Source organism: Anomaloglossus baeobatrachus, chromosome 10, assembly GCF_048569485.1.
Source record: "Anomaloglossus baeobatrachus isolate aAnoBae1 chromosome 10, aAnoBae1.hap1, whole genome shotgun sequence".
Classification (NCBI taxonomy): domain Eukaryota; kingdom Metazoa; phylum Chordata; class Amphibia; order Anura; family Aromobatidae; genus Anomaloglossus; species Anomaloglossus baeobatrachus.
In genome coordinates this window covers 77,688,076-77,760,164 of record NC_134362.1, presented here as the reverse complement: position 1 = coordinate 77,760,164, position 72,089 = coordinate 77,688,076, and the positions used below count along the sequence as shown (strand labels likewise).

Here is a 72,089-nt window from a genome sequence, read left to right as displayed (position 1 = left end):
GACAATGCAACTACGGCCCTTAAACTGGCAGCATAGTTTGCTAGTATAATGGCTTAGTAACAATGAGTTGGAGTGTGCAATGCAGGCAGACGTGCTGCAAATATCTTTGCACTAGTGGGACAATACAGAAGTCCAACAGCCACGTTTAGGATGCCACTAAGTTTCCTCAGTGTTTGCTAGTATAATGGCTTAGTAACAAATGAGCTTAAGTGTGCAATGCAGGCAGACGTGCTGCAAATATCTTTGCACTAGTGGGACAATACAGAAGTCCAACAGCCACTTTTAGGATGCCACTAAGTTTCCTCAGTGTTTGCTAGTATAATGGCTTAGTAACAATGAGTTTGAGTGTGCAATGCAGGCAGACGTGCTGCAAATATCTTTGCACTAGTGGGACAATACCGAAGTCCAACAGCCACGTTTAGGATGCCACTAAGTTTCCTCAGTGTTTGCTAGTGTAATGGCTTAGTAACAAATGAGTTTGAGTGTGCAATGCTGGCAGACGTGCTGCAAATATCTTTGCACTAGTGGGACAATATCGAAGTCCAACAGCCACGTTTAGGATGCCACTAAGTTTCCTCAGTGTTTGCTAGTATAATGGCTTAGTAACAATGAGTTTGAGTGTGCAATGCAGGCAGACGTGCTGCAAATATCTTTGCACTAGTGGGACAATACAGAAGTCCAACAGCCACTTTTAGGATGCCACTAAGTTTCCTCAGTGTTTGCTAGTATAATGGCTTAGTAACAATGAGTTTGATTATGCAAAGGGCAGGAGGGTACAGTGGCAGGTGTTACGAGGGGGACCCGGGGAAGCGTGCCAAGATGGGAAATGGACAGCTTCCGCCAGTCAAGGTCCACTGTGCGGTGTAAGGGACCCCTTGCTATGGTCAGGAAAGAGTGAGCGGGTTGCTACTAGTGATCGTCTGGAATGTCACAGACGATCTATGTACACCGGTCCGCCCTAACCCGTGAGGGTTGTATGGCTCAGGGCTTCTCGATCGGTGTACCTGTTGCACGGGGACGCACAGAGGTGCCTACGCACGTGTGCCAGCGGGAGTCACAAGATATGGCATGAGGGTAGCACAGAGGTGCCCACGCACGTGTGCTTTCAATAACCAGGTGAGTCCGGTGGAGACTTGAGGAGCTCACCTGGGACAGGAACACGGCCTGTTGAAGGAGATACTGCCGGAGCAGCAAGGCAGGAACACGGCCTGCAAACCAGGTGCTGCCTAAGCAGCAAGGGCCAAGCCCACAAAAGACAATAATGCCTGAGCAGTGGCGTGGCAGCACGCTGCAAGACATCCAAACATAGAAGAACGGTCGCACGCCGCCATGATGGCCGGGGGAGCTTTTAAGGAGGTGTAGCTCCACCCAAGGGCGGGCACGAGATGGACGTGACCCAATCAGGATTCGTGACGTCTTGGCCCAGCCAGTCAGGATTCAGCACACCACCAGCCTCGATATCGGGCCGTGTGATATCAGTGAGTGAATCAGAAGACGTCACGTGGGGCACATACTCATCTTCCTGCCTCTGGGTCATAAAGGCGGGATCCTCGGTTTCACAATGTGCAGAGATAAGGGAAGTCTTGCTGCTTCCCTGAGCATCCATCCTTTGCACACTGTGCAACCTCCCAGACCCTCTGTGATGCTGAGCAGGAGGGCTTGTGGCAGACAATGGATGGGAGACCACTCCATTCCTTGCAAGGGGAGAACCACTAGGTGTCACCCTTCTGCTGCATCTCCAAGGAGGCAACTCCTGCAGACTGCGCAGTCTCCCAGACCTTTGGTGCTGCTGAGCAGGAGGGCTCGCGGCAGACAAGGAATAGGGGACCACCTCATTCCTTGTGCAACAGGAGAGCCACGAGGTATAACAGGCAGGGTTGTGGGTCTGGGTAGAGGAAAGGAAGCCTCCCTTTCTATCCCTCCTAATGGGGAAATGCAGCGAGGAAATCCCTGACCTTAGCTACACAGACGCTGTCATCTTGTGTAGCTGTTAAGATCTTTTTTCACGGCCCTGACTGTCACCTATGGCTCTGACCCTGCCGGTATTAGCCCTTACAAGGGCTGAAAGAAACTTCTATCCGTATTCTGTATAGCGCTGTGTATAGAGCGTACACAGCAGTATCAAAGACAGGAGCTACGCCAGCGGTGACTGACACCAAGACGCAGAAGGCAGATAATGGCGTGCTGGAGGAAAATGTCCATTTTTATAATGCAGGGACATGTGACATGGACATCCTATCACACATGCCGTTGCTTCTCTGGCTAAAAGTCCACTTAGCTGTGTGTGTGTCTGGGATTGGCTGACATGCTGGCCCGGCCCACTACACGCGCGCGCTTAGGGAAGGAAGACAAGGAAAAAAAAAATGGCGATCGCCATTATCCCAGCAGCAGTGATCTGAATGCGCTGTTCCCGCACACTATACACTGAAATGTCATAATAGTGTGAGTCACAGAGTGACTTACACTATTACAGCGGAAAGCCAGCTAGTAATTAGCTTGTCTTTTTGCTGCTAGAACCGTTCTCGAACGTATCTAGAACTATCGAGCTTTAGCAAAAAGCTCGAGTTCTAGTTCGATCTAGAACAGCCCCCAAAATCACTCGAGCCGCGAACTGGAGAACCTCGAACCGCGAACCGCGCTCAACTCTAGTAATAAGGAGTTAATTGCAGCAGCCCACACCTGCCACTAAGTCCTAGCTTAGTGATGGCAGGCGTCTATGAGACATCCCCCATCACTAAGCTGTAAGTGAAAGTAAATAAACACAATCACCCAAAAAATCCTTTATTTGAAATAAAACACAATAAATAAAAGCCCACTCTTTTACCACTTTATTAACCCCTAAAACACCCCTCTAGCTCCGACGTAATCCACACGAGGTCCCACGATGCATTTGTGGCGCCCTGGGCAAGCCAGGACGTCACAAGCACTACACCAACACACCCCACACTCCCGGTCAGGCACACCTAAGTCAAACAAAATCCTTGTTGCCTCCCTCCAGGGGCTGATGTTCACACCAGGGGGTGGGCCAGGCGGTTGGTCCCGCCCACCGAGGAGTTCACAGTCCTGGAGGCGGGAAAAGGAGCAAGAGGAGTAAGAGTCGGAGTTTGGAAGTGAAGGAGGAAGGAGAGTGAAGTGGTAAAGGAGCAGACAGAAAGTGGTCCGGGTGTGTGGCCCGGACGGAACAGCAAGGTTGGCAGACGGTGGTGACTGTCTGCAGGAGAGGCCTATTGGAGCTAGCCGTAAGGACCGTGGACGGGCGGTGGCCCGGCGGTACCGGACCGGTACGCAAAGAGAAGCCAGCACCATCCGGCAGGGGCTTACGGACCCCGGCAAGGCTAGGAGTCGCCGTGCAATTTGCCAAATCCGTTAGCGAAGGGAACCTCCTGGGTTTCCCAGCAGCCAAGTCCCGACAGAAGGCAATAGTCCAACCGAGAGAGGGAAACACAGTCACCGCCAAGGCTAAAGTTCCCAGGGCCAGAGCCTGCGGGCAAAAGGGGCTCCTTCAGCAACCTTTAAGCTGGGGAGCGGGTTACCTGTGGGAACCCATTGGAACCGTCTACACTGGATCCGGCCCACCGCTCGAGCCACCACCGAGCAGCAGCAGCAGCCGGAACCGAGCAGTGGGAGAGCGCGGCGTCCCCGCCTCCGCCCGCAACACATTCAGCTCTGCTACATCTGACAATCAAAGCGAGCGGCCATAAAACGTCACTGCTCGGTGTGAGGATCAAACCGCAAGTGAAGTGAGCTGCACAGGATCAGCGGTGACTTCAGCTGTTACCGCACATCACCTGAGTGACGTCAGTGCTAATCCCGCGGCTCATTTCAGTAGAGGCCTGACAGGTGGAGGACTCTTGTGTTTTTTAAAACCAAAAACGCTGCTCAAAGTAGTCACCACAAAGATAAAAAAGCTGCATCTTTGTGGTAAAAAAAAATGCTGCGTGCGCACATAGCCTAAGTATTTTTCAGGATAGATCATCATGGTACTTGTGCCAGTGACTGCACAGCGCTCTTACAGAAGAACATCACCATCAAACACACTAAGGTATATTATAGTAAGGAGGAAGTCAGTACAAATAAATGTGGAATAAATCACCTTTGGAAACATAATAACTGAACATAGTCATTATAGTAATGAGAAGCCTATCCTTAAGGCCATATTCAGACATCCATGTTGCATATGTTTTTTTTTTAACAGATACCACTTGTACCCATTATACCCTATAGAGATCTCCACATGGCCGTGTTTTTACTTGGACCGTGTGAACCACACGGAGATGTTACCGCTTTTTTTCCGGCAGCATGTGTGACGCCCTGGACAAGCCAGGGGTCACAGGTAATTACACCACCACACCCTACACCCCGGATAGGTACATCTGAGACAGACACAAAACCCTTGTTGCCTTCCTCCAGGGGCTGATGTCCACACCAGGGGGTGGGCCAGGCGGTTGGTCCCGCCCACCGAGGAGTTCACAGTCCTGGAGGTGGGAAAAGCAAGCAGTTAAGCTAGGGAAGTGAAAGTGGAAGGAGTAAAGTGAAGTGGCAGTAGAGCAACTGACTGATAGCGTCCCGGTGTGTGGCCCGGGCGAGACAGCAAGGTTGGCAGACTGCGGTGACCGCCTGCAGGAGTGGCCTATCGGAGTTGCCGTAAGGACCGTGGACGGGCGGTGGCCCGGCGGTACCGGACCGGTACACAAGGAAAAGCCAGCACCATTGGCAGGGGCTTTTCGGACCCCGGCAAGGCTTGGAGTCGCCGTGAATTTGCCGAATCCGTCAGTGAAGGGGACCTCCTGGGTTTCCAAACAACTAAGTCCCGATTGAAGGCAACAGTCCAACCGAGTGAGAGAGACACCGCCACCGCCAAGGCATCAGTTCCTCAGGGCCAGCGCCTGCGGGCAAAAAGGGGCTCCTCCGGCCCATATCCAAGCCGGGGAGCGGGTTACCGGTGGGAACCCATTGGAACCAACAGCAGGACTAGGTGCAGGGAAAAGACAGTCACCGTTAACCTTCCGGGGAAAGCAACAGCAGCCGTCCGTGGGACCCGTCTTTCCAGCCGTGTGTTTTACCGTGAACTGTGTCATCGTCTCAGGCTGAGTGAGTAACACCCTGCCGTGCGGCACAGCGCTGCCCCCGCGACCCTGCACCTCACCAGGCCCCGCAACCCGCCTGCCATCACCCATCCTTACCCCATCACTGGGCCCCGGGACAACCAACCCCTACCCACGGAGGGGAGAACTAACAACTCAGCTGCTCCCTGTCACCGCTCCCAGGACCCCCATACAGAGCAGCGGTGGTGTCACCAAAATCACCACAACCGTGGGTGGTGTCACGGACAATAAATCCCCACGATCAAACCCACCCTTTTCACTCACGGGCGAGGAGCGCCGCTCGAGTCCCCGGGATCCGGCCCACCGCTCGAGCCACCACCGAGCAGCGGCAGCCGCAGCAGCAGCAGCGGCCGGACTCGAGCAGTGGGAGAGCGCAGCGTCCCCTCCTCCGCCCGCGACAACTTGGCGTCACAAACAGGATCCTACCGCTCTGCCATTTGGTAGAGGTGCGCCTTGTTACCGCCGGAGGTGTCCGGCCGAAAAATTTCAGAAGCCGCCATCTTTGGCGCGAAAAGTTCCCGCTCGAGCGTCTCCTCGAGTAGTGGAGGCGCGAAGGCCAAAACCCCGCCCCGATAGAGGAGGAGCCGGAAAAAGGCTAAGGGGGACGAAATGGCGGCTGGTCGCATGTGAGCGCGGCTATAAAGGCATGGACGCCAGGACCCTGCAACCATCTTGTTCCTGGGAGAGGCCGCCAGCAAGATGTTTATGCCATCCCGAAGCACCGTAGCCCCCGCACCTAGAACAGCGGCGTGGGTGGAGATCCGGACCGCGCAGCTCTATCAGAGGCTGCAGGTCAAGATGCAGCTCCTCTTGGAGGAGTGGGAGACCGACATGATGGAGGTCATAGCGACCATGCGGAGACGCGAGGAGGAAGTTGCGGAAGGGAGGGTGAGTGACCCACGCCCCGATGCCCCTAGTGGGCCGGTCATCACCGCTGTGGGACCCGGTCTAAACCCTCTCGCCCTGCTGCCTCCCTCGCCACCCGTCCCGGCTGCCGTGACCCCGTCACTACGCCCGCTACCACTGCAACCGGTAGCGATACCCCGCATGCCCGCCCAGGCGGGCCGACCTGTAGCCGGAGCCCGTAGCCGACCGGAGGTGCTCCCATGGAAAGCCCCGAGGCCTGAACTGGAGGCACCCCCCGAGAGATCCCCCGAGCCGGAGCCGATGGACCGCTCCGTGAAGAAGGCCCAGCAGCGGAAAGCCCCTGTGCCCATCCCCCACGCCTCGGACGAGGTAGCGCCGGGTTGCCGCTGCAAGGCAGCGTCCAAGGCCACGTCACCGCGGGACCTTCTGCCCAGATCACCAGCAGTGGGCAGTGTCCAAAAGGTCTCGCGGGGCCCGACCCATGCGCCGGAGCTCGCAGCAGCACCGTACTGGGATAGGGAGCCGGTACCGTTGGGCCCAGAAATCGAGGAGAGGGAGAGGAAGAATGCAGAGTTGGTGGCCCGTGCAATCCGAGAGAAGGAGAGCTTGAGACAACCGACCTTCCGTGTCCGGGGCCCGCTGTATGAGGGGCAGGTGAGGCGGTTTGATGTCCGCCGAGGCTATGGATTCATTTATGAACTGGGCCTGGGGGCCGAAGTTTTTATAGCCCGGCGGGATGGTAATGCTCACCTGCCAGAAGAGCACCCAGACCGCAACCTGATGCCAGGGGACCTGGTGCAATACACCCGGCACTGTGGGGAGAGGGGGTGGTTCGCGCTGGATGCGAAGCTGAGGGGCAGCCAGGAGGCCCGTGTGAGCGCCGCACCCCCTCCCTCAGGTGATGCCGAGGACTTGGAGTAAGGGCAGCGGAGCACCGTTGTCACCGTCCCCGTTGGGACCACCTGTGTCTGTGCTTTAAAATTTGAAAGTTTGGAAGTTTTAAAGAATGAATGATAAGAGAAATGAAACCGTGAAAAGTCACCTGATTGTAACCTGATTTGGAACCGGTCGTAGCCGGCAACTGGTCCCCGTTGTGACCCCCTTTTCACCACTTTGCATAGGAACTTCTATGAACAGGCCCAAGAACTTGCAGGGCAACCACAAACTTAGTGGAATGTAAATAATGTGTTGTTACAGCTTCCACCGTTACCGCCTCCGGAGAGGCAGATTGGAGGAAGGGCCCGCAGTGGAGCAGGCTGGGGCCCAGCCACCACCGGAACCGGTGGCAATCCTCTGGGGGTTTCAGGGGTTCCCCATGGACGTGGGTCCCCTGAAAAGGACAGAACCCGCTCGGGCAACTTGTGCATGACTGGGGTCAAGGGGTGCTGCCTGTTTGCTAGGGGCAGCATCAGGGCCAGGTTGCTTGGGTGGGAGAGAGCGGAAGCCGTAACCATTTTGAAACCGTTGAAACCGTTTAAGTAAGAGTACCTCCCGATGTGGGAAGAAGTTATTATAAATGTATTGTGTGTTACCGTTATCTTTTTATATTTTTCTACAGTTAAAAGAAAAATAAAACCGGTGTTGGACGGACAGCCCGCGGACAGTCTGCATTTTGCTAAGGGGGAATGTGACGCCCTGGACAAGCTAGGGGTCACAGGTAATTACACCACCACACCCTACACCCCGGATAGGTACATCTGAGCCAGACACAAAACCCTTGTTGCCTTCTTCCAGGGGCTGATGTCCACACCAGGGGGTGGGCCAGGCGGTTGGTCCCGCCCACCGAGGAGTTCACAGTCCTGGAGGCGGGAAAAGCAAGCAGTTAAGCTAGGGAAGTGAAAGTGGAAGGAGTAAAGTGAAGTGGCAGTAGAGCAACTGACTGATAGCGTCCGGGTGTGTGGCCCGGGCGAGACAGCAAGGTTGGCAGACGGCGGTGACCGTCTGTAGGAGTGGCCTATCGGAGTTGCCGTAAGGACCGCGGACGGGCGGTAGCCCGGCGGTACCGGACCGGTACACAAGGAGAAGCCAGCACCATTGGCAGGGGCTTTTCGGACCCCGGCAAGCCTTGGAGTCGCCGTGAATTTGCTGAATCCGTCAGTGAAGGGGACCTCCTGGGTTTCCAAACAACTAAGTCCCGATTGAAGGCAACAGTCCAACCGAGTGAGAGAGACACCGCCACCGCCAAGGCATCAGTTTCTCAGGGCCAGCGCCTGCGGGCAAAAAGAGGCTCCTCCGGCCCATATCCAAGCCGGGGAGCGGGTTACCGGTGGGAACCCATTGGAACCAACAGCAGGACTAGGTGCAGGGAAAAGACAGTCACCGTTAACCTTCCAGGGAAAAGCAACAGCAGCCGTCCGTGGGACCCGTCTTTCCAGCCGTGTATTTTACCGTGAACTGTGTCATCGTCTCAGGCTGAGTGAGTACCACCGTGCCGTGCGGCACAGCGCTGCCCCCGCGACCCTGCACCTCACCAGGCCCCGCAACCCGCCTGCCATCACCCATCCTTACCCCATCACTGGGCCTCGGGACAACCAACCCCTACCCACGGAGGGGAGAACTAACAACTCAGCTGCTCCCTGTCACCGCTCCCGGGACCCCCATACAGAGCAGCGGTGGTGTCACCAAAATCACCACAACCGTGGGTGGCGTCACGGACAATAAATCCCCACAACCAAACCCACCCTTTTCACTCACGGGCGAGGAGCGCCGCTCGAGTCCCCGGGATCCGGCCCACCGCTCGAGCCACCACCGAGCAGCGGCAGCCGCAGCAGCAGTGGCCGGACCCGAGCAGTGGGAGAGCGCAGCGTCCCCTCCTCCGCCCGCGACACATGGATGACAAGGGCCAATATAAGTCTATGGGTCTGTGAAAAACACGTGCAGGACATGGGTGGCATGGCTCAGATCAGCAGTAACGGGTTGGCAGGAGAAGCTGGAAGTGATGATATCGGCCCAGAGAGCCTATATCTCAACACCATCGAGCATGAAGAAACCAGGATCCACAGTGGCAGACAATGCGATACAGATCAGTGCTCAGAGATATGGCAGCGGTAAGGAAGGGTGAAACCCGGCCAGCACTGACCAAGACACAGAAGGTCAAACGTAAAGACTGGGACAAGAAATAGCTAGCCAAGCAGTTTGGAGCATTATCCCGCATAACAATCATGGTTGTCTTGAAATATGCAAACTTCCCTGTATCACGACTGGAAGAAAGTGTCTTCTAAACTGGCAGTAGGTTTAGAGTTTTCAGATATTTCTTGGCCACTTCTGTGTATTGTTCAGTGGTGGTCGGGTTTCAGCCTGCCTTACCTCGGCCATGTTTTTAAGCACTGAATACCTTGTACTCCAGGCCTCCAGGGAGGTTGTAGTTCTGGAATATGACAGCACTACAAGATAATGGGATTTAGTAAGGGCTCACTCACACATCCTTTTTTTTGCCGGTTTCGCGGATCCGGCGCGCTTCTGTACAGTGAATACAGTACAATGACAGCACTGTAACTTCCGGGTCACATGCGCCAGTCACATGACAACATGTGACTGGCGCTTGTTGCGCTGTCATTGTACTGTATTCACTGTACGGGAGCGCGCCGGATCCGCGAAACCGGCAAAAAGAAGGATGTGTGAGTGAGCCCTAATTTCAAGAGTGCTGCATCCCTCTGTGAAACTTGTAACAAATTTTGACTTTTCAGAGTCGGTTAAAAGGAATCTGTCACCAGGTTTTTGCTACCTCATCTGAGAGCAGCATAATGTAGAGACAGAGACCCTGATTCCAGAGATGTCCTTTACTGATCTGTTTGCTGCTATTTTCATAAAAACAAATACTTTCTCTGCTGTAGATCTAGCAGTTACACAAAGCTCAGGAATATGCTGGACTATCTGCAGCACGCCAAGTAGTCCTTTAATGATAATCTACTGCTGATTAAACAGTGACACATCTCTGGTATCGGGTCTCTTTTCCTTCATCATGCTGCTCTCAGATTAGCTAGCAAAAACCTGGTGACCAATCCCCTTAAAGGTATGTGCCCACAATCAGGACCTGCTGCGTCCAGGACGAGGCAGGTGATGACCTGCGTGGCAGCGAGTCTCCTCCGCAGGAGACAGCAGCTGCTTGTGCCCATGATCCAGGTTTAGGCAGTTGCGGTCTCTCTCTTCTTTTCTCCCTGCGGAGAATGCTTGCGACTCCACAGCAAACAACTGACATGCTTCCGGCCCAGGAAGCTTCACCGCAGGTCAATTTACGCTATGGGAAGTATATGCAGTGTGCATGGGATTTCTAGAAATCCATCCACTGTGCTTGTATTGTACAACAAAGTGTTTTTGACGCAGCTGAGGCATGCTGTGAACATTGATCGTGGGCACGCACACTAGAAAGTCCTATTTGTCCCATTTTTCCCGAGATAAACAAGCTGCCTAATAATTCTGCACACCGTGATAAAAAAAAGTTGATATTCTTAGGTCGCACCTTCCCTCATTACACAAATACACATCACCTGATCTGCTTCAGCCAATGAGTATGCAGCAGTATAATGAATTAGCTTCGGCACACCAATAAAGTGAGGTAAAACAATTTGATCAGAAATGTCGATATTTATTGGTAAGGTATATGAAAAAAGGAAAACTATCCAACGTATCGACCTTTCAGGGGTCTTTCTCAAGAACAATTGATCTATACATAATAGAAAATAAGACAAAACAACATGATCAATTACAATACATACAGATGATAATGATGCATACAAAATAGTACATCAGAAATAATACAGAGATGAAATGAAAATGACAATTGACAAGTAAAAGATAAATTGAAAAATTTTGAATATTTTCCATTAAAGAATATTGGTCTGGGAAAACATAAATAAGAGTAAGTATTAAACTGTACATAATCAGAAAAGATACCTATAGAGGTACATGTACAAATGTGTCCTCCACAGGAGGTATATGTTGAACCTTGAATTGTATACCTAGGATAAGTGAGTGACAAGGGAATTAGAGAAGAAAATGATATACATGATATAATTGAAAAAAATGATTAAAGATATTAAAGGCATACCTTAGAAATAAATAAACGGGCTCAATGTATAATTGGACAAAACCAAAGTGTCTTAGTGGCCCAAGAAAAATCTATGGAATGTGCATATAATGCGTATTATAATGCGTATTAGGAATAGAAACAAGGAGATGCATATATATACAACACGTGCCACAAGGAAAACAAGTGCAATATTTACCATTGTATGGTGGTGAAGTATTAATCATTAAGAAAATGAAAAGGTAGTCACTCGGTCTGGAATCATATGATACAAAAATAATAATAATAATAATAATATAAGAAACAGTTCAACTGAAATGAAAATATGTTTTATGAGGGAACATACAAAGCATGAGTTAATGAGTCCGAGCAATCGCGTAAACTATCTGCAGAGTTGATAGCGCAAAAGAGGATAATTTGCTATATGCCTACAACATGAGAGACTAGAGAATATATAATGAGCATAATGAAATCAGAAAAGAAATGCCAAATACAGAAAAAAAACAACATACCATATAGTGTAATTATTTCATGAATAGAGATGGCTTCAAAAAGGTACATGGCCCATAGGTAGTGTATAAGCAACTTAAAGGACAGGGAAATAATGGCTATACTGAGCCTGTGAACAATATAAAGACATGTCAAGCTTATATATAATAACATACTTAAATGTGTGTAAAAGGGGAATCTGTACCCATGTAATATAGATATGGGAGGATTCTTTAAGGCCTTACCTAGAGAAATCCCATAATGTGGGTAGACTATGGCTGGAATGAGCCTATGGATAATAAAAAATAGCTTACATTTAATGACATACTCACACATGTGCGCTAGGGTAAATTATGATTCCAGACCGAGTGACTATCTTTTCATTTTCTTAATGATTAATACTTCACCCAGGGCCGCCATCAGGGCATTACTACTGTGCCTGGTGTACTGGGCCCGGTGAAGAGGGGGGGGGGTCGGGGACCCGGCTGAGCCAGGGACAATTACTTAGTTTTATTAAGCCCCGGGCCAGCTGGGCCCTCCCCCATATTCACCGGGCCCCAGTCACAGTCACAGCAGAGGGGCCCGGCAGTGCTGCTTTTCTGCTATACACGTGGCTAATTTGCATCGCATGCAAATTAGCACGTGTGCTGGAGATACCGCTGCAGCTGCACTGGGCCCTGAGGTTCAGGGGGACTTTTGCTGACCTGTCAGGAATGAGGGCAATCTGACCTGTAGCTGCTCAAGGCTCTGGGGGCTCCTGGTCAGATAGCCCTCATTGCATGCAGCATGCCGGGCAGGGAGTGATCCGCAGCTCTGTACAGTATAGAGACCGGAACCCAGGAGTCCGTCCTCTGCTCCATGCCCTGCACTTTTCTGTGTGGCACAGGCTGGAACTCCTTGATGACATACCCGGGAGCTGGGAGGTGAAGAGACGGCGCAGCTTGGATCCGTACAGCCGGTACAGGAGAGGTAAGGGTTAACTTTGCTTTTTTTTTTTTTTTTTTAAATACACTGAGGAGGGGATGATAGGGAGGGGGAGGATTGGGATTGGTAGAGGGGATTGAGGGACCTCCAACAGCATTCCCACACATTATATAAATATTATAAAAATTATAATATATTATACTGCATATACAGTTAGGTTCAGAAATATTTGGAGAGTGACACAAGTTTTGTTATTTTAGCTGTTTACAAAAACATGTTCAGAAATACAATTATATATATAATATGGGCTGAAAGTGCACACTCCCAGCTGCAATATGAGAGCTTTCACATCCAAATCGGAGAAAGGGTTTAGGAATCATAGCTCTGTAATGCATAGCCTCCTCTTTTTAAAGGGACCAAAAGTAATTGGACAAGGGACTCTAAGGGCTGCAATAAACTCTGAAGGTGTCTCCCTCGTTAACCTGTAATCAATGACGTAGTTAAAAGGTCTGGGGTTGATTACAGGTGTGTGATTTTGCATTTGGAAGTTGTTGCTGTGACCAGACAACATGCGGTCTAAGGAACTCTCAATTGAGGTGAAGCAGAACATCCTGAGGCTGAAAAAAAAGAAAAAATCCATCAGAGAGATAGCAGACATGCTTGGAGTAGCAAAATCAACAGTCGGGTACATTCTGAGAAAAAAGGAATTGACTGGTGAGCTTGGGAACTCAAAAAGGCCTGGGCGTCCACGGATGACAACAGTGGTGGATGATCGCCGCATACTTTCTTTGGTGAAGAAGAACCCGTTCACAACATCAACTGAAGTCCAGAACACTCTCAGTGAAGTAGGTGTATCTGTCTCTAAGTCAACAGTAAAGAGAAGACTCCATGAAAGTAAATACAAAGGGTTCACATCTAGATGCAAACCATTCATCAATTCCAAAAATAGACAGGCCAGAGTTAAATTTGCTGAAAAACACCTCATGAAGCCAGCTCAGTTCTGGAAAAGTATTCTATGGACAGATGAGACCAAGATCAACCTGTACCAGAATGATGGGAAGAAAAAAGTTTGGAGATGAAAGGGAACGGCACATGATCCAAGGCACACCACATCCTCTGTAAAACATGGTGGAGGCAACGTGATGGCATGGGCATGCATGGCTTTCAATGGCACTGGGTCACTTGTGTTTATTGATGACATAACAGCAGACAAGAGTAGCCGGATGAATTCTGAAGTGTACCGGGATATACTTTCAGCCCAGATTCAGCCAAATGCCGCAAAGTTGATCGGACGGCGCTTCATAGTACAGATGGACAATGACCCCAAGCATACAGCCAAAGCTACCCAGGAGTTCGAGTGCAAAAAAGTGGAACCTTCTGCAATGGCCAAGTCAATCACCAGATCTTAACCCAATTGAGCATGCATTTCACTTGCTCAAATCCAGACCCGCTGGCACCGCCAACATCTAATAGGGAAGGACACCCCCTTGACGAGTTGTCGTTTAGGGTACATAGTTTTCCGGACCTCAGGGACGGAGGGTGCGGCTTCAGACGGGACGGTAGCGGACTCCCGCACCGGTGTCAGCGGTGGGTCCTTGGCCCTAGGCTTGAAGGGGCCAGACCGACGGGCGGTACGCAAAGTCTCAGTGTCCCGTATCAAGTCCTGCGTAGACACATGCCGCTCTACCAGGGACACTAATTGGTCCAGGGTACGCGGGTCACCCTGTCCGACCCACCGTTGAACGGTGACGGGTAAAGTGCGCACAAAACGATCCACTACTACCCTTTCCACCATTTGTGCCGGGCTCAGAGTGTCAGGCTGCAACCACTTTTTTACAAGATGTAACAAGTCATAGGCCTGGGAGTGTACGGGTTTGGCTTCCTCAAAGAACCACTGATTTACCCACTGAGCCCGTACATAGGTATTCACCCCCAACCGAGCCAGTATTTCGGCTTTCAGGGTCACATAGTCAATGGCGTCCTCGGTACAGAGGTCCAGGTATGCTTTTTGGGGTTTCCCCGTCAGATAGGGTGACAATACCTCAGCCCACTGCGGGGTCGGCAGCTTTTCCCGCTCGGCCACCCGTTCAAACACCGCCAGGAACGCTTCCACATCATCACCCGGGGTCATCTTTTGCAACGCTTGTCTCACCGCTTTCCGGATGTCACCCGGTCCCTGGGTTGTTGCTGCCGGTCCGGCACGGATCGACTTGGCCAGGAGAACCATCTGTTCTTGGTGCCTTTTTTCCTGCAATTGCAAGGCTTGCTGCTGACGTGCATTGGCCTGATCCATCTGTTCTTGGAATTTTTTTTCCTGCACTTGCAAGGATTGGAGCAGGTGTGCATTGGTCTGTTGCTGCTGTGCAATAGCCTGTTGCTGCTGTGCAATAGCCTGTTGCTGCTGTGCATTAGCCTGTTGCTGCTGTGCATTAGCCTGAGCCAAATGCTTTATTATGTCCTCCATGGCGTCGCCGGGTTTGGGCTGTAGTATAGCCGCTCGAATCCAGGACATGCGCAGCTGGGTCACCAGGGATGGATGCTACACCTCACCGGCTGTCATGCCCGCATTCTCCACCATATGTGAGGTAGCGTCGTCGGCTGCGCTGCAGAAGACACGGGATCCAGGCACCAAGGTTCACAGCACACGGTTTATTCCAAAGAAAAAGTCCACAATAGTACATATGTGCCTTTCCGGCAGAGAACTCAGGGAGATGTGATCACTCCCTCACACCCGGCACACCTGCCCTTGTTCCTGAATCTATTTAACCCTCCCTTCAGCCTGTAGGGAAACAGCATTAACCCTATAGTGGATTATCATGGAGTGAGCACAACCGGGGCGAGACATACCGGCCGTCATAGATAACCCCGGTCACAGTCTCACAAAGTATATAATATATATATTCTATACATATATATAATATATTTTATATATATATATATATATATATATATACAGTTAGGTCCGGAAATATTTGGACAGTGACACAATTTTCGCGAGTTGGGCTCTGCATGCCACCACATTGGATTTGAAATGAAATCTCTACAACAGAATTCAAGTGCAGATTGTAACGTTTAATTTGAAGGTTTAAACAAAAATATCTGATAGAAATTGTAGGAATTGTACACATTTCTTTACAAACACTCCACATTTTAGGAGGTCAAAAGTAATTGGACAAATAAACCAAACCCAAACAAAATATTTTTATTTTCAATATTTTGTTGAGAATCCTTTGGAGGCAATCACTGCCTTAAGTCTGGAACCCATGGACATCACCAAACGCTGGGTTTCCTCCTTCTTAATGCTTTGCCAGGCCTTTACAGCCGCAGCCTTCAGATCTTGCTTGTTTGTGGGTCTTTCCGTCTTAAGTCTGGATTTGAGCAAGTGAAATGCATGCTCAATTGGATTAAGATCTGGTGATTGACTTGGCCATTGCAGAATGTTCCACTTTTTTGCACTCATGAACTCCTGGGTAGCTTTGGCTGTATGCTTGGGGTCATTGTCCATCTGTACTATGAAGCGCCGTTCGATCAACTTTGCGGCATTTGGCTGAATCTGGGCTGAAAGTATATCCCGGTATACTTCAGAATTCATCCGGCTACTCTTGTCTGCTGTTATGTCATCAATAAACACAAGTGACCCAGTGCCATTGAAAGCCATGCATGCCCATGCCATCACGTTGCCTCCACCATGTTTTACAGAGGATGTGGTGTGCCTTGGATCATGTGCCGTTCCCTTTCATCTCCAAACTTTTTTCTTCCCATCATTCTGGTACAGGTTGATCTGTGTCTCATCTGTCCATAGAATACTTTTCCAGAACTGAGCTGGCTTCATGAGGTGTTTTTCAGCAAATTTAACTCTGGCCTGTCTATTTTTGGAATTGATGAATGGTTTGCATCTAGATGTGAACCCTTTGTATTTACTTTCATGGAGTCTTCTCTTTACTGTTGACTTAGAGACAGATACACCTACTTCACTGAGAGTGTTCTGGACTTCAGTTGATGTTGTGAACGGGTTCTTCTTCACCAAAGAAAGTATGCGACGATCATCCACCACTGTTGTCATCCGTGGATGCCCAGGCCTTTTTGAGTTCCCAAGCTCACCAGTCAATTCCTTTTTTCTCAGAATGTACCCGACTGTTGATTTTGCTACTCCAAGCATGTCTGCTATCTCTCTGATGGATTTTTTCTTTTTTTTCAGCCTCAGGATGTTTTGCTTCACCTCAATTGAGAGTTCCTTAGACCGCATGTTGTCTGGTCACAGCAACAGCTTCCAAATGCAAAACCACACACCTGTAATCAACCCCAGACCTTTTAACTACTTCATTGATTACAGGTTAACGAGGGAGACACCTTCAGAGTTAATTGCAGCCCTTAGAGTCCCTTGTCCAATTACTTTTGGTCCCTTGAAAAAGAGGAGGCTATGCATTACAGAGCTATGATTCCTAAACCCTTTCTCCGATTTGGATGTGAAAGCTCTCATATTGCAGCTGGGAGTGTGCACTTTCAGCCCATATTATATATATAATTGTATTTCTGAACATGTTTTTGTAAACAGCTAAAATAACAAAACTTGTGTCACTGTCCAAATATTTCTGGACCTAACTGTATATGAAACTGAAATAGCTTTTGCAAAAACCCAAATTGTTATAAAGAAAAAAGGTTAACATTAATAGGGGTGCCCAAACTTTTTCATATGACTGTATATATATAATATATATCTATCTCAGAATTCCTTGGCTCACCAGCTTTGATAGCAGTTGTTTCTGCGCTAATAGGGCCTGTGATTAGTTGCAGTGCAGGGGCCGTTGTTTCCCCAGACTAGTTGGCCATCTTTCCATGCTATCCCACCTCCGTGGCCATAATAACATGATTTCCACAAGTCCACATGACCTATCTGTGTGGCTTTGCACATTCTCCTGCTGGAAAACCAGTCCTCAGAGTTGGGGAACATTGCCTGAGCAGAAGGAAGCAACTGTTTTCCAGGATAATCTTGTATGCGGCTTGATTCATACGTCTTTCGCAAAGTTTAATCTGCCCAATTACAGCCTTGCTGAAGCATCCCCAGATCATCACTGATCCTCCACCAAATTTCACAGTGGATGTGAATCGCCCACCATAGCGCTGCAGCGTGACACTGCAGGGACGGCTCTTGGGGATACCTTCTGGCAACAGGTATGACAGGTTCACTTGTATAGGAGTCGTGACGCCACTCTCGGTTTTGCGGTCAGGATGAGGGGTGACCGCCACTGCTGTTTAACGAGCGTCTGGGGCTGATGGTACTTGCAGTTTGGTGTTATGGCCTCCCGAGAGTGAGGCTGCCCCAAGTTTTCGGGTGTAGGTGCGTAGTACCACAGGTCGCAGAAGAACTCACACACAGTCCAGAAATGTCTTTCAGGGTTTTTACTCACGTTCAGTTGTTCACTGTGCGGTAGCCCGGGCGATGCTGAGACAAATTGCAGGGAGAACCAGGCAACCTTCAGGCTGGTCCAGGGGTGACTGTCAACTTGCCTTCCTAGCCCTTCTTGTTTGAGGTGACCCCTAACATGAAGTATTGCGGGGATCACCCAGGGAAGTCGCAACTGCCTTTTCTCCCCTTTCTGGCCCGTTGCTGAAAGCGTGGACCAAGTAAAGATGGCTTCTTGCCCTATCTCACTTATGGGCCCCCTCGTTACTGCTGATGCTGCGGGCTCTGTGTTGGTTTTTGAGGCACAACCAGCACCCTTACCAGCAGGTTTAGCAGACCGAATATCTGGCTTGCTGCTCTAGGGACCTGTTTCCCCGTGCGGGCCTGGTCTACCAGGAGTTCCTATATTCAGTCACCCCGCTTCTTCCTGAGGTGCCTTTCAGGCTGACTGTGTGGTAACCGAACTACACTGCCGACAGCCACCACACGTGCAGGGTCTGACTAGTGACCCCGCGCACATCCTCCTTCTGCGACTGCACACTGTGCTTCCTCACTTCAGACTGGTTCACTACTGCCTCCCCACTGTGCCTGCAACTGCAACTTAGCAACCAGCTTCTCCACTGCACCGCTAGCTGGGATGTGGAGGCCACACCCCCTCCTGGGTCTGCCCAGGGGTCCCCTCTATGGTGTGTGTGTGACCTAGTCACTATGTGTCTGTGTGTCCACACCCTATTCCAGCCATCAGGATTACCTGTTTGTACTGACCCAGCATTGATGCAGTACTCAGTTGCGCCTGACCAGGCAAGACACTGTGCCTCTCCAGGTCTCCATCTAACCATTAGACGACCAGGTGTTGGGCAAAGCTGAAAAGAACAATGGGCCATGCCATAAAGCTAGGTCAATCAATGTGTGGATGAAGGACCACCACATCAAAACCCTGTCATGGCCAGCCTAATCTCCAGACCTGAACCCCATTGAAAACTTCTGGAAAGTAATAAAGAGGAAGATGGATAGTCACAAGCCATCATACAAAGAAGAACTACTTACATTTTTGCACCAGGAGTGGCATATGGTCACCCAAAAGCAATAGGAAAGACTTGTGGAAAGCATGCCAAGACGCATGAAAGCTGTAATTAAAAATCATGGTTATTGCACAAAATATTGATTTCTGAACTCTCCCTGAGGTAAAACATTATTAGTTTTGTTGTATTTAAATGATTATGAACTTGCTTTCTTTGCATTATTTGAGGTTTGGAAGCATTGTGCATTGTTTTTGTTATTTTGACCATATCTCATTTTCAGAAAATAAATACAAAATTTAGTGCTTGGAAATTCGGAGACGTTGTCAGTAGTTTATAGAATAAAACAACAATTTACATTTTACTGAAAAATATAAAGAGAAAAATCAGAAAAACTTAATTTTTGCCAGAGCTGTGTATATATATATATATATATATATATATATATATATATATATATATATATATATATATATATATACCACACGCTGACATCACAATGGCTTAGAACCCTCAGTGACAGAATGATGATGTCACAATCAGCCCTTGTGTATCACAGTGAGTGACGGAATGATCCCGGTCACTTTCTATTGTGTGTTGCAGTCACGAGTTGTGTTTTGCAAAATTTGTTATAGAAAGCGATAGATATTTATTATTAATATTATTATTATTATCATCAGCGTCCTCCGGTGGACAGAGGGAAAGGTACGTGACACTTAGTGTAATGAGTAATGGGGGTCTTCCCAGGGGTGAGACACGACCTGCAGAGGATTATAGAGGGACATGTAGAGATTCCTGGAAATTGCCATTAACCCTTTCAGAACACGGCCAATATTTCCTCCTGTATATCTCTATTTTTCTGTCCACACAGCCATGTGAAGCTTGATCTTTTGTGAGATGAATTGTTGTTTTGAAAAACACTCTTCATTTTACCTTATATTATATAGAAACATGGGAAAAAAATACAACTGAGGTGAAATGGTGAAAAAAAAAAGAAATTTAGCAGCTTTTTTTGTGCTTCCTTTTTACCATGTTCATTTTGTGGTAAGATTGATCTGGAAATGTGATTCAGTGTGATTACAGCAACACCAAATATATTATTATTATTATTATTATTATTATTATTATTATTATTACTACTCAAGTGGCTACAACAATTTCATAACTGTGTAAAAAAAAATATTTGTTTCACTATTTTATGATTGCGGGGCTTGTTTTTTCCATGGCGAGTTGACAATTTTATAGATACCATTTTGGGACATACAGAGTTTTGGGGAAAATGACAGTAAAAAATCAAGAACCCCCCCCCTTCCCCCATACAAGTCTGTCATTTTCTTTCTCTTGGTTTTATGGATAAATCATTGACAGATATAACAAACTGCCAGAATTGCATTTTTTAATATATACAGCTCTGTTAAAAATTAAGAGACCACTGAAAAATTGTCAGTTTTTCTGATTTTTCTCCTTATAGGTATATTTTAAGTAAAATGTAAATTGTTCTATTATTCTATAAATTACTGACAATGTCTCCGAATTTCCAAGCAATAAATTTTGTATTTATTTTTTGAAAATGAGAAATGGTCAAAATAACAAAACAATGCACAATGCTTTCACACCTCAAATATTGCAAAGAAAACAAGTTCATAATCATTTAGAAACAGCAATACTAATAATGTTTTATCTCAGGAAGAGTTCAGAAATCCATATTGTTTGGAATAACCATGAATTTTAATCACAGCGTTCACGCGTCTTGGCATGCTTTCTACCACTATTTTGCACTGCTTTTGCCACTCCTGGTGCAAAAATATAAGCAGTTCTTCTTTGATGGCTTGTGACTATCCATCTTCTTCTTGACTACATTCCAGAGTTTTTCAATGGGATTCAGGTCTGGAGATTGGGTTGGCCATGACAGGGTTTTGATGTGGTGGTCCTTCATCTAAACATTGATTGACTTAGCTGTGTGGCATGGCACATTGTCCTGCTGGACAAACCAGTCCTCAGAGTTGGGGAACATTGCCTGAGCAAAAGGAAGCAACTGTTTTTTCATGATAACCTTGTATGCGGCTTGATTCATATGTCGTTCGCAAAGTTTAATCTGCCCAATTCCAGCCTTGCTGAAGCATCCCCAGAATATCACCGATCCTATCAAATTTCACAGTGAGTGCAAGACACTGTGGCTTGTACGCCTCTCCAGGTCTCCATCTAACCATTAGACGACCAGGTGTTGGGCAAAGCTGAAAAGGACAATGGGCCATGCCATAAAGCTAGGTCAATCAATGTGTGGATGAAGGACCACCACATCAAAGCCCTGTCATGGCCAGCCCAATCTCCAGACCTGAACCCCATTGAAAACTTCTAGAAAGTAATAAAGAGGAAGATGGATAGTCACAGGCCATCATACAAAGAAGAACTACTTAAATTTTTGCACCAGGAGTGGCATATGGTCACTCAAAAGCAATATGAAAGACTTAAGGAAAGCATGCCAAGACGCATAAAAGCTGTGATTAAAAATCATGGTTATTCCACAAAATATTGATTTCTGAACTCTTCCTGAGGTAAAACATTATTAGTTTTGTTGTATTTAAATGATTATGAACTTGCTTTCTTTGCATTATTTGAGGTTTGGAAGCATTGTGCATTGTTTTTGTAATTTTGACCATATCTCATTTTCAGAAAATAAATACAAAATTTAGTGCTTGGAAATTCGGAGACGTTGTCAGTAGTTTATAGAATAAAACAACAATTTACATTTTACTGAAAAATATAAAGAGAAAAATCAGAAAAACTTAATTTTTGCCAGAGCTGTGTATATATATATATATTTATATATATATATCTATATATATATATATATATATATATATATATATATACCACACGCTGACATCACAATGGCTTAGAACCTTCAGTGACAGAATGATGATGTCACAATCAGCCCTTGTGTATCACAGTGAGTGACGGAATGATCCCGGTCACTTTCTATTGTGTGTTGCAGTCACGAGTTGTGTTTTGCAAAATTTGTTATAGAAAGCGATAGATATTTATTATTAATATTATTATTATTATCATCAGCGTCCTCCGGTGGACAGAGGGAAAGGTGCGTGACACTTAGTGTAATGAGTAATGGGGGTCTTCCCAGGGGGGAGACACGACCTGCAGAGGATTATTAAGGGACATGTAGAGATTCCTGGAAATTGCCATTAACCCTTTCAGAACACGGCCAATATTTCCTCATGTATATCTCTATTTTTCTGTCCACACGGCCATGTGAAGCTTGATCTTTTGTGAGATGAATTGTTGTTTTGAAAAACACTGTTCATTTTACCTTATATTATATAGAAAAATGGGAAAAAATACAACTGAGGTGAAATGGTGAAAAAAAAAAAGAAATTTAGCAGCTTTTTTTGTGCTTCCTTTTTACCATGTTCATTTTGTGGTAAGATTGATCTGGAAATGTGATTCAGTGTGATTACAGCAACACCAAATATATTATTATTATTATTATTATTATTACTACTCAAGTGGCTACAACAATTTCAGAACTGTGTAAAAAAAAATATTTGTTTCACTATTTTATGAGCCCGGGGCTTGTTTTTTCCATGGCGAGTTGACAGTCTCTCATGGGAGAGACTGTTTGGTATGGGATGGATGGTAGCTCACGTAGTGCAGTAGTGAGTTCCTGGCTATTTTTATGCTAATTAAGCATATTAGAGAACATCATGCAGGGAATCCGGACGTTCTATCCTTTGCAGGTGTCTTTAGAATTACCCCATCGGGAGGAGGAGGTGACACCCACAAGCGACTTTTGCAGAGAGAATCTAGACTCATTATGGATGTCAAGGCATTGGGCCCTCTGGGACTGGGACTGACCGTAATGACATGTCCGTTTTCTTAAAACGGTCACTGAGTAGTGTTGCTCTAATGATGGGGGTATTCCCCCCAGCAGAGAGATAAAAGATAATCGCAATAGTGGTGAGACAAGGCAATTTTTACATTCATATCGCTTCTGGGTGCCAGTTCCCCTCCTTTGGTGTGAATATTTTTTGAGAAAAATTGAGTAAAAAATCAAAGTACTAATAAAAATATCATAAAAAACTTATAAATATACTGATTGTTTAGAATAAGTCTTGTTTGAGGATTCGATTGTGATCATATATCTATAGTCTGCTACCTCGCAGTCCTCCCGTACAGTTTCTCCATGCTTCCCCTGCTCGAAAATTGATTTTAGTTTAAGCTTGGGATGCATTAAACCTTGCGGCCCCACTTACCCACTTACCCTGCAACTTCTAAAAGGCGGTCTTTTCCTCCTTTCTTGTGTCCCTGTCGGCATGGGGCTGCATGTAAAAACAGCGCCCCCGATTTGGAGGTGGTGCAGTTCCTTTTGGGAAAAAGGGAAAAGAAAGGGAAAGGAAAGGGAAAAAGAGAGAAAAGAGAGGAAAGAAGCAAAAAAAAAAAAAGGAAAAAACCTTTTTTTTTCCCTTCACTCTTTGTTCACAACGAGTCTATTCCTAATAAGATATATATTTATCTAAGGTTTTTATATGAGGGCAGTTTTGTCTCTCTTTTCCTCTTTTTTGCATAGCGGAACATGCCCGTTTATTTATAAGAACTTTCACCCCCTCATCATAGAATATTAAATAAATTGAAAAATAAAAAATAACGAAATAAAATAAGTAAAAACTAGAAGCAAAATAAAAGTTTTGCTTTCATAATAAATCCCTCTTAGTAGGGGCAGTATTATATCTCTATTTGAAGAGGGAGCAGGGGCATACGATAAATGTTTTGTATTTTTCTTGGTATCCATCTGTTTGCTCTATATCTGTTTCCTTTATTTAATTCTGACGAATCATGTGAAAATATAGGCAGTATTCCTGCGCTGTTGCTATCTGGTATCAGCTAATTAGCTTTTTAGATGCACCTGTCAGACTCCCCCATAAGGCCCGTTTCACACGTCAGTGAAAAACAGTGACGTTTTTCACTGGCGTGTAAAACACGCACATGTCCCTGCGTGTGCCGTGAATCACGGCACACGTGGGTTGTCTAAGTGCAATCCGGGCTCCGTTCTCCGTGGCCCGTGATTGCACTTAGAGATTAACTCACCTGTGCGCGCTCCCGCTCTCCATGGTGCTGATCGCTCCCGCGGTGCAGCATCTGGCCGGCGCTGACCCCTGCAGGAGCTGCTTTCGGGTCGGCTGTGTTGTGCATCAGTAATATGCGCGACAGTAATCAGCCGGCTTAGAAGCAGCAGGCTGCACGGGCTGCACAGAGCGCGGCTGAAGCCGGGTGAGTAAAAATGTTTATTATTTTAAATGCATGTTTTTTTCTGGCACGTGTTTCACGGATCACACCACTGCGTGGTCCGTGGAACATCAGTGATGCCAGAAAAAAATGGACATGTCTCCGTGCAGCAATCACGGACACGCGGGTACGCCGCACGGAGACACGTGCAGTGAAAAATCACTGACGTGTGAGCAGACCCATTCATTATAATGGGTCTGCATATGTCAGTGATTCTGGTACGTAGAAAAAAAAGCACAAACGTACCAGAATTACTGACGTGTGAAAGGGGCCTAAGAGGGAGGTTTAACTGGCATTGTCAATTCGGACCTGTGGAAGCACCCGTGTGGTGCGAAACGGCCGTCGTCCGGCGCTCCTGCACTCCCCCCCCCCGTGTTTGCTGTAACTATGCCGCAGTTTGTGCAATAAATTTGCCATTTCATATCTACCAGTGAGTTGCCGCCATTCCTTCTTTTTTGAAGCTCTTTTTGGATTCTCACCTGTTGGCAGAGCACCACGGAGATCGGCTGGAGGGCCGTGTTCCACGTGAAAACCACAGATCAGTGAGTACACACCTGGGCTTGCAGTGCCTAGCTTCCTTTTCTTTTGACTACATACATACATACATACATACATACACACATACACACATTCAGCTTTATATATTATATATATATATATATATATATATATATACATACACCACACGCTGACATCACAATGGCTTAGAACCCTCAGGACAGAATGATGATGTCACAATCAGCCCTTGTGTATCACAGTGAGTGACGGAATGATCCCGGTCACTTTCTATTGTGTGTTGCAGTCACGAATTGTGTTTTGCAAAATTTGTTATAGAAAGCGATATTTATTATTATTATTTTTTATTATTATTATTATTATTATTATTATCATCAGCGTCCTCCGGTGGACAGAGGGAAAGGTACGTGACACTTAGTGTAATGAGTAATGGGGGTCTTCCCAGGGGTGAGACACGACCTGCAGAGGATTATAGAGGGACATGTAGAGATTCCTGGAAATTGCCATTAACCCTTTCAGAACACGGCCAATATTTCCTCCTGTATATCTCTATTTTTCTGTCCACACAGCCATGTGAAGCTTGATCTTTTGTGAGATGAATTGTTGTTTTGAAAAACACCGCTCATTTTACCTTATATTATATAGAAAAATGGGAAAAAATACAACTGAGGTGAAATGGTGAAAAAAAAAGAAATTTAGCAACTTTTTTTGTGCTTTTTTTCATCATGTTCATTTTGTGGTAAGATTGATCTGGAAATGTGATTCAGTGTGATTACAGCAACACCAAATATATTATTATTATTATTATGATTATTATTATTATTATTATTATTATTATTATTACTACTCAAGTGGCTACAACAATTTCAGAGCTGTGTAAAAAAAATTATTTGTTCCACTATTTTATGAGGCCGGGGCTTGTTTTTTCCACGATGAGTTGACAATTTTATAGACACCATTTTAGGACATACAAAGTTTTGGGGAAAATGACAGTAAAAAATCAAGAACCCCCCCCCAGTGGCGTAGCAAAGGGGGGGCGGAGGGGGCGGCATTTTGGCCACTCGCCTTCAGTTCTGCTGCCCCCGGGCCGAGTTCCGGGGACCGGAGTCCTCAGCAGGAAACTGTGGCTGCTGTCTCTTTAAGGCACGCAGACCACAGTGCCCTGCTGGATTGACCTTCATCTGTGGGCGGAGCTACCACCCAGCGTCCTGCTCTGTCCCAGAGAGATGGAGTGCCAGCCAGCAACCCCCAGCAGAGCGCTGGCCTCCGGCGCTGTGTGGGCCCCCTCTCATCCGTGTCCAAGCAGTAAGTGCTACCCCCTCCCCCCCTCGACCTGTATACTCCCTCCCAGCCACCCGGTTTATGGGCCCCAGTGAGCTGCATGGGCTTTCCCCACCTCAGGAGCTGCATGTGCGGGCCCCCAGGAGGCGTGTGTGTTGGTGCAGGCTCAGCTCTGCTACATCTGCACTGTGCTTGGTGTAGGCTCAGCTCTGCTACATCTGCCCTGTACTTGGTGTGGGCTCAGCTCCTCTACATCTGCCCTGTGCTTGGTGCGGGCTCAGCTCTGCTACATCTTCCCTGTGTTTGGTGCAGGCTCAGCTCCTCTACATCTGCCCTGTGCTTGGTGCAGCCTCAGCTCTGCAGCAGCCGTGTGTGCGTGCCCCCAAAAGCTGCGTGTGTGTCTATATGTGCAGCAGAGTTGTGTGTGTGTGTATGTATGTATGCAGTAGAGCTGTGTGTGTCTGTCTGTATGTAGCAGAGTTGTGTCTGTATGCATGTATGCAGCAGCTACAGAGTTGTGTGTGTCTGTATGTATGCAGCAGCTACAGAGTTGTGTGTGTCTGTATGTATGCATGTATGCAGCAGCTACAGAGTTGTGTGTGTGTGTCTGTATGTATGCAGCAGCTACAGAGTTGTCTGTATGTATGCAGCAGCTACAGAGTTGTGTGTGCCTGTATGTATGTATATATGTATGTATGCTGCAGAGTTTGTGTCTGTCTGTATGCAGTAGAGCTGTGTGTCTGTATAAATGCAGTAGAGCTGTGTGTCTGTCTGTATGCAGCAGAGCTGTGTGTGTCTGTGTGCACTAGAGCTGTGTGTGTCTGTATGTATGCAGCAGAGTTTTGTGTGTCTGTATGCAGCACAGTTGTGTGTGTCTGTATGTATGCAGCAGAGCTGTGTGTGTGTATAATAGGCCTACATGTGTGTAAAAAGGTGAAAGTCTAGGACTAATAGCAGCAGTCTACAATTAGATCTTTGATTGTAGTTCCATGAAAAATAAATATTTTGATGGTTTTCCAAATTTTTGAAAATTTCTGGATTATCAACGGCCAACGGAGGGGGGTGGCAAATTTGACGACCGCCCCGGGCAGCAAAAGCAGTAGCTACGCCACTGCCCCCCCCCATACAAGTCTGTCATTTTCTTACTCTTTGTTTTATGGATAAATAGTTGATAGTTGGATAAATAGTTGACAGATATAACAAAATGCCAGAATTGCATTTTTTTAATATATACAGCTGTGGCAAAAATTAAAAGACCACTGCAAAATTATCAGTTTTTCTGATTTTTCTCTTTATAGGTATCTTTTTGAGTAAAATGTAAATTGTTCTTTTATTCTATAAACTAGTGACAACGTCTCCGAAATTTCAAGCAATACATTTTGTATTTATTTTCTGACAATGAGAACTGGTCAAAATAACCAAAAAATGCACAATGCTTTCATACCTCAAATAATGCAAATAAAACAAGTTCATAATCATTTAGAAATAACAATACTAAGAATGTTTTATCTCAGGAAGAGTTCAGAAATCAATATTTTGTGGAATAACCATTATTTTTAATTACAGCTTTCATGCGTCTTGGCATGCTTTCTACCAGTCTTTCAAACTGCTTTTGGGGTGAGCTTATGCCACTCCTGGTGTGAAAATGTAAGCAGTTCTTCTTTGTTTGATGGCTTGTGACTATCCATCATCTTGATTACATTCCAGAGGTTTTCCATGGGGTTCAGGTCTGGAAATTGGGCTAGCCATGACAGGGTTTTGATGTGGTGGTCCTTCATCCACAAATTGATTGACCTGGCTGTGTGGAATGGCGTATTGTCCTGCTGGAAAAAACAGTCTTCAGAGTTGGGGAACATTGCCTGAGCAGAAGGAAGAAACCTTTTTTTCATGATAACCTTGTATTTGCCTTTATTCATATGTTGTTCGCAAAGTTTAGTCTTCCCATTTTCTAGAGTAAAGTAATCTTCACTGATCAGTCTAATTTTCAGCTTTGGTCAACAGCTGATCGTCTACTGGTTAGAGGGAGACCTGGAGAGGCGTTCAAGCCACAGTGTCTTGCACCCATTGGGAAATTTGGTGGAGGATGAGTGATGATCTGGGGATGCTTCAGCAAGGCTGGAATTGGGCAGATTAAACTTTGCGAAGGACGTATGAATTAAGTCACATACAAGGTTATCCTGGAAAAGCAGTTGCTTTCTTCTGCTCAGGCAATATTCCTCAACTCTGAAAATTGTTTTTTCCAGCAGGACAATGCACCACGCCACACAGCTAGGTCAATCGATATATGGATGAAGGACCACCACATCAAAATCCTGTTATGGCCAGCCCACTCTCCAGACCTGAACCACATTAAAAACCTCTGGAATGTAATCAAGAGGAAGATGGATAGTCAAAGAAGAACTGCTTACATTTTTGCACTAGGAGAGGCATAATGTCACCCAAAAGCAATGTGAAAGACTGGTGGAAAACATGCCAAGACGCATGAAAGCTGTGATTAAAAATCATGGTTATTCCACAAAATATTGATTTCTGAGCTCTTACTGAGGTAAAACATTATCAGTATTGTTGTTTCTAAATGATTATGAACTTGTTTTCTTTGCATTATTTGAGGTATGAAAGCATTGTGCATTGTTTTTGTTATTTTGACCATTTCTCATTTTCGAGAAATTAAATACAAAATTTATTGCTTGGAAAATCTGAGACATTGTCAGTAATTTATAGAATAAAAGAACAATTTGAATTTTACTCAAAATATACCTATAAAGAGAAAAATCAGAAAAACTGACAATTTTCCAGTGGTCTCTTAATTTTTGCCATATATATATATATATATATATATATATATATATATATGTATTTATATATATATATATATCATACTGCAGTTCCACAACACTCAGCATGCACTTCTAGAAAAAATATAGGACTACAAGTGTCAGCATTTCCTGTTACATGAGTTTGTCATCATTCTATAGGACTACAACACTCAGCATGTACATCTGGAAAAGTATAGAAGTAGCATTCTCCATCCTCAAGTTTTTTATTGTGATGGGGTCTATAATGAAACTAATGTTCCCCCTTATGATGAAACCCATCTCATAGTAGGACCAAGATGGAAGATGGCCTCCATGGAGGCACATGCATCATGGTGGGGAGGGGAGGCTATGAGTGTCAGTGAACAATTATTTACAGTAATTGATGCTGTTATTGACAGTGGCATCTATATGGTTAAACAGTAGTGATCGGTGCTCTGGTTGCTGCTGTTGGGGCAGGTGATGGCACATACCCTGTATGGAGCGCCCTGACTGTGATGTATATCTACACCAGGGTGTGTGGAGGGGTTGATACAGTACGGACAGAGGTAAAGTCATCAAATATTAAGACCTCTGAGATGTCGGCTCAGTATAAGGTTAGAGTTCTTTTCTGGATTTAGATCAATGCTATATTTTTACCATCTTGTGTTTTTCTCCATTGTTTGCAGGGCTCTGAGAACATGGCCCTTCTCGAGAATTCCACTAAAGAAACTCCAGTTCTATCACATGATGTGGAAAAAGGAGTGGACCTGCAAGAGCAAGACCTGCCCCCGCGGACTGGAATTTCATTCACCTGTTCATTCATCAGTCTACTGGTTCTATCCTATATGCATCTAATCACCTTCATGGCTACTTCCATTGGCTCAGGTAGGTAGCCGTATACCGTGTTTTGTCAGGCGGCAAAGGTCATCTGGCCCATAGTGATACTGTAAAAAAGAAATAAATCTTCCTTCCCAATGAGGAGGCTCATTAGTGGCTGTGACCTCTATTCCTTCTCTGATTACAATAACCTTTATTCTCTGCTCTTTCTTCTGCCAGCGATTCTTCCTTATCGGCAAGCCTCCTTCAATATTGACGACAGCAGAATCGGATTGATCAAAATAGGTAAAATATACAATCCTATCCTATAGGTCACTTGTGAGGTCGACAATTACTCCAGACTGGAATCTCCTGACATCATAAGGTTCCATTTTGGTAGAGTTCACACAATGGCCACCTGCAAGTCTTTATAGTTACCAATAATGCAAAAAGTGATGAGGACGGGAGAAGTTTTTAAGTGCAAAAGTTTAAATAATCCTCAAATATAAAAAGAGTAAACATAATTTCTATTGACTGCAACCTCTTGTTTTTTTTCTTCCTTTTTTAGCATTCATGAGCTGCTACGTGCTGAGTGCTCTGCTCTATGGATATCTGGGTGACCGCTGCAACAGGACATGTATCATGTGTGTAGGGATGGCCATCTGGTCGGTCACAGAGTTTTATGGATCCTTCACTCCCGATGAGGTAAACTGAATATAAACTCAATTGGTAGAATCTTAAAGTCTTAAGGCTCATGCCGACGTCTGTGGATCGTGGTCCTATCATGGACTGTGTGTCTCCAGAACCAAGCATGGCAGCCTCATAGATATGTGCGAAGCTGTGTGGGGGTTTCCAGATGTTTTTTAAAAAGCTAACAATTTTTTTGTCGAATGTATCTCAGTCTCCCTCTCCAGAGGGATAATATGTATGGCTGAATTTTTTTTATTAAATGTTGTGTCATTTTAGAGCATTTTTGTGCTAAAAAAGTAGCAAAAAAAAAATAACAATAATAATAACTGATTTGCTCAAAAATTCATGAACTGTGTGCACAATTTTGAAGAATTTGGCTCAAAAAATTAACTGAGACAAAAAAGACCTTACCTAAAAAAATACAAATGGTAAATCTGATCAAGCTTTTATAGCGCCAAATAATATGGCCGTTATTATGGCGCTTACAAGAGTGGACACACGGCTCACTCACAATACAAACTAGGAAATCAGCTTTAAGCCTCATGCAGACATCTGTGGATCGCGGTCCGATCATCATTAGGCCGCAGGTCTGAGTGTCGCTATCACGCTGGGGTCAGCTGGCCCGCGAGCTGTCCGTGCATTACGGTCTGTGATCCATGTTTATCTACATGAGCCCTAAAGCCTCACACTTTAGATCTGTATTTTTCATTGGTATTTGAAAACCAAAAGCCGGAAAGGGTCCAAAATTTGGGGAAGTTGGAAATCTTTCTTTTATGATATTTCTTCAGGAATCTAAAAAAAACTTTCTTAAATAATCACTGAACTTTTTTTGTATTTTCACAGAATTTTACACAATTTCTAGTGCTTAAAGCACTGTTAGGAGCTGCAGGGGCAAGCTTCCCAACAATTGCCCCCTCAATCATTGCCGACCTCTTTGTGGGAGACCAGCGCAGCCACATGCTGTACATCTATAACTTGGCAGCACCTTTAGGCAGGTGAGTGTAGACCTATTTATATTGTTTTAAGATAGGAATCATAGCTGAACTGTCTTAGAGTAATTCAGACAAGGTGGATTTGCTATGGATTTATTTTCGGGTGGGATTATGCTCTGCAGATGCATCAGGGAATATGCTTATTTTTCCTCCTTAATTTACTGATAAAATCTGTCTTCAATGACAAGACAAGTTTGTATCTCTATGGGGGATCCGGGAACATTTGCTGCTCATAGAAGTCTATGGAGGGGGCGGAGTTGAAGGAGGAGCCAGAGAAAGAAACTCACATATTTGTATGTTTGTCTAAAATACGTTTATATGTGTGCACAAATGATGACAACTTTATTTTTCCCTATTACAGTGGCCTTGGTTACGTCATTGGATCTACAGTGACAAATGCACTCGGTGGTAACTGGCATTGGGCCTTACGGGTAAGTAATAGGTCTGAGGGATCTTGTGGAAAATTTGTGAATCTTAATTAGAATTTCTATAGGGTATTAAAGTGAACCTGTGAGGTGTAATATGCACCCAGAACCATGGGCAGCTCTGGGTGCATATTAGTGATTCCTGCCTAATAGTCCCTGTATACACTAGCATACATAAAGAGATCTTTAGAAAAAGTATTTCTAAAGATAGTTTCTTATATGTTAATGAGGCTAGGGACTAGTCCCAAGGATGTTACTTCCTTTGGCTAGTCAGCCCACATAGCATGGTAGCACGCCCCTGTGGGCATACTAATATGCTAATGAATGCATAGCTTCGCTGCACATACCTCACTCTTGATGGCAGCTGGTGGAGGATGGATGCGCAGTGCGCATGATTCAAAGTACTCGAGGCTTCCGATCATGCACACTAAACTGATGCCAGGTCTAAGTTCCCCAGCTTCAGTGAGCTATAGTGCACATGATCGGATGGACTCCGGATCATGTGCAGTCCACATTCATCCTCCGCCAGCTGCCAGAAACAGTGAGGTATGTGCGCATTCATTAGCATGTTAGTATGCACACAGGGGCGTGCTACCATGCTATGTGGGCTGACTAGTCAAGGGAAGTAACATCCTTGAGCATGGTCCCTAGCCTCATTAGCATATAAGAAACTATCTTTAGAAATACTATTTCTAAAGATCTCTTTAGCTATGCTAGTTATACAGGGACTGCTAGGCAGGAATCACTAATATGCACCCAGAGTTGCTCGTCGTTCTGGGTGCATATTGCACGTGGCAGGTTCCTTTTAAAGGGAATCTGCCAGCAGGGGTTTGCTTATTTAATCTGTAGGGTCAGAGGACCTGATTCCAGTGATGTGTCACTTACTGCTCATTGTAGTTGTTTTTACCAGCAGGAGATTATAAGGAGAGGATTAGTCGTCTTATGCCATGTAGTCCTCCTGTTCTGTCCCCATCACTGATTGGTAGCTTTCTGGCTAATTACAGTGTACACAAAGAAAGCTGCCAATCACTGATGTAGGTGGGGTTATACCGAGCTCAACATTCAGAGATCTGCTAAACCTGCAGCAGAGAAAACAGCGATTTTATCAAAAGTGCAGCAAACAGACCAGTAAGTGACAAATCACTGGAATCGTGGTCTCTGTCCCCACATTATGCTTCTCTCAGATGTGCAGGGAAAGACCTGCTGGTGGATTCTCTTTAATGGATCCACTTCTACAACAGTTTATTAAACCGGGCTGTGGTCATGTCCTTTTTGTGATGACACCGCCGTGTATGTAATGTCTGATGTCTCTCTTTGTCTACACAGATTTCCTCTGCTCTGGGCATTTTAGGAGTCCTGCTAATGATCTTCTTAGTAAAGGAACCTCCCAGAGGAGCTGCAGAGGGAAATAGTAGCAAATCCTTCAGCCTCAAAACATGGTTATCAGATGTGAAACAAATATCAAAGAAGTAAGTGTGTTGTGTGCATTGATTGATGTCAGGGATCTACCCCGTGACTCCTGCGTTATTGACATGTTTTTTTCTTTTTCACTTTCTGCAGCCGAAGTTTTATGTTTTGCACACTTGGGAAGACAACTGTAAATTTTTCAGTCGGTGCCATCGGCTTCTGGGCTCCTGAGTTCCTGCTGCGGGCCCGGAATATCTTACAAGAGAACGCGCCGTGTCAGACCGACGTCTCCAACTACAATGACAGGTACAAGTTTCATAGACTTTAACTTGACGATTACTGGAGGGAATTTAATTTTCCCCTACAACAATGTTATTTTTATATTTCATTCTTCGTGCTCTTTTACTCATCTCTTTACTTCTTTGCAGTATGATTTTCGGCATTGTTACAGTCGTCGCTGGCATGATTGGAGTTGTAGCAGGGGTGAAGATAGCCAAAAGATTCAAGAAATACAACCCTCGGGCCGACCCGTTAGTTTGCGGGTTTGGCATGCTGGGCTCGACCATTTTCTTGTTTGTGGCTTTTTATTTGGCAAATATTAGCCTTGTGGCCACTTATGTAAGTACCTGATGATTGCTTTGATCCCCTTACTGGGTCTGGGATATAGGAGTGATGTATTGAGCTGTAGATATCATAGACCATAGCGGGGGCGGTCTATAAATGAATGGAAACTGGGGGGATGAAGGGATTAAAAGGGCAAAATATATAAAGGATAGAAAAGTGTGCAAGAAACTAAAGTGTATATTATAGTGTTCTTTACTCTCTGCAGGTCTTGATATTCATCGGAGATATATTACTTATGATGAACTTTTCCATTTCGGCTGATGTTCGTCTGGTGAGTGGAAAAAACTGCTAACCTTATCATAGCTAAAATTACATTTATGTAGTCAGTCTGTATGTTCTGTTTCATCCATCTAATGCCCCATAATCCTGACTGCATCCAAGTGTTTGTTCCCAAATAAAATCCAAAATAGACCTGATGCCAGGTGATTAAAAACGTCTTTATTAAAGTCTCAGTACACAACGCGTTTCGGGGCCCCTTTCTCAGTCCAGGATGACTGCACTGTATTTACATGTTATGTATGTTCACTTTGTCCGCGTTCTCTTGTCTCGTTGGGATCAGTGTCTTCCTTTTACTCACCCAGAATATTCTCTTCTTTCAGTATGTGGTGTCTCCTGCAAGACGATCCACAGCACAGGCCATGTCCATGATGATATCCCACCTGCTGGGGGACGCCATAAGCCCCCTTATCATCGGGGAGGTAAGTAGTTGTTACATATATTCATATCACTTTATGGCTAAATTCACACATTTGTTCCTTTCTTACATCCTTGCAAAACGGACCATTTTTCTCTCGTGTCATCTGTGTTACATCCATTTTTTCACACCCATTTTTTAAAAAAATTAAGAAGGTAAAGTATGTGAGCGTTTATTTATCCATAGACTCTGAATAATAGATCAGTGGAAAATGGATGAAACACAGACGGAAAACTGAAGTCCAAAGTATGTCTTCCTTCCTCCATCTATTTTTACCAGATTCCTATAGACATTAAAAAGTGATGGCAGTTTTTATTTTTATTTCAGAAATCAATAGTACACATGAAAATATGAAGTATTGGAATATATATTTTCAGATAAATTTACTTTTTCCTCTTCCCGAACTGATCATTTATTCTCAAAATTCTCAATTCCACAGTAAAATCTGTATTCAGTGAAGAGAGAGTCTTAAGCGGGCTTTACACGCTATGATATTGCTAGCAATTGCTAGCGATATAGTACGCAAAAGCACCCGCCCCCGTCGTGCATATGATTTCGTGTGATCGCTGCCCCAGCGAACATTATCGCTACGGCAGCGTCACACGCACTTACCTGGTCGGCGTCGTCACTGTGACTGCCGAACAATCTTTCCCTCAAGGGGGATAGACGTTCGGCATCACAGCGACGTCACCGCGACGTCACTAAGCGGCCGGCCAATCAAAGCGGAGGGGCGGAGATGAGCGGGACGTAACATCCCGCCCACCTCCTTCCGCATTGCGGCCGGCCGCAGGTAAGGAGACGTTCCTCGCTCCTGCAGTGTCACACACAGCGATGTGTGCTGCCGCAGGAGCGACGAACCACATCAATAATCAACCATTACTGATTTTTGTTTTTTGGGACGACCTCTCCATGGTGAACGATTTTCACCATTTTTGAGGTCGCTTAAGGTCCCTGGTACGTGTCACATTCTGCAATATCGTTAATCACGCCGGATGTGCGTCACTAACAACGTGACCCCGACGATAAAACATTAACGATATCGTAGCGTGTAAAGCCCCCTTAACATTACTGAAACAGGAGATGATAGTTGGTGCTTATAACATTCTATGCAGAGGGGGAGGAGCTAGAGGAAGAGCTCCTCTCATCTACATAGAATCTAATAGGCAGCAAGGGCCATCTTCTATCTTAGGAATGTAAAAATCTGTTTTCACCAAATAAACATTTTATGTGTGAACTAAGAATTTTAGAAATGTACTGTATGGAGGAGAAAGAAACAGATTTATCTGATAAGATCTATTATAATGTTGGGTTTTTTGCATGTACTAATGTGTGTATATATATATATATATATATATATATATATATATATATATAGCAAAAAAAAAAATAGGAAGGCAGCACACAGCTTCAACTTGAATCAAAAGCCTTTTTATTGGCCCATATGATACAGCAACGTTTCAGTCACAAGTGACTTTTTTCAAGCAGGTACTTCTTGAAAAAAGTCACTTGTTACTGAAACGTTGCTGTATCATATGGGCCAATAAATAGGCTGTTGATTCAAGTTGAAGCTGTGTGCTGCCTTCACATTTTTTTTTGCTGTTTATTGGAATCGGGTGAGACTGATTGGAAGGACTTTGCACCACAACAGGCTAAGTGCTGCTCCTATTTTGGCATTGTGTATATATATATATATATACTAGCTGTACTACCCGGCTTCGCCCGGGTTAATAACTGTTGTTAACAAAATAGAATGTATTAACATTCCCGGGATAGAATGTATAAAAAGAATGTATTAACGCCCGGGATAGCAACTGTCTCTCTGTTTCTCTCCCATTCTCTGTCTGTCTCCCCCTCTGTATATATCTCTCTGTCTCTCTCTCTATCTCGTTGTCTGTCTGTCTCTTTCCCTATCTGTCTCTGACTGTCTCTGTCTCTTTCTCCGTTTGTCTCAATCTCTTTCCCTGTCTATCTATCTCTTTCCCTGTCTGTCTATCTATCTCTGTCACTTTCCCTGTCTGTCTCTTTCCCTTTCTGTCTCTTTGTCTGTCTTTCTTTTTCCCTCTCTTTCCCTGCGTGTCTCTTTCCCTCTCTGTCTCTTTCCCTGTCTGTCTCTTTCCCTCTCTTTCCCTCTCTTTCCCTGTGGGTCTCTTTCAATCTCTTTCCCTGTTTGTCTCTTTCCCTCTGTCTCTTTCCCTGTGTCTGTCTATTTGTCTGTCTTTTTACCTGTATTTGTCTGTCTCTTACCCTGTCTGTCTCTTCCCCTCTCTTTCCCTGTCTGTCTGTTTCCCTGTCTGTCTCTGTCTCTTTTTCTGTGTCTGTCTCTTTGTGTCTGTCTCTTACAATGTCTTTGTCTGTTTCTTACCCTGTCTGTGTCTGCTTCTTTCCCTGTCTGTGTCTGTCACTTTCCCTGGCTGCATTGTGACACGCCAACATTCCATATAAGGGCATGGCTTCACATTCTTCTGAAGTTCTGGCTGCACTGTGGCTCCCAGCTCCATTCGCTTTAATGGAGGCAGCTTCGCCCGGGTTAACAACTGTTGTTAACAAAATAGAATGTATTAACATTCCCGGGATAGAATGTATAAATAGAATGTATTAACGCCCGGGATAGTAACTGTCTCTCTGTTTCTCTCCCATTCTCTGTCTCCCCCTCTGTATATATTTCTCTGTCTCTCTCTCTATCTCTTTGTCTGTCTGTCTCTCTCCCTGTCTGTCTCTGACTGTCTCTGTCTCTTTCTCCGTCTGTCTCAATGTCTTTCCCTGTCTGTCTATTTATCTCTGTCACTTTCCCTGTCTGTCTCTTTCTCTGTCTGTCTCTTACCCTCTCTTTCCCTGTCTGTCTCTTTCCCTCTGTCTCTTTCCCTGTCTGTCTCTTTGTCTGTCTCTTACCCTGTCTGTCTCTTTCCCTCTTTGTCTATGTCTGTCTCTTTGTGTCTTCCTCTTTCACTGTCTGTGTCTGTCTCTTTCCCTGGCTGCATTGTGACATGCCAACATTCCATATAAGGGCGTGGCTGCACATTCTTCTGAAGTTCTGGCTGCACTGTGGCTCCCAGCTCCATTCGCTTTAATGGAGGCAAGCTTTTTGGTGAATAACTCTAAAGCGTGGGGTTAAAATTTCCCCTCAAAACATAGCCTATGACGCTCTCAAGGTCCAGAAATATGAGTGTGCAAAATTTTGTGGCTGTAGCTGCGACGGTGCAGATGCCAATCCCGGACATACACACACACACACACACACAAACATATACACACATACATACACACATTCAGCTTTATATATTACTAGCTGTACTACCCGGCTTCGCCCGGGTTAATAACTGTTGTTAACAAAATAGAATGTATTAACAACAATGCATTGTGCACACAATAACCGCTGCCCGGGATAGTAAATGTCTCTCTGCTTCTCTCCCATTCTCTGTCTGTCTCCCCCTCTGTATATATCTCTCTGTCTCTATCTCTATCTCTTTGTCTGTCTGAATCTCTTTTCCTGTCTGTCGCTGACTGTCTCTGTCTCTTTCTCCGTCTGTCTCACTCTCTTTCCCTATCTGTCTATCTATCTCTTTCCCTGTCTATCTATCTCTGTCACTTTCACTGTCTGTTTCTTTCCCTGTCTGTCTCTGTCCCTCTTTCCCTCTGTCTCTTTCCCTGTGTCTGTCTCCTTGTCTGTCTCTATACCTGTCTTTGTCTGTTTCTTACCCTGTCTGTCTCTTTCCCTTTCTTTCCCTGTCTGTCTGTTTCCCTGTGTCTGTCTCTGTCTCTTTGTCTGTGTCTGTCTCTTAACCTGTTTCTCTCTTTTCCTCTCTTTCCTTGTCTGTCTCTTTCCCTGTCAGTCTGTCTCTTTGTCTGTGTCTTTCTCTTTGTGTCTGTCTCTTACCCTGTCTATGTCTGTTTCTTACCCTGTCTGTGTCTGCCTCTTTCCCTGTCTGTGTCTGTCTCTTTCCCTGGCTGCACTGTGACACGCCAACATTCCATATAAGGGCGTGGCTGCGCATTCTTCTGAATTTCTGGCTGCACTGTGGCTCCCAGCTCCATTCGCTTTAATAGAGGCAGGTTTTTTGGTGAATAACTGTATAGCGCGGGGTTAATATTTCCCCTCAAAACATAGCCTATGACGCTATAGGGGGCCAGAAGTGTGAATGTGCAAAATTTTGTGGCTGTAGCTGCGACGGTGCAGATGCCAATCCCTGACATACACACACACACACACACACACACACACATACATACACACATTCAGCTTTATATATTAGACTAGCTGTACTACCCGGCTTCGCCCGGGTTAATAACTGCTGTTAACAAAATAGAATGTATTAACAAAAATGTATTCTGCACACAAAAAACACAAAACAAATAAATATAAATGTAATTATAATGTCTGTCTCCCCCTCTGTATATATCTCTCTGTCTCTCTCTATCTCTTTGTCTGTCTGTCTCTTTCCTTGTCTGTCTCTGACTGTCTCTTTCTCTGTCTGTCTCAATCTCTTTCCCTGTCTGTCTATCTTTTTCTGTCACTTTCCATGTCTGTCTCTTTCCCTGTCTGTCTCTTTCCCTCTCTTTCCCTCTTTTTCCCTGTGTCTCTTTCCCTCTTTTTCCCTCTCTGTCTCTTTCCTTTTCTTTCCTTATGTCTCTTTCCCTCTCTTTCCCTGTCTGTCTCTTTCCCTCTCTTTCCCTGTCTGTCTCTTTCCCTCTCTTTCCCTCCTTGTCTCTTTCCCTCTTTCCCTCTGTCTTTTTCCCTGTGTCTGTCTCTATACCTGTCTTTGTCTGTCTATTACTCTGTCTGTCTCTTTCCCTTTCTTTCCCTGTCTGTCTGTTTCCCTGTGTCTGTCTGACTCTTTGTCTGTGTCTGTCTCTTTACCTGTCTGTTTCTGTCTCTTAACTTGTCTCTCTCTTTCCCTGTCTGTCTCTTTCCCTGTCAGTCTGTCTCTTTGTCTGTCTCTTTGTGTCTGTCTCTTACCCTGTCTATGTCTGTTTCTTACCCTGTCTGTGTCTGCCTCTTTCCCTATATGTGTCTGTTTCTTTCCCTGGCTGCATTGTGACACGCCAACATTCCATTTAAGGGCATGGCTGTGCATTCTTCTGAAGTTCTGGCTGCACTGTGGCTCCCAGCTCCATTCACTTTAATGGAGGCAGGTTTTTTGGTGAATAACTGTAAGGGTTAAAGGTTAAAATTTCCCCTCAAAACATAGCCTATGACGCTCTCGGGGTCCAGAAGTGTGACTGTGCAAAATTTTGTGGCTGTAGCTGCGACGGTGCAGATGCCAATCCCGGATATACATACACACACATTCAGCTTTATATATTAGAGATATATATATATATATATATATATATATATATATATATATATATATCTCTAATATATAAATATATAAAGCTGAATGTGTGTGTGTGTGTGTGTATGTGTGTGTGTGTGTGTGTGTGTGTGTGTGTGTTTATGTCCGGGATTGGCATCCGCACCGTCGCAGCTACAGCCACAAAATTTTGCACACTCACACTTCTGGACCCCGAGAGCGTCATAGGCTATGTTTTGAGGGGAAATAATAACCCCGCGCTTTACAGTTATTTGCCAAAAAACCTGCCTCCATTAAAGCGAATGGAGCTGGGAGCCACAGTGCAGCCAGAACTTCAGAAGAATGCGCAGCCACGCCCTTATATGGAATGTTGGCATGTCACAATGCAGCCAGGGAAAGAGACAGACAGGGAAAGAGGCAGAGACAGACAGGGTAAGAAACAGACATAGACAGGGTAAGAGACAGACACAAAGAGACAGACACAGACAAAGAGACAGACTGACAGGGAAAGAGAGGGAAAGTGAGAGACAGGTTAAGAGACAGACTCAGACAGGTAAAGAGACAGACACAGACAAAGAGACAGAGACAGACACGGAAACAGACAGGGAAAGAGAGGAGAAGAGACAGACAGGGTAAGAGACAGACAAAGAGACAGACAAAGAGACAGACACAGGGAAAGAGACAGAGGGAAAGAGACAGACAGGGAAAGAGAGGGTAAGAGATAGACAGAGAAAGAGACAGACAGGGAAAGTGACAGAGATAGATAGACAGGGAAAGAGATAGACAGGGAAAGAGATTGAGACAGACGGAGAAAGAGACAGAGACAGTCAGAGACAGACAGGGAAAGAGACAGACAAAGAGATAGAGAGAGAGACAGAGAGATATATACGGAGGGGGAGACAGACAGAGAATGGGAGAGAAACAGAGAGACAGTTACTATCCCGGGCGTTAATACATTCTATTTATACATTCTATCCCGGGAATGTTAATACATTCTATTTTGTTAACAACAGTTATTAACCCGGGCGAAGCCGGGTAGTACAGCTAGTATATATTGTGAGACTGTGACCGGGGTTATCTATGACGGCCGGTATGTCTCGCCCCGGTTGTGCTCACTCCATGATAGGAAGTGAATCCACTATAGGGTTAATGCTGTTTCCCTACAGGCTGAGGGAAGGGTTAAATAGAATCAGGAACAAGGGCAGGTGTGCCGGGTGTGAGGGAGTGAACACAACTCCCTGGGTTTTTCTGCTGGAGAGGCACATGTATTGTGTTATGGACTTTTGTTTTGGACATTAAACCGTGTGCTGTGAACCTTAATGCCTGGATCCCGTGTCTTCTGCTGCGCAGCCGACCACGCTACCTCACATATGGTGGAGAATGCAGGCATGACAGCCGGTGAGGTGTAGCATCCATTCCTGGTGACCCAGTAGCACATGTCCTGGATTCGAGCGGCTATACTACAGCCCAAACCCGGCGACGCCATGGAGGACATACTAAAGCATTTGGCTCAGGCTAATGCACAGCAGCAACAGACCAATGCACACCTGCTCCAATCCTTGCAAATGCAGGAAAAAAAATTCCAAGAACAGATGGATCAGGCCAATGCACGTCAGCAGCAATCCTTGCAAGTGCACCAAGAACAGATGGAGCAGGCCAATGCACGTCAGCAGCAAGCCTTGCAATTGCAGGAAAAAAGGCACCAAGAACAGATGGTTCTCCTGGCCAAGTCGATCCGTGCCAGACCGACAGCAACAACCCCGGGACCGGATGACGACGGCAGCGTCCGGAAAGCGGTGAGACAAGCGTTGCAAAAGATGACCCCGGGTGATGATGTGGAAGCGTTCCTGGCGGTGTTTGAGCGGGTAGCCGAGCGGGAAAAGCTGCCGACCCCGCAGTGGGCTGAGGTATTGTCGCCCTATCTGACGGGGGAACCCCAAAAAGCGTACCTGGACCTCTGTACCGAGGACGCCATTGACTATGTGACCCTGAAAGCCGAAATACTGGCTCGGTTGGGGGTGAATACCTATGTACGGGCTCAGCGGGTAAATCAGTGGTTCTTTGAGGAAGCCAAACCCGTACGCTCCCAGGCCTATGACTTGTTGCATCTTGTAAAAAAGTGGTTGCAGCCTGACACTCTGAGCCCGGCGCAAATGGTGGAAAGGGTAGTAGTGGATCGTTTTGTGCGCACTTTACCCGTCACCGTTCAACGGTGGGTCGGACAGGGTGACCCGAGTACCCTGGACCAATTAGTGTCCCTGGTAGAGCGGCATGTGGCTACACAGGACTTGATACGGGACACTGAGACTTTGCGTACCGCCCGTCGGTCCGGCCCCTCCAGGCCTAGGGCCAAGGACCCACCGCTGACAACGGTGCAGGAGTCCCCTACCGTCCCGTCTGAGGCCGTGGCCACCATTCCTGAGGTCCGGAAGGTTCTGTACCCTAAACGACAACCCGTCAAGGGGGTTTCCGTCCCCATTAGATGTTGGCGGTGCCAGCGGGTGGGACATATGGAAGCCCAGTGTCCACTCACCACGGAGCCCATGGATTGTGGGGTTACCCGGCGGGGTTCAATGTATGCTCAGGTGGTGTGTACCGCTGACCGGGTCTCCCCAGAGACGGAGCCCCACTTGTGCCAAATACAGGTGAATGGATGTCCGGTTACAGGATTGTTGGATTCCGGAAGCTTAGTGACCCTTGTGCGATCCACCTTGAGGGCTAAAGTAAAGACCACAGGACGCACCGTGGGGGTGGTTTGCATACATGGGGACCGCCGCGACTATCCCACGGGGATTGTCACCATCACAGCACCTTGCGGGCAGGTGCAACATGAGGTGGGACTTCTTACCACTCTTCCTTATGACGTGATCCTAGGAAGGGATCTGCCCTATTTTTGGACTTTGTGGAGGGGACCCCCTAAGTCCCCTCAGATATCGGTTGATCCGGGACCTGAGCCCTACAATCCTGAATCCGGGACACCTGCCGTAGGGGTCACCATGTTAGGGACAGAGTGTGAACCCGGTAGGTCACCCCTAGAGGTATTGGTAGGAGAGGCTGAGACGGTCGAGCCCATCCCGGAGTTGGAGGCGTCCCCGGATACGTTTGGGACAGCCCAACTCCAGGACCCTACGTTGATACATGACCGGAGTCGGGTGACAGTAGTTGACGGGGTGGCACAGCTGCCCGGTGCCCAGGTAAGGTACCCCCATTTCGCTCTTAAGCAGGATTTACTCTACCGGGTAGATGAAATACGGGGCGTGGGGGTAGAACAGTTGGTGGTGCCCCAGCCGCATCGCCGGCGGGTCCTCGACTTGGCTCATAAACACCTGATGAGTGGCCACCTAGGGGTCAAGAAAACGCAGGAGCGAATATTGCAAAGGTTCTATTGGCCCGGGGTCTTTGGGGAGGTAAAACGGTTCTGCGAAACCTGCTCGGAGTGTCAGCGTACCGCACCCCTGACCCATTTTCGCAGTCCGTTGGTACCGTTACCCATTATAGAAGTCCCGTTTGAACGGATAGGGATGGATCTGGTGGGGCCCCTCGTAAAGTCCGCTCGAGGGCACCAACACATCCTAGTGATCGTTGACTATGCCACCCGGTATCCCGAGGCGATACCTCTCAGACATACTGCAGCAAAGCTTATAGCTCGGGAGTTGTTTGCTGTGTTCTGCCGGGTGGGGTTGCCCAAGGAGATCCTTACGGATCAGGGGACCCCATTCATGTCTAAAGTGACCAAAGAGCTATGTCGGCTACTCCAGATCAAGCAGTTGCGTACGTCTGTGTATCATCCTCAAACGGACGGTTTAGTCGAGCGTTTCAATAAAACCCTGAAAACCATGCTTAGAAGGGTGATCTCAAAAGACGGGAAAGACTGGGATATGATGCTTCCCTATTTGATGTTTGCCATACGAGAGGTGCCACAGGCATCCACGGGGTTTTCGCCTTTTGAATTGTTATACGGGCGACATCCCCGGGGATTGTTGGACCTGGCAAAAGAAACATGGGAACAAGAGCCCACCCCCCATAAAAGTGTGATCGAACACATTTTAGGTATGCAGAACCGCATAAGCGCGGTCATGCCAATTGTGAAGAAGCATTTACAGGAGGCTCAGGCCGCGCAAAGCGGCCGCTACAATAGACAAGCCACCGTGCGGACCTTTAAACCCGGGGATCGGGTGTTGGTATTAATCCCCACGGCGGAGAGTAAATTCCTGGCTCAGTGGCAAGGCCCCTACGAGATAAAGGAAAGAGTCGGGGTGGTTAACTATAAAGTATTGCAGCCCGGTAGGCGGAAACCTGAACAAATATACCATGTCAACCTTTTAAAACCTTGGCAGGAACGGGAAAGCCTGATGGCTGTTTTTTCCCCACCTCCCTCCTCTTCGGGTCGTTCACATCCGGCTCCAGCGACCTCCGGAGAGGACGAACCGGAAGTAAGGATTGGAGAAGCCCTCACCAAGACTCAGAGGCGAGAGGCCAGACGGTTGGTTCAGCAGAACCCCGATGTCTTCTCCGAGCTGCCCGGTAGGACCAGTCTGATACGACATGATATTGTTACCGAGCCCCACCTGAAGGTACGCCTGAAGTCATACCGGGTACCGGAGGCTCGACGACAAGCCATATCGGAGGAAGTAAAGACAATGTTACGCCTGGGGGTCATCGAAAAATCCCGGAGTGAATGGGCTAGTCCGATTGTCCTAATACCAAAACCCGATGGCTCCTTAAGGTTCTGCAATGACTTTAGGAGATTGAACGAAATATCCAAGTTCGATCTCTACCCCATGCCCCGGGTGGATGAGCTGATTGATAGGCTGGGACAGGCGCAATATTTTACCACGCTCGACCTGACCAAGGGGTACTGGCAGGTGCCACTAACAGAGTCCGCCAAGGAGAAAACCGCTTTTGTTACGCCGGAGGGTCTCTTCCACTATGTTGTCTTGCCTTTTGGGTTACATGGCGCTCCGGCCACATTCCAGAGGTTGATGGACTTAGTGCTGGAACCCCACCAGGCGTATGCATCGGCGTACCTTGATGACATCATTATTTACAGCTCCGATTGGCAGACCCACTTGGAACAGGTACAAGCGGTGGTGGACGCGCTTCGAACAGCCGGATTGACAGCCAATCCCAAGAAATGTGCGTTGGGACTCACGGAAGCCCGCTACTTGGGCTACGTGATAGGCCAAGGAGTGGTTAAGCCCCAAATTAACAAGGTTGAGGCGATCCAGAAGTGGCCTAGACCCCTGACCACGAAGCAGGTTAGGGCCTTCCTGGGTATCGTGGGGTACTACAGGAGGTTTGTAAAGGATTTTGCGGGACTATCAGCCCCCTTGACGGACCTTCTCAAAGGCAAGAAGTCCGTCATGGTGCGCTGGACTCCGCAGGCCGAGGACTCCTTCCGGGCCCTGAAGGAGGTCCTGTGCGGACAGCCCGTTCTGGTCAACCCTGATTTCCGGAAGGAGTTCATTGTACAGACTGACGCCTCGGAGGTCGGCCTGGGGGCAGTGCTGTCTCAGGTGGTTCAGGGGGAGGAACACCCCGTCACCTTCTTGAGTAGGAAGCTCACCCCTCCCGAGCGGAATTATAGCGTAGTGGAGAAGGAGTGCCTGGCGATCAAGTGGGCCTTGGAGTCCCTGCGCTATTACCTGCTGGGACGGCAGTTTCGCTTGGTGACGGATCACTCTCCACTGGTCTGGATGAGGTCCGCCAAGGAACGGAATGCCCGGGTTACCCGGTGGTTCCTTTCTCTGCAGAACTTCCGGTTTACGGTTGAACACCGGGCCGGTAGGTTGCAGGGCAACGCCGATGCCTTGTCCCGCGGCCCGTGTTTGATGGCTGGAGTTCAACCCCGCACGCTTGAACTGAGGGGGGGGGTATGTGAGACTGTGACCGGGGTTATCTATGACGGCCGGTATGTCTCGCCCCGGTTGTGCTCACTCCATGATAGGAAGTGAATCCACTATAGGGTTAATGCTGTTTCCCTACAGGCTGAGGGAAGGGTTAAATAGAATCAGGAACAAGGGCAGGTGTGCCGGGTGTGAGGGAGTGAACACAACTCCCTGAGTTTTTCTGCTGGAGAGGCACATGTATTGTGTTATGGACTTTTGTTTTGGACATTAAACCGTGTGCTGTGAACCTTAATGCCTGGATCCCGTGTCTTCTGCTGCGCAGCCGACCACGCTACCTCACAATATATATATATATATATATATATATATATATATATATAAATATGATGGTTACTCTTTAATGACTGAGTCTGAGAATACGACACAATCTGAGTCTCACAGACCAGGGACATAGATGAGTTTTTAAAACAGATGTTTGTATGGATCAAGAAAAAGACGGACACCACTCAGACATATATAGCGGATGTGACTGCAGCCATGCAATGAGGTCTGATTGGTACAGTACTTTATGTACGGCTGTGGTGGCCTCCATGTCTACATAATGCACCTTAACAGTATATACAGATGTAGCTGATATTGAATTAACTTGGCCTTATCATAACTTACTTAAAAGGGTTATCAAGCACTATTTTTTTTTTACTATGGGCTTAAGAATTATCTAAGACTTTATTAAGAGTTACCGTATTTTTCGGACTATAAGACGCACCAGACCATAAGACGCACCCTGGTTTTAGAGGAGGAAAATAGGAAAATAAAATTTTAAGCAAAAAATGTGGTCATGACACACTGTTATGGGGCGAGGATCTTCTGCTGACACTGTTATGGGGGTAATGTCCCCAAATTCTCTACTAAGGTACCCCATCCTGGTAATGATCCTCATGCCTTATATATACAGTATATGTCCCTCATCCTGGTATAGCCCCCATCCTGCTATATACAGTCATCCTGGCATATGGCCGCATCCTGCTATATACTGGCATATGGCTGCATCCTGCTATATACCCTATCCTGGCATATGGCCCCATCCTGGTATACAACCCTTCCTGGCATATGGCCCCATCCTGCTATATACCTCCATCCTGCTATATGGCCTTATCCTGCTATATACCCCCATCCTGCTATATACCCCCATCCTGCTCATATACCCCCATCCTGCTCATATACCCCCATCCTGCTCATATACCCCATCCTGCTATATGCCCTCATCCTGCTCATATACCCCCATCCTGCTCATAATATACCCCCATCCTGCTCATATACCCCCATCCTGCTCATATACCCCCATCCTGCTCATAATATACCCCCATCTTGCTCATATACCCTCATCCTGCTCATATACCCCCATCCTGCTCATAATATACCCCCATCCTGCTCATATACCCCTATCCTGTTCATAATATACCCCCATCCTAATATATTCCCTCATCCTGCTCATATACCCCCAACCTGCTATATGCCCTCGTCCTGCTCATATACCCCCATCCTGCTATATGCACTCATCCTGCTCATAATATACCCCCATCCTGCTCATATACCCCCATCCTGCTCATATACCCCCATCCTGCTCATATACCCCATCCTGCTCATAATATACCCCTATCCTGCTATATGCCCTCATCCTGCTCATATACCCGCATCCTGCTATATGCCCTCATCCTGCTCATATACCCCCATTCTGCTATATGCTCTTATCCTGCTCATATACCCCCATCCTGCTCATAATATACCCCCATCCTGCTATATGCCCTCATCCTGCTATATACCCCCATCCTGCTATATGCCCCATCCTGTTATATGCCCTCATCCTGCTATACACCCCCATCCTGGTATACGGCCCGCATTCTGTGGCACATAAAAAAGAATAAACGTTCATACTCACCTTACCCCTTACCTCACTCCCTGCAACATCGTTCCTCCTCTGTCTGTGTCAGCAGCAGCGCTGGAGTGTGGAGCCGGCCACGATTCCTGCAGCATCGCCATGTCCTCCTGTCTGTGTCAGCGGTGGCTGCGTGTGGACACATGCGCACAGCGATGTCATCACTGTGTGCACCGCTAGTCTCCACTCCGCCGGCACAGACAGGAGGACATCGCGGTGCTGCAGGGATCGTGGCCGGTGAGTTATACTGATTCACTGCACCCCACACTGATGATGATGCGTGGGGGGCAGTGAATACAGCCGCACATGATCACTCCAGGCTGTAGTTGCCAGGGGTGATCATGCGGGCAGGCTGTTTAATATGCGCGCATTCCCCGCCCATCATCCTGCCCACCTGTCAGCGCTGGCTTCAGCGCTGAGATGATGGGCAGGATGATGGGCGAGCATATTAAATGAGCGGGCCCACGTGGTCACGGCAGGCTGCTACAGCCTGCTCGTGCCGCCGATGACCCGCTCCACTGCAGCACCCTCATTCCCCGCAGCCCTACATTCAGACTATAAGGCGCACCCCCCACTTTCCCCCAACATTTGGGGGAAAAAAAGTGCGTCTTATAGTCAGAAAAATACGGTAGATGCTACCTGCCTATAGTGACCAGCACAGAGTGCTCTTCTCCATGATTCAGTGGCTTCCGCTGATGTCATGTCAATAGAGCAGCATCTTCTCTTCCTCTCTGCTCTGTCGACAATGTGTGACTGCTGATTTCATATTGATTGACAGCCGGCTCCACACTACCTAACTGCGGGGAGCCGTCTGTCAACTGGCATGAGGTTGGCAGTCACGCCCCATCAAAAGAGTTGCCCGGAATAAAAGGAGCTGCTCTGTTGATGTAGAGCAGCACAATCTCCGGCTGCAGCAGTCAGTGAATCCTCAGAGCCGACGTCAGGTAGAAGAGCCAGGTAGTTGCCTGTTTTTTTTTTTTTACTATGGGCCTAAAAAGTGACAAAAAACATAAAATAGTCCTGGACAACCACTTTAAGCAATTGGCTAATTTATTTTGCATTAGGGTGGTCATATTTAGCAATATGAACGAATGCTCCTAGGAACGTTGTGTCCTGCAAATGAATGTTCATGGTGTAATGATCATTTATTTGGCAAATCTTATTACAGTAGACAATTCAGGACACACTAGCAGTATCCACACACATGTAGTACCCAGAGAGACTATGTATGGAAGCTATGCACAAGCAACCTATTCATCCCTTGTGTGAACAGCGCCACAACTCCAAAGACAAGATGTCCCGGAGTCATGTCATACAGTATGTGCTAGAGGAGGATGTCACATGAGTCCTGCCTCCAGACAATGTGTAGTACTGGGGCTGAGGACACTTGGACCAGTTCTGTTCATACTTGGGAGGTTGGAAGCTCCTCCGCCATCTGCAGTGAGGCGCCTGCTCTTTTTATGACCACCAGATTTCCTTGGTATCCATTGACAAATATCACAGTAAATGTGTCCAGCCAATTATGTTTTTTTTCGCTTTCATTAACCATACATAACTATTTATTTCCTTTTATCTTCAGATATCCAACCTCACCAAAAGACAAAATCCGAACTCAGCTCTTTGGAGTTTTCACAGTCTGCAGTACGCCCTCATGGCTTGTGCCTTTGTGGTGACCCTCGGAGGAGGATTCTTTCTACTATCTTCCTTCTTTATTGAAAAAGATCGTGAAAAGGCAGATATGGAGGATAAAGGTATGTGCAGAAATACGTTCATTATCCACTCGCATTAACTTTATAATCAGTAAATGTAACACCCAGCATCTTTATAATATATCTATCTCCATAACCTATTGAGTTAACAGACCGAAGCGGTTAAAGGAGCTGTCCGACATAAACTCCAAAATATTTTGTAAGCTAATCTGTGATGTATTGTCATATAAATCACCCCTACGTTATTTTTTGACTTTTATTCCTCTTGAATTATCCCTTTATTCTCTGCACACACTTTGTTTACATGCAGCTCAACCAAACTTGACATCTTCCTATGTCAAACCTCACAGTCAAAGCTGGCACTGCCCGGCCTCACTGTCCTGCCCCGCCCTCTGCACACTCATTGTCTGTCAGTATTCTGCCCAGCACTGACCTATCGTCGATCCAGAAAAGATGGGTACATTACTATATTATATGTGCGGTGGATGTGAGGGGATTGTGCGGTCACAGATGAGATATCACTGCTCTGTATTTCCAATCATTGGTAGTACAGAGCAGTGATCCTGCTTCTCTCATCTGTTACAGCACAATCACCTCACATCCACCACACATATAATGTAGTAATGTGCCCATCCCTGTCCCCATAATATAGTAATGTACCCATCTTATAGTAATGTCCCCATAATATAGTAATGTGCCTATCTTATAGTAATATGCCCCGGCCTTCTGCCCATCCAGTAGTAATGGCCCCTTTCCTGCTCCTCTTGTAGTAATGTTCTGTCCTAGTCTGCCATTTTTTACACACACAAAAAAACAAACACAAATCCTTCTCACCTGTCCTGGTTCCCTCGGTGCCCTGTGACGAGCCTCTTGCGCCCGCAGCCTCTTTGCTGATCGCTGCCTGTGCAGGGGGCCATGCAGTCAGCGCTTTATATCAGAGGACAGATTCCCAGGCGCTGTGCAGAGATGCACTCTCTATGCAGCTTTTCCACAGATCAGCTGCTACCTCTGCTTGGCCGGCGACTGATCATCGCTGTATACAGAGGCTCTGCAAGCACCCGGGAATCGGTCATCTGATATACAGCGCTTACTGCCCCAGCACAGCCAGCGTTCAGCAAGGGGGCCATTAGCCTGCGCGCTGCCAGCAGCATGCAGCGTACAAGCAGTGAGACCCTTGCACTATGGGATGTGTGGAAGGGTGCAGAGAAAAGGGGGGACGCCAGGGCGGCTACAGGATGTCGGCTGTGATGCCCATCTGCAAGACGAGCATATGCTCCTGCACTTGTCGTTGTGACATCACAGGAAGCAGCAAGATCACGGTTGTAGCAGTCACATGACAGCTCTGAGCCGGGGGAGAGGGGCTGACAGCAGGGCAGGTAGGTAGTTGCTATCTTATTTTCAAAAAACTGACTGTCTAAAAAATTTATAAGACATTGATATAGACTAAATAAGCAATAATTTTATGAATATATAAAGATTTTATTCATGTGTGCAACACAGACAAGACATACACAGATAGTGGTGATTTAAAAACAAAACAGCAAAAACTTAGCGGTGCGGTTGGATGCAGGACTTGTTATATATATAATTATAATCCAAAGTAGGTAAGAGCTCAGAAAACAGAGTACATCAAAAACTTTAATATTGATGACAATCAGAAGGTTACAGAAGCAGCATGGCAGCAATTAGTAAAAAACCCTGAACTACAGCAACAATGGACAGTCAAAAAGATGGTCCAGCATGAGATATTAAGCAAAATACATCAATGATAAGTCAATACACATCAATGGTTACAGTAGTGAAAATTGTTGACCATTTAGTATGGTATCTAAATGATCTGAACCATTTAATCAAGATATAGATGAAAACACTTGTTACAGGGTTTTTGTATATTATATTGCGGCAGCCGCTGCCAAATAATCGCTAGCCATCACCACTGTGAGGAACCATACATTGGTAAAGAAGCACATGCTCATGTAAGAATAACCCAATAAGAATCAACAAATATTGACAATGCAAAAGTTGTACTGTCAGTATCACAAGGGTTAATAAGGAATGGAACCTCCAACAGTGATAGACAGCTAGGTAGGTGGCAAGGGATAGCACAGTTTTAAGCACAACTGGTCATTAATAAATCAATAGACATCCGAAAATGACAAAATTCAAAATGCTTAACCTATAAATATGAGTGTCTATATTATAAAGGCCAGTTTGTCAATAAAGAGAAAATGCAAACAGCTGTATAAGTTGCAGAAGTGACTGCCTAATAACCGCCGACCATCACTGCTACAGGGAGCTGTCAATCGACGCGCGTTTCGCAACTGCTTTGTCGGGAGGTGTGGAGGCTGTGTATCTGGCTGTTTAAATTCCTCCATGTATTACTCACCGGCCTATGGCGGCGCGCATCGGCTCACCAATGCCCGTCCTCCTCGGCACACTGGCGTCGCGGAAGTCAGAGCGCGCAAGCGCAGCCCAAAGACACCCGATTGGACGCCAGGCACAGAGAGGAGAAGCATCAGGTAGCCGGCGCGTGCACAGGCAGGAAGCCGGGGGAACCAGTGGCGTAACTACCGCGGTCGCAGCGGTCGCGATCGCGACCGGGCCCGGGCGGTTTGGGGCCCGCAGGGACCCGGCAGATCAGCAGCCAGCTCCTCTCAGTGAGAGAGAAGCTGCGCTGATCTATCACAGTGCACGCGCCCACTATATGTCCCGCTGCCGCCCCCGACACCGGGCCCTCCTGCCCGATGTCAGCGGCGGCACCGGGGCCCCCCTCCCCCGTCACCGCGCACAGTAATAATGAAGCAAAGAGCGGCCGGCGCCGCTCTGCATCATCATTCTGCCCCTGTGCCTGTGCGGTGACGTCACTCCTGTGCGACTGCTGTGCTGAGTGCACAGAGCGCAGGGAGGGAGGACGCCGACCGCAGCACCGGGAGGACGAGCAGCAGTGGAAGGAGGAGAGCAGGGACTCGGGAGTACAGCATCAGTGGAACAAGGAGACGTCAGGACAGAGCAGCAGTGGAAGGAGGAGAGCGGTGAGTACTTGGTTTTTTTTTTTATATATATATGAGTACACGGTGGTCAGAGGCCTGGAGTGGGGAGGCTGCATTATACTGTACATGGAGGCCTGGGGTGGGAAGGCTGGATGATACTGTACATGGAGGCCTGGGGTGGGGAGGCTGCATCTGTACATGGAGGCCTGGGGTGGGGAGGCTGCCTGATACTGTACATGGAGGCCTGGGGTGGGGAGGCTGCATGATACTGTACATGGAGGCCTGGGGTGGGGAGGCTGAATGATACTGTACATGGAGGCCTGGGGTGGGAAGGCTGGATGATACTGTACATGGAGGCCTGGGGTGGGGAGGCTGCATGATACTGTACATGGAGGCCTGGGGTGGGGAGGCTGCCTGATACTGTACAAGGAGGCCTGGGGTGGGGAGGCTGCCTGATACTGTACAAGGAGGCCTGGGGTGGGGAGGCTGCCTGATACTGTACAAGGAGGCCTGGGGTGGGGAGGCTGCATGATACTGTACATGGAGGCCTGGGGTGGGGAGGCTGCCTGATACTGTACAAGGAGGCCTGGGGTGGGGAGGCTGCCTGATACTGTACAAGGAGGCCTGGGGTGGTGTGGCTGCATGATACTGTACATGGAGGCCTGGGGTGGGGAGGCTGCCTGATACTGTACATGGAGGCCTGGGGTGGGGAGGCTGCATGATACTGTGCATGGAGGCCTGGGGAGGCTGCATTATACTGTACATGGAGGCCTGGGGAGACTCCATTATACTGTACATGGAGGCCTGGGGAGGCTGGCAGCATTATTATACATGGAGGCCTGGGGAGGCTGGCTGCATTATTATACATGGAGGCCTGGGGAGGCTGGCTACATTATTATACATGGAGGTCTGGGGAGGCTGGCTGCATTATTATACATGGAGGCCTGGGGAGGCTGGCTGCATTATTATACATGGAGGCCTGGGGAGGCTGGCTGCATTATTATACATGGAGGCCTGGGGAGGCTGGCTGCATTATTATACATGGAGGCCTGGGGAGGCTGGCTGCATTATTATACATGGAGGCCTGGGGAGGCTGGCTGCATTATTATACATGGAGGCCTGGGGAGGCTGGCTGCATTATTCTACATGGAGGCCTGGGGAGGCTGGCTGCATTATTATACATGGAGGCCTGGGGAGGCTGGCTGCTATATTATACATGGAGGCCTGGGAGGCTGGCTGCTATATTATACATGGAGGCCTGGAGAGGTTGGCTGCATTATTATATATGGAGGCCTGGTGAGGCTGCATAATAAACATGAAGGACACCTTATACATTGAATATAGAGGTGTAATATACATAGAGGTCTACGAGGCTGCATTATACTGGAGGTCTATAGGGCTGCATTAAAATGGAGGTCGGGGGGGGGCTGTATAATACAAAATGAAGGGACACCTTATACATGGAATATAGGGGTGAATTATACATGGAGGAGTATGGGGCTGCATAATACCATCTGAAGTTTTATGGGGTTGTGTTATAATACATATAGGACTATGGGGGCTGCATTATAATATATGGAGGACTATGGAGGCTACCTTATACATGGACTATGGAAGTGCATTATAAAACATGGAGGACTATGTGGTGCAGTATAATATATGGAGAACTATGGGGTGAATTTTAATACATGGAGAACTATGGGAAATGCATTATAATTGAAGGGCTACTTTATACATGGAGGATTATGGGGGTGCATTATAATATATGGAGGGCTATGTATCTGCATTCTAATATATGAAGGGTTATGTGAGACCCTTTATACAATTATTTGGAAGGCTATGTGGGGGCTGTTATAGTATTTTGAGAACTTTATACAGGGGGGACAAAGATATAAGTATGGGATGGAAATGTTTTGTGCTGAGGGAAAAAGGCTCTTTCCCTCAGCAGCCAACTTTCCCATGCTCTGCTATACATCTCTCAGCACCCAGCTTTCCCATGTTCTGATATACATCTCTCAGCACCCAGCTTTCCCATGCTCTGCTATACATCTCTCAGCACCCAGCTTTCCCATGTTCTGATATACATCTCTCAGCACCCAGCTTTCCCATGTTCTGATATACATCTCTCAGCACCCAGCTTTCTCATGCTCTGATATGGGAAAGCTGGGTGCTGAGGACAAGATAAATATCAGAACATAGGAAAGCTGGGTGCTGATAGAGGGATTTCAGGGTGCTGTGGGTGAGAGCCAAGTGTCAGCGTCATTATCCTGTACCCCGAGTGTCAGTGTCATTATCCCTTACCCCATACCTCCCAACCGTCCCGGATACAGCGGGACTTTCACGCTTTACGTTGTTTGTCCCGTTGCCACGATCGGGACGGCCGGCTCCCGGGCTCCGCCCACCCACTCTCTCTCCGCCTCCCTGCTTTTCCCTCCTACCATCCCAGTAGACGTGGCATAACAGAGAGGAGCGCTGCCTGTGCTGCTGCTGGTACAGTAAAATCTCCCCAGCGCTGATTTCCCTCCCTCCCCCCCCCTCACCCCCGGCCGGAGCCTCTCTGTGCGGTCGGCCGGCCGCCTGTCTGTGCGGTCGGCCGGCCGCCTTTCTGTGCGGGCGCCCCCCGGCCGCCTGTCTGTGCGGGCGCCCCCCGGCCGCCTGTCTGTGCGGGCGCCCCCCGGCCGCCTGTCTGTGCGGGCGCCCCCCTGCCGCCTGTCTGTGCGGGCGCCCCCCTGCCGCCTGTCTGTGCGGGCGCCCCCCTGCCGCCTGTCTGTGCGGGCGCCCCCCTGCCGCCTGTCTGTGAAGGCGACCGGCCACCTCACTGTGTGGGCGACCGGCCGCCTCACTGTGGCTCCCTGCGTGTCCATGCTGGAGGCCCGCCGGCTGCCTGCGTGTCCATGCTGGAGGCCCGCCGGCTGCCTGCGTGTCCATGCTGGAGGCCCGCCGGCTGCCTGCGTGTCCATGCTGGAGGCCCGCCGGCTGCCTGAGTGTCCATGCTGGAGGCCCGCCGGCTGCCTGCGTGTCCATGCTGGAGGCCCGCCGGCTGCCTGCGTGTCCATGCTGGAGGCCCGCCGGCTGCCTGCGTGTCCATGCTGGAGGCCCGCCGGCTGCCTGCGTGTCCATGCTGGAGGCCCGCCGGCTGCCTGCGTGTCCTTGCTGAATGGGTGTGGATGGGGAGTGGATATGGGCGTGACTGTGAAATGGGTGTGGTTAGGGGGCGTGGCCTAAAAATTTGCCGCGAGGTATGCCTTACCCCAAGTGTCTGTGTATGTGGAGGGGGGGCCCAGGTCTAAACTTTGCACCGGGGCCCATCCAACTCTAGTTACGCCACTGGGGGGAACCATATTAGAATCAGGCAAAGCAAGGGCAAAGAGGCATATTATAAAGCCCGCAGGCATGAATAACTTGTCAGACGCTCAATACAAATCCTACAAATCAGGTGTATACAAAACATTAACAGGAGAGGAATGTCCATAATAATAATGAGCATACTGAAAAAGTATAAGATGTTAGAACTCTTTTTGTTGTTTCTTCCTTGCATATTGCCACATGCAGGTTCCACAGCAGCAATCAATGGGGGAGAAAAAACCCAGATCTATAGAAAAAGACATACAATTAAAATCATGAATTCAGCAGAAACACATGGCAAATACCATACTACCCAAAAATAATGCACATGCATATAAACATGTGCATATCAATATATATATATATATATATGTATATATATACGAATCCTAGTAACCCACAGTGGCGACAACCACAATACAATATAAAAGATATGAATAAATGAATGAAAATAAAAAATAAATAAAAAATGAAAACTGAAAATGGAAAATAAATAAAAATAAATAAAAAATAAGAAATAAAAAATTAAAAATAAATGGAAGGATGCTGGGTGGCATCACATGGGGTCAGGCATTATAAAAGAAATGGCTTAAAACTGACGGCATCATCCAACCCATTTGGTTTGATGGTATCCAAGACCATGATCCATCTAGCCTCTTTTCTATGTAAGTTATTTTTTGTATCACCTCCCCTCACTCCCAGATTAACTTTATCTATCCCACGAAATCTAAGATGTCGCCAGTTGCAGGCATGGTTTTCTTTAAAATATTTTGGTATGTTTTTAAGCAAAAATATTTCCTCAGGTTTGTGAATCTTGGCGGCATTTTTAATATCTCAGACATGCTCCAGGATTCGCACCCTGTGTTCGCGGGTGGTGAGGCCTACATAGAAAAGCCCACAAGGGCATGTTGCCCAATAGACAACATTGAAGGAGCGACAGTTTATAAATTGCAAGATTTTATAGGTTCTTGATTGCGAGAAGTCCCAGAATTCAGATACCCGATCCATTTGTGGGCATGCGCCACAATCGCCACATGAAAAGGATCCCCATCTGGGACCACCACATGTCAGAAAGTTGGTAATTTTCCTTAGCACGTAATGGCTCCTCACAATCAAGTCCCACAATGTTCTAGACCTCCTAGGGGTGATAGCCGGTCTGGGAGTGAGGATGGAAGATAAATCACGATCTGCCGTCAATATAGGCCAATATTTAGAAATTATGGAGGACATTTCACGCCACTGTGCGTGATAAGGGGTAATAAGTCGAATCGTATTGTTAGTTATTTTAGATTTTGTCTTCAGCAAGTCATGACGTGCTGTCCCCTTCGCCCTCTCATATCCTTTTTGAATTGTTTGATGGGAATAATGCCTGGCCCCAAAGTGCCTCCTCAAATCATCTGATTGCTGTTCAAACAAAGCATCGCTCAAGCAGATCTTCCGTGCCCTTAAGAATTGTCCGGTAGGGATGCAATTAATTACCTGAAATGGGTGGGAGGATCTGGCACTCGGGAGGGAGTTTGTTGCTGTTTTCTTGCGGAAGATATCAGTGCATAAAGTACCATCGTTGCCCTTGGTAATCGAGACGTCCAGAAACTTGATCTTTTCACGGCTGGTGGTAAAGGTAAGTTTAATATTTTTGTTATTCATGTTGAGCCGCTGTATAAATGCCTTCAACTGGTGGACCTCCTCTTGCCAAATTAAAAAAATATCATCAATAAAGCACAGCCACATGTGGACTGCGCCAAAGTCAGAATCTGGAAAAATGATAGACCGTTCCCATTGTCCAAGAAAGAGGTTTGCGTATGAGGGCGCACAAGCCGACCCCATCGCAACTCCTCTCTCTTGAAGATAGAAACGGCCCTTAAATAAGAAAAAATTATGTGTGAGAATATACTTAAGTAATAATAGGAGGAGGTCCACCAGTTGGTCGTCAAGCCTAGTTGTTCTAAGAAAAAATTCCACTGCTTCCATCCCATCATCATGACTGATAGACGTATACAGCGACTCAACATCAGCTGTTAACGTAATTATTTCTGTCTCAAGTATAATGCCATCTAATCTATTCAGAAATTCCGTGGAATCACAAATGTAGGACGACAGTGTGATCACCAAGGGCTTAAGGTAATGATCAAGGAATTTACATGCCGGTTCAAGCAAGTTGTTATTACCGGAAACTATAGGTCTTCCGGGTGGACATGTTAAACTTTTATGCACTTTCGGTAGAAAGTATATAGTTGGAGTAGTAGGAAATTGAACTAAATAACCCTTCTAATATTGATTTTGGAATAATGCCCTTATCATAAGCCAACTGGAGTAAATCAAATAATTCAGACCGGAATCTAGCAGACGGATCGGTATCCAGTCTAGAGTAACACAGACTGTCACCGAGCTGCCTGAAGGCCTCAGCCTCATATTTCTCTTTGGACCACAAAACCACATTCACACCCTTGTCAGCCTGTTTAATAACCAAGTCATCCATTGTTTGGGGTTCCCTCAGTGCTTTCCACTGCTGACCACTTAAATTATCGTGAGTTCTTCTTTCTGAAAGTTTTCTGAGCTCCTGAGAAACTAACTTGGTAAAGAGATCTATAGGAGGACAGGCTGACAAAGAAAATTACCAATTTTCTGACATGTGGTGGTCCCAGATGGGGATCCTTTTCATGTGGCGATTGTGGCGCATGCCCACAAGTGGATCGGGTATCTGAATTCTGGGACTCCTCACAATCAAAAACCTATAAAATCTTGCAATTTATAAACTGTCGCTCCTCCAATGTTGTCTATTGGGCAACATGCCCTTGTGGGCTTATCTATGTAGCCCTCACCACCCGCAAACTCAGGGTGCGAATCCTGGAGCATGTCCCTGATACTAAAAATGCCGCCAAGATTCACAAACCTGAGGAAATATTTTTGCTTAAAAACATACCAAAACATTTTAAAGAAAAACATGCCTGCAACTGGTGACATCTTAGATTTCGTGGGATAGATAAAGTTAATCTGGGAGTGAGGGGAGGTGATACAAAAAATAACTTACATAGAAAAGAGGCTAGATGGATCACAGTGTTGGATACCATCAAACCAAATGGGTTGAATGATGCCGTCAGTTTTAAGCCATTTATTTTATAATGCCTGACCCCATGTGATGCCACTTAGCATCCTTCCATTTATTTCTTATTTTTTATTTCTTATTTTTAATTTATTTTCCATTTTCATTTTTCATTTTTTATTTATTTTTTATTTTCATTCATTTTTTCATATCTTTTATAATGTATTGTGGTTGTCGCCACTGTGGGTTACTACGATTCGTATATATACACATATATATATATATATATATATATATATATTGATATGCACATGTTTATATGCATGTGCATTATTTTTGGGTAGTATGGTATTTGCCATGTGTTTCTGCTGAAATCATGATTTTAATTGTATATCTTTTTCTATAGATCTGGGTTTTTTCTCCCCCATTGATTGCTGCTGTGGAACCTGCATGTGGCAATATGCAAGGAAGAAACAACAAAAAGAGTTCTAACATCTTATACTTTTTCAGTATGCTCATTATTATTATGGACATTCCTCTCCTGTTAATGTTTTGTAAACACCTGATTTGTAGGATTTGTATTGCGCGTCTGACAAGTTATTCATGCCTTCGGGCTTTATAATATGCCTCTTTGCCCTTGCTTTGCCTGATTCTAATATGGTTCCCATGGCTTCCTGCCTATACGCACGCCAGCTCCCTGATGCTTCTCCTCTCTGTGCCTGGCGTCCAATCGGGTGCATTTGGGCTGCGCTTGCGCGCTCTGATTTCCGGGACGCCAGTGTGCAGAGGAAGATGAGCATCGGTGAGCCGACGCGCGCCACCATAGGTCGGTGACTAATACATGGGGGGATTTAAACAGCCAGATACACAGCCTCCACACCTCCCGACGAAGCAGTTGCGAAACGCGCGTCGATAGACAGCTCCCTGTAGCAGTGATGGTCAGCGGTTATTAGGCAGTCGCTTCTGCAACTTATACAGCTGTTTGCATTTTCTCTTTATTGACAAACTGGCCTTTATAATATAGACACTCATATTTATAGGTTAAGCATCTTGAATTTTGTCATTTTGGGATGTCTATTGATTTATTAATGACCAGTTGTGCTTAAAACTGTGCTATCCCTTGCCACCTACCTAGCTGTCTATCACTGTTGGAGGTTCCATTCCTTATTAACCCTTGTGATACCGACAGTACAACTTTTGTATTGTCAATATTTATTGATTCTTATTGGGTTATTCTTACATGAGCATGTGCTTCTTTAACAATGTATGGTTCCTCACAGTGGTGATGGCTAGCGATTATTTGGCAGCGGCTGCCGCAATATAATATACAAAAACCCTGTAACAAGTGTTTTCATCTATATCTTGATTGAATGGTTCAGATCATTTACATACCATACTAAATGGTCAACAATTTTCACTACTGTAAAGGCCCCGTCACACTAAGCAACATTGCTAGCAATATCGCTGCTAACGAACAACTTTTGTGACGTAGCAGCGATGTTGCTAATGATGTCGCTGTTTATGACATCCAGCAACAACCCGGCCCCTGCTGTGAGGTCGTTGGTTGTTGCTGAATGTCCTGGGCCATTTTTTAGTTGTTGCTGTCCCGCTGTGAAGCACACATCGCTGTGTGTGACAGCGAGACAGCAACAACTAAATGTGCAGGGAGCCGGCTTCTGCGGAGGCTGGTAACCACAGTAAACTTCGGGTAACCAAGAAGCCCTGTCCTTGGTTACCCGATATTTACCTTTGTTACCAGCCTCCGCCGCTCTCACTGTCAGTGCCGGCTCCTGCTCTGTGCACATGTAGCTGCAGGACACATCGGGTTAATTAACCCGATGTGTGCTGTAGCTAGGAGAGCAGGGAGCCAGCGCTAAGCATTGTGCGCTGCTCCCTGCTCTGTGCACATTTAGCTGCAGTACACATCGGGTAATTAACCCGATGTGTGCTGTAACTAGGAGAGCAAGGAGCCAGCGCTCAGTGTGCGCTGCTCCCTGCTCTCTGCACGTGTAGCTGCGTGCGCTGGTAACCAAGGTAAATATCGGGTTGGTTACCCGATATTTACCTTAGTTACCAAGCGCAGCATCTTCCACGCGGCGCTGGGGGCTGGGACACTGGTTGATGGTGAGCTCACCAGCAACTCGTGTAGCCACGCTCCAGCGATCCCTGCCAGGTCAGGTTGCTGGTGGGATCGCTGGAGCGTTGCAGTGTGACATCTCACCAGCAACCTCCTAGCAACTTACCAGCGATCCCTATCAGGTTGGATCGTTGTTGGGATCGCTGGTAAGTTGTTTAGTGTGACTGGGCCTTAACTATTGATGTGTATTGACTTATCATTGATGTATTTTGCTTAATATCTCATGCTGGACCATCTTTTTGACTGTCCATTGTTGCTGTAGTTCAGGGTTTTTACTAATTGCTGCCATGCTGCTTCTGTAACCTTCTGATTGTCATCAATATTACATTTTTTGATGCACTCTGTTTTCTGAGCTCTTATCTACTTTGGATTATAATTATATATATAACAAGCCCTGCATCCACCCGCACCGCTAAGTTTTTCCTGTTTTGATTTTAAATCACCACTATCTGTGTATGTCTCGTCTGTGTTGCACACATGAAAAAAATCTTTATATATTCATAAAATTATTGCCTATTTAGTCTCTATCAATGTCTTATAAATGTTTTAGACAAAGTCAGTTTTTTGAAAATAATATTTGCTATGGTGACTTTTGTCAGCTATAATAATTAAGCTATTTATTATGGATCTTTGTATTCTATTGTATCTAATATAGGTAGTTGCTATCTACTTACCTGCCCTAATGTAGCCCAATAGTGTAATAACAAGAAAAAGGCAAAATAAGCCGGATAACCTCTAAACAACAAAGCTGCTGTTAACTCATTATTAGGATATCCTTCCCTCCTGATTATGGGGCTGATGATATGACATAAACTGTATTTGGCAATAATAATTGATAAAAAGCTACTATGCATTTTTGTTGGAATCTGCTAAAGTGAACCTGTGACTTGCCATAAATGTGCATTTATTTTACCCATTATAAATGCTTCAATTCTCCTGAATCCCCGGTGTTTTTCTTATTTTGTTCTTGTATCTCCCCGTTCCTGTTATATATCTCCCTCCTTTCCCTGTAAATGTATCTAATATTTTAGTCAACTGGGCATTATCATCAAGTTTTTTCTTTTCTTAAAAAGATAATTTTGAGGGTCACGCCCACTTGGAAGAATAGAAAACAAAACTAGATTTATATCAGAAGAAAAGGGGGCTCTTTCTCAAGAATTGAGGATCCCAAAAACAAAAGATGAACAACGTCAGATTGAGGAAAGCAATGGTGTTCACAACAGGTTAAAAAAAAACGAACATAAATGTTCGTGAAAGCAACATGATTAATATTCAAACATCTTAATATATTATTGTACGTGAATAAATAGACATAATAATATTAGGACATTCGCTAAACAATTAATGAACAAAAAAGAACCAAAAGGCGAACACTGTCCACATTTACAATTATATTTTTTATTATTCAAAAATAGAACAGAAATGATGTAAGGCCCTGTGCGCACTGGAAAATGGAATTTTCTCAAGAAAATTCCGCAGGTATTCAAAGATTACCGCACCCGCGGTAAAAAACCGCGGCAAACCGCACCCGAAAACCGCATGCGGTTTGCCGCGGTTTTACTGCGGTATTGTTCACGGTATTGCCGCGGTTTTGCCGCGTGCGGGTTGGTATGTGCTTTATTGCATTCAATGCAATAAAGTACATTGAAAAAAAAAAAAAAAAAAAGTCATTTCATTCTGAGATAGAGAAATAGACAGAAGAATAGATAGAAGAATAGATAGACAGACAGAGGGATAGATAGAAGGATAGATAGAGGGATAGATAGAGGGATAGAAGGATAGATAGATGGATAGATAGAGTACCTGTGAGCACACTCTGCATTTCTCACGGTCGGCAGTGAGTTCACATTACCGGCCGTGGGAAATGCCCTAGAGTTACCTCTGCTGTCTCGCTGCGAGGCTGCATTCAGCAGTGTCTGTGTCAGTCGCGGCTGGATGCAGGCATCGCAGGACGTCAGAGCTGTGGATTACGCCGGAGCTTTGTTTCGGGAGGGGTTAATAAAAGGGTGAACGAGGCTTGTTTGTGTTTTATTTAAAATAAAGGATTTTTCGGTGTGTGTTTTTTCACTTTACTTACGGGTTGATCATGTCAGCTGTCACATAGACGCTGCCATGATTAAGCCTGGAGTTAATGGCGGTGATCTACCACCATTAACTCCTTGTATTACCCTGACTGCCACTGCTACACGGCTGCAGGAAGAGCCGAGGACACTCCGGTACTGCCGCATAATGCATGCGACAGTGCCGGAGCAGCTGCAGCTGATATTCTCGGCTGCGGGAGGGGGAGTGAGGTGGGGGACATTAACCCTGCCCCTCTCCCTCCCCAGCCTGAGAATACCGGGCCGCCGCTGTGTGCTTACCTCGGCTGGACGGTAAATATGCAGCGGAGCCCACGTGTTTTTTTTTTTATATTTCCGTTTGCTTTCTATGTGTGTTCTATGTGTCTGTGTCTATGTGTTCTATGTCTGTGATGTCTGTGTGTGTGTGTGATCTGTGTGTGTTTACTCTCTGCACGGCTTCTTCTTCCTGTAATCCCGCAGCAAAACATGCAGCTGTCAAAATCCGCCTAGTGCGTACAGGATTTTTTTTTCCCATAGGTTTTGCTGGTGATTCACTGCAGAGATGTTATGAACATTTTCTGCAGCGAAACATGCAGCAAATCCGCGGCAAAATCCGTTAAGTGCGCACAGGGCCTAAGAATGGAAATAGTGGTGAAAACAAGCCTCACCTGACAATTTACATATAAATATAATAATTGAATAATTGGCTACAACCCAAAATGTATCAATAATAATCACTGTATACATAGTCACAATCAGTAGAAAAATATATGCATATATATATATATATGTATATATATATATATATATATATATATATATATATATATATATATATATAATATATGATCTACATGGGGTGAAGCATTAACCAAACATTGATTAAATAAACCTCATGTTGCCAGAAATAATGTTAGCACAAAAAGAAGGAGGAAGGTGTCTAATTATCCACTAATCAATAGACTGGAGAGTGTATAGCTATTAAATAAAGCTTGAAAAAATATGAGCAATAATGTAAATCACTAGATGAAAATCATGAAGAGATTAAATAAATGCCGCTTGTAAAAAAATCATTACAAGTGGACTTTCTAAGGATAATAATCACCTGTGTGGTCAGCTGGACAGCAAGAGGAGTTTGGCAGAGAGGCACGGCAACAGCGTGACGGCCGTTTCGACAACCTTCGTCAGGGGACGGTTTTTAGGATGAGAGGGGATGGGGTTTATATACGGCCACCAACCAATCTGGAGGAAACCGCATTAGTGACATGTACAGCGCCATGACAACATGGGACGCGAGTCTGCGGCCGCGTCAGAGCCACGTGAACGAGTCAAATGACTCAAAATCACATGACCCGCATAGATGCGACAGGCCGGCCGGCAGCGCACAGCACAGAGTTGCGAACGTGCAGTGGCCCTCTACAGATGGTGAGTGCTCATATATGTATTAATAGATAAGACGACTAATAAGGAAATAATAAAAAGACCATAATATATTAGATGAATTACCCCAATGTATGCATACATGTAAGGCAATGGCTAAGAATAAGCGCACATATAATGAACTTCTTTCAACCTATATCCATATATCCTGGAAAGTATCCTCACTCAAATAATTGATAATTATATATATATAATCACATCTTTTTACACAATAAATAGTTAACAAATACTACGAGGATTCATCCAAAATATATACCGGACAGAAGTATAGGTATATAGCATATCAATTTAATGCAAAATACAATATTTAACATCATATGTAACAGCTATTTCAATAACGATGAGATCAAGATGTATCCACTTCAATAGCTGATTAATAAAGCCATAAATTCTCCACCAAAGTCAGGATGTACACATAAACTGCCAGAATTTAGAAAAAGGAAATAGGCATCTGAAAAAGAAATAAAACCATTAAAAACTCACAAACCTAAAACTTTTATAAAAAAAGAGGCAAAACTGTTATTCCCGTTGAGACCAGATGGATATGTACTAACATTATTTCTGGCAGCATGAGGATCATTTAATCAATGTGTAGTTTATGCTTCACTCCATGTAGATTTTATATATATATATATATATATATATATATATATATATATATATATATATATATATATGCATATGTTTTTTCTACTGATTGTGACTATGTAGACAGTGATTATTATTGATAAATTTTGGGTTGTAGCCAATTATTATATTTATATGTAAATTGTCAGGTGAGGCTTGTTTTCACCACTATTTCCATTCTTACACCATTTCTGTTCTATTTTGGAATAACAAAAAATATAATTGTAAATGTGGACAGTGTTCACCTTTTGGTTTTTCTTTTTTGTAGGTTAAAAATGGCAAATCTCACGGTCATCTTGTTCAATTTGTTTAACATTTACTAATTTTACAAAAAAAAAATTAAGAAGAAATATAAATTAGGGAGGACAAAAGGAGGGAAGAATGGGGTAACAATGGGGAGTTACAGGGAAGAAAGTAAAGTCAAGTCTGGTCATTATTATTAGTAATAAACCTAGCATTGCAATTTTGCATTTTTTTTTTACATATTTGCAAACATTTAATTTGGTACATATCTGGTATATTCTATTAATACGTCTATTTTAGTTTTTAACTTGTGGGTTTATCCTGGGTAAAGAAAAAACAAAACACTTAAACCATTAATTCATCACTATATATTTTTTAAAAACATTTTCCCTAATCGCAAAGTTGAATTGATTATATGTGTATATACTGTATAAATAAATAAAAAAATGTTTATTTATTTATATATATTTATTTTTATATATATATATATATATATATATATTGTGCATTAATATCCTTTCAATTACTTGTGATATTGATGGCAATATTATTTGCTTCCATTGTGTTGCGATGAAACGTTTACTCACCAAAAAAGATATAGCAAGAGATCTGTCAGAATTTGAAACATCATGAAAATCTGGCAGCATGGTGGCTGCTATTGGTGTATCTAGCCACATTAACTTACTATCAGCCTCCTGAACCAAGTTTGGGGAAACGCGTTGAGGCATGAGGCGGATTTAAGCTAAGTGGATCTATTTTGTCCCTGCGTTTGTAGAGGTTCTCATTGAGAACACTGGTGACCTCCTGAGTCTTTAGGAGGCTTTTGTGAACCCAATTATTGCACATTATCACTTTATGTTATGCACACTGCACTTTATCTTTGGTTGTGGGGGTTTACAGGGCAATAGCAGGGACAGCCGTCGGTGAGTGGGGGAGCCATATTGTATCTATAGGGTACCAACCTCCATGGCTAGGTAGGGCACAGGAGGGAGTGGATATTGTAGAGATTGAGTTTCCCTCTCTCTACTGTGCACCGGTTTGTTTTATCAAATTGAATTGTGGTTGTGTACCTTTTAAGAGTATCATTAAATGTTATGTTTTAGTTAGGGATTTATGCTTATTTTGGGACTTCTTCTAGACCTCATGAGAATAATATTAATTGTGGAGTAAGTGTAACATTTGGTTTAGAAATTCATAGGAGAAAGTTCAAAGTTTCTTTCCATATTTCCATTAATACTGGACAATTTCAAAATATGTGCAAAATTTCTCCCGGTTTATCACGGCCTCTCCAGTATAGAGGAGATTGAGGAGGAAAAGCTTGGTTTCATTGGAGTAAAGTATCACCTTAGCATAATTTTATAGTGTGTGTATCACGTAGTAATAGGATATGTGAGGTTGAATACTTTAGTGTATATATATAGATAATCCTTCTGTTTAATTTTTCTATATAATTTTTTTTATGTTGTTTCTATTTTGTCTTTATAGATTGTGTCCTCGAGGAGGTGATAGTTACATCTCCATAAATTAGAATTTTTTACGGTTGAACCTGATGGAAAATTTAAAGGTAAGATAAGATGGGAATGTTCACACCATTTCTTTTCACCCATATTTACATCAATTCTAGACAGGGTTTTATGTCGGAGTAGTGTGTGAACTCCCTTGCAGAGGTATTTGGTATTTTAACGGAAGCCTGAAAACATGGGGGCTGGATATTAATTGCATTGTTTGGGGTAGTGCATTTCAGAAAACTGATGCAGCACAAGAAAAGTCTTGGAGACGGAAGTGTGATGTTCGTGTTATGGAGGATGTTAGTCTAAGATCATTTGCGGAATGGAGGGGGCGGGTGGGTTGAGGGATGAGATATATGGTGGTGCAGAACTGTGGAGAGCTATATGGGTGACATATAAGTTTGTATTGTATTCTGTAGCTGATGGGCAGCCAGTGTAATGACTGGCACAAGGTGGAGGCGTCGGTGAAGCGGCTGGACAAACATACGTCCCTGGCTCCCGCATTCAGCATGAATTGGAGAGAAGGAATTTTGGTTAGAGGGAGACCGATCAGTAAAGAGTTGCAGTAGTCCAGACGAGAATGAATAAGAGCGACAGTCGGGTTTTTGCATTTTCAAATGTGAGAAATGGTCAGTCTCTGGAGATGATGGTTGGATCCTAGAGATGATGGTTGGATTCTGGAGAATCTAATTATTTAATCTTTGGAATAAGTTTCCTGTCTGAGAATCTGAGTCTAAGTATCCGTTTGGAGCAATGTTAAAGTCAACATAAAGTAACAACTCTCCCTTCGGAACTTCATTATTTTTATCAACAAATTTGTTAAGAAAGGTGATTTGTTCCTTTTTGTGTCTGAAAACATTAACTAATGTAAAAACATTATTATTAATCTTACAAATTGAAATGTGAAATTTAACATTTTCATCTATTTTTGATATGAAAATAGAAAAAGGGGTTAAAAATACAGAACAGATAAAACGTATACAAATATTTTAAACCAAATAAAAGATGCCTTGAAGTCCTACTGGAGGAAGCAACTGGACTGGAAAATTGGTTTTCTTCCATGAAAGCAAAAGTTCATGGTATCTCCTTCAATTCACTTCTTGTAGAGGAGATAAAGAATAAATATTGGTGTTTTCAGAGCAAATTCCTAAAATTGTACCATTCAGGAAGGGATGTAAAGCCCAAAAAGGGTCATCATTAGTTGTAATATGTGGAAAAAATGAGGTTTATTTAGGCCTTGTCGGGAGCGTTCTACGGGATCTTGTAATTTAAGTCCTGGAGTATCTTCTTTCCATCATATGAAGCTAGTATTGGGACTGTATTACTTTGACAGGAAAGGAAAGGTTTAGCGGGGAACCCCATGAGTAATTTATCCCCTTTGGTTGGAGAATTGTAGTGATTTCCCCATAAAATTTCCTTATGGATATAGTTTCTTTAGATAAGTCCATGAAGACTCTTATGTCTTGGTATGGACCTGGCAAAATCATATTTCTCTTTAAGTTATTTGTAAGTCCTTAGTAAGCAAGAAATGCAAACACAATATAACACATTAAGAATAGTTCATTACGTATAAATCTTGACCTCAGTAGCTTATAGTAAGCTCCAAATCTCTCAGTTGAGGAATTGCACTTTTTATGAGATATTTTAGATTTGCTTGCAGTCTATCATTTTGGATACCTCCTGGAATTCCCCTCATTTTTAAGTTATTTTGCAGAGTCTGATCTTCTAGATGGGCGATTTTTTTACCTAAAAACTTTAGGTTTACTTTTAGGTTTTTGATGGTCTTTTTAATTGGCGATACTTGAGTTTTAGAGGTCTTCAATTTTGTTCTCTTTGCTATCCCTGCTGTGACTGATGCTTTCTAAATAGGATTGGATGACACTGATTTGATTATCCATATCTATTTTCATGGAGCTTTCAGTGCGAATATTGGTTCTCTGATATTATTCTCAGAGGCTGGTTGATCTGTACTTCTTAGATATCCATGAAATGATTAGTGCCAACCAATATGATGCATTCTGAGTCTAGGAATCCACAAGATTATTAATCAGTAGCCAGTAGTACATTGTGTGCCACTTATATATGATATTCAGTTGTTCCAACTTCAGTCATAATCATTCATATTTATTTTTTCTGCAGATCACTATTCCAAAGAAAGGTTTGATCGTGTTCCATCAATGAATAATCCAGCCGGATATGATCACTATTCCAACAACACATCAGAAAAAAAGACAGATTCCGGGCTCGGTCTCTGTTCTTACTTATGGATATGACTTGTACTGGACTTTCTGCAGTCAGATGTATTTACTGAACAAAGTGAGTTTCCTGCTGCATCAAGAGACAGATTCCGGGCTCGGTTTCTGTTCTCAACCACTGGATTCGACATTTACTGGACTTTCCGCAGTCAGATGTATTCACGGAACAAAGTGAGTTTCCTGCTGCATCAAGAGACAGATTCCGGGCTCGGTTTCTGTTCTCAACCACTGGATTCGACATTTACTGGACTTTCCGCAGTCAGATGTATTCACGGAACAAAGTGAGTTTCCTGCTGCATCAAGAGACAGATTCCGGGCTCGGTTTCTGTTCTCAACCACTGGATTCGACATTTACTGGACTTTCCGCAGTCAGATGTATTCACAGAACAAAGTGAGTTTTCTGCTGCATCAAGAGACAGATTCCGGGCTCGGTCTCTGTTCTCAACCAATGGATTTGACATTTACTGGACTTTCTGCAGTCAGAAGTACTCACAGAATAAGTGAGTTTCCAACTGCATTAAGAGACAGATTCCGGGCTCGGTTTCTGTTCTCACCAATTATTTGACTTTCCTTGGTGAAACATGTTCACGGATCAAGTGACTTCTATATTAAGTTACATCTACGTCATGAGGCGCTATCATGATCAGGGCCACACTGACGACTATTGGGCAACATGGTGCATGGAGTCTGTATGTTCTCCCCGTGTTTGCGTGGGTTTCCTCCGGGTACTCCGGTTTCCTCCCACACTATAAAGACATACTGATAAAAAAAAAATGTTATAAATAAATTATTAACTATTATTCTGGCTTCTGCTGAGAATTCTTACATTTGACATCTTGAATTAGGTTAATAGTATAATGACAGCTTTGTACCTGATCCTCTGTATAGATCTTCATAGCTCTTAATAGAAGCAAGTGGTGGTCAACCCATTAAATCAATGAGTGAGTATCAGCTGCAATTGCCAGCACCAATCCCAACAGTTTAACCCTTTAGATGTTGTGGTCTATAGCGACAGTCCCATCTAGATGGTGGACAGAGGGAAGAGGCTGCCTCTATACCTCCATTACTGCCCCTACATTGCAGTCGGGATGCCGATGGTTATCCCAAGTAGTGAACACCATAAAAAAGAGAGACGTGCTGGGGGTGGGGGGTTTATCGCTTTGCCTATTTTTTTTATATAAAGACCAATAAAAAAGTCACATAAACCCCAAAGTCATAAGAATAAAAACTTCAGCTTAAAAAAACAACAACTGACCAGTACATCCAAACAGAATAAAGCAAGTGTGATCAGGTGCATAATATACAAACAAAAGAATACAGCAGCCTCTGTAAGCACGAAGATGTCTTGAAGCATTGATTGTATAATATTTGAAGTGCATTACTGCTATATAAAATATACTTATAAAATGAAGGTACTTAGTGCACAAATTGGCCAATTCATGAGAGTCCATTTGCCACGACCTCTGTCTAGTAGGACCCTAAAACTAATATTTATCAGACGTGCCTCTCCTGAGCTAAAAGCGATAAATGTAAAGGGCAGGTAGCATCCAGCAATAATTATAAACAGCCTTAGTGCACTTTCAGACGTCCTTGCAAACTGTTGTGATCTCGGACAGCAATGCATGGAGTGGTCTCGTGCCTCCTGACCGAACTCAGCCATCTTGTATATGCCCATGAGACTTGCGGCCAGTCAATGCATTGAGGTCCGAGATTGCACCGATTTGCACAGACGTCTGAATGTACCCTTAGGCTGATGAGAGGAGCTCAATCAAGTATGGGTTCGGGTCGCATTAAAGAAAGTTATTGTTACCAAAAATTCTTAGCAAGAACAACCGCCTGCAATGCACAATAGTGTGTGTTGCCTTTCTACATGTAGTTTTTCAGAAGTTTTATTTTGCTACTAAAAAATATTACGTGTTTCGGCTTAAAATCTTAAACAAAATAGCCTTCTTCAGGTAAATAACAAGGCAACTTGTGAAATGTGTAATCTGCTAGGTCTGCCTGGGTGAACTGTATGTGGTTTTATTGTTAAGTGGAAGCCTCTATGAGTAGAATCCGCTCATCTACAAAGAGGTAAATTATGCAAAAGCACAGAGTGAAGCCCTTCGAGTGCAGAGTTTGTCCTTAGGATAAGCCATCAATATTAGATCATTGAAGATCTGACTATTGGCACTCCTTCTGCTCATCTATTTGCAGGCAATATGGCTCCCGTGTGAGCGCTGTAGATTCCTTCCTTGTTAAGGCTGCTTTCACACATCCGGTTTTTCCTGTGCAGCACATCCGGCGCTTTGCAGAAAAACTGCAACCGTTTTTTTTTGCCGCTGGTTGCGTTTTTTTTGCATAGACTTTCATTAGTGCCGGATTGTGCCGCATGGGCTTGTGTTCGGTCCGATTTTTGCCGCATGAGGCAGATTTAGCCGATGCGGCGGCCGGATGGAACGTTGCCTGGCATGTTTTTTTGTCTGGCAAAAAAAACCCGCAACACGCCGCATCCGGCCGATGCGGCGCAATTTGCAATGCATGCCTATGGACGACGCATGCGGCGTCCTGCGGCAAACACCGCATCCGGCCGCCGCATGCGTTTTTTTCACTGCGCATGCTTAGTAGCATGCAGCAAGCGGCAAAAACCGGATGGGCCGCATGTCAAAAACTTATGCAAAGGATGCGGTTTTGTTGCCGCATCCGTTGCATAGGTTTTAGAGCCGGATTGACCGGCTCTGCTAAAACTGGAGGTGTTGAAGCAGCCTTAGGCCCGCAACACACATCCGTTGAAAACGTGCGTGTTTGGTCCGTTTCCGTATATACTGGAGACACGGCCAAACGTGCACCAATGTTATTTAATGTTTGAGGACACATGTGCGTTTTTCATTAAGGTCCGTGGGTCCGTGTGCGTGCTACGTTTGTGTCTCCGTTTTGCACGGAAGCATGTCCGTTTTCAGCACGCAACACGCCGCACAGACCCAATGAATGTCAATGGTCTGTGCGCACGTCCGAGTGACACGGACGCATCTCTGTTTGCTCCCTGTACGTTTTGTGCTTTTTTCATGTGATGTCGGTCTTTTTTCTTTTTCTGTTTCGTTCTCTCCCTCAGTCCGTCGGTCGGTCTCTCTCTATGTCTGTCGGTCTGTCTCTCTGTCTTATCTGTCCCTCTCGCTGTCTGTCGGTCATTTTCCCCTCCTCTCTCATACTTACCGTTCCCCGATCTACGGCGCGGCGCTGCAAAGCTGTTCTCCGGCGGCTTTTCCTCTTTTGAATGAGCAAATGAGGTGAGTAGCGCGATCAGC

At 45.5% G+C, this 72,089-nt stretch overlaps 1 protein-coding gene across 1 annotated transcript; it reads left to right on the top strand.

Annotated features, from left to right (window-relative positions):
* Positions 1-29,698: 29,698 nt before the first annotated feature.
* On the top strand, positions 29,699-69,158 carry LOC142254361 (protein spinster homolog 1-like). The gene is made up of 12 exons (XM_075325407.1): positions 29,699-29,846; positions 30,109-30,245; positions 31,074-31,225; positions 31,584-31,653; positions 32,974-33,116; positions 33,208-33,360; positions 33,483-33,672; positions 33,884-33,949; positions 34,278-34,376; positions 49,028-49,199; positions 66,528-66,606; positions 68,690-69,158. The coding sequence occupies exons 1-11, from the start codon at positions 29,699-29,701 to the stop codon at positions 66,563-66,565; spliced, it is 1,368 nt and encodes a 455-aa protein (XP_075181522.1). The 3' UTR covers positions 66,566-66,606; positions 68,690-69,158.
* Positions 69,159-72,089: the final 2,931 nt, after the last annotated feature.

What these genes read in the sequence shown, in the direction of transcription:
- LOC142254361 (XM_075325407.1), top strand. Translation starts at nt 29,699, where the DNA reads ATGAGGAGGCTCATTAGTGGCTGTGACCTCTATTCCTTCTCTGATTAC. An exon ending in GTGAAACAAATATCAAAGAA is followed by an intron (nt 33,117 to 33,207) that starts GTAAGTGTGTTG and finishes CACTTTCTGCAG; the next exon opens with CCGAAGTTTTATGTTTTGCA. An exon ending in TTTCGGCTGATGTTCGTCTG is followed by an intron (nt 33,950 to 34,277) that starts GTGAGTGGAAAA and finishes CTCTTCTTTCAG; the next exon opens with TATGTGGTGTCTCCTGCAAG.